The 71,534-nt window shown below is 42.1% G+C and overlaps 2 protein-coding genes and 1 pseudogene across 4 annotated transcripts; 2 read left to right on the forward strand and 1 right to left on the reverse strand.

Moving 5' to 3' along the window:
* Window positions 1-4,494: 4,494 nt before the first annotated feature.
* LOC139043686 (mitochondrial ornithine transporter 1-like) lies at window positions 4,495-15,662 on the reverse strand. 2 transcript variants are annotated; one of them, XM_070503601.1, is made up of 5 exons: window positions 15,099-15,662; window positions 11,851-11,988; window positions 9,564-9,733; window positions 8,431-8,589; window positions 4,496-6,942 (listed from the first exon to the last, which is right to left on the reverse strand). In XM_070503601.1, exons 2-5 carry the CDS (start codon window positions 11,892-11,894, stop codon window positions 6,818-6,820), a joined length of 498 nt encoding a protein of 165 aa, XP_070359702.1. In that variant the 5' UTR covers window positions 11,895-11,988; window positions 15,099-15,662; the 3' UTR covers window positions 4,496-6,817. The 2 variants fall into 2 exon arrangements, with proteins under 2 accessions (XP_070359701.1, XP_070359702.1); XM_070503600.1 differs by lacking the exon at window positions 15,099-15,662 and having other exon boundaries at window positions 4,495-6,942; window positions 11,851-12,839.
* Window positions 12,928-18,227, forward strand: LOC123288841 (vacuolar protein-sorting-associated protein 36-like). Of its 2 annotated transcripts, XM_070503602.1 has the most exons (6): window positions 12,928-13,046; window positions 13,588-13,653; window positions 15,041-15,105; window positions 15,733-15,817; window positions 16,769-16,845; window positions 16,933-18,227. In XM_070503602.1, the coding sequence occupies exons 2-6, from the start codon at window positions 13,603-13,605 to the stop codon at window positions 17,024-17,026; spliced, it is 372 nt and encodes a 123-aa protein (XP_070359703.1). In that variant the 5' UTR covers window positions 12,928-13,046; window positions 13,588-13,602; the 3' UTR covers window positions 17,027-18,227. The 2 variants fall into 2 exon arrangements, with proteins under 2 accessions (XP_070359703.1, XP_070359704.1); XM_070503603.1 differs by lacking the exon at window positions 12,928-13,046 and having other exon boundaries at window positions 13,349-13,653.
* Window positions 18,228-23,301: 5,074 nt separating this feature from the next.
* LOC139043682 (thrombospondin type-1 domain-containing protein 1-like) lies at window positions 23,302-46,736 on the forward strand (annotated as a pseudogene).
* The last annotated feature ends 24,798 nt before the right edge of the window (window positions 46,737-71,534 follow it).

Genomic DNA, 71,534 nt, shown 5'->3' on the forward strand with positions numbered 1-71,534 from the left:
CTCAAAAAAAAAAAAAAAAAGAGCCGTCTCTTAAAGCCTTCTCCTTTGTGTGTTAAGTGTAATGTTAAAGACTGTAAGTGCTGCATATTTAATGGCTACAATTGTTTGATAAACAAGAATAAAGGAAGGAATTTTAATCACTTTGGAATGATTAGTTCTTGGTATCAATTTTACTATGAAAAATAACCTTTTATTTTTAAACCATGTCTTTTTAGAATATTCCTAAGTACTATGACAAATGCCCGTTTTTCTTCTGGTTTCATACATCATTCATGAAAAACAGGTATGGCTATGATATAATCCAGTAGAAATGGCTTCATCTTCAATGTATGTGTAAGGTGAAATGGCAAGTCTTTTGCTGATTACCATAAGCTCAATTTATAGAAACCAAAAAGTCCTCTAGTCACCACTCTTCATTGCCTTACTCATCTTAATCTGAGTATTTAAAAAATATGGTTATTCTTGAGACCCCCTGTTGCATCATCCTCAAGGTCTATACCATAGGACTGCATTATAAGTTAAAATGTATTATAATCAGATCTCGGGTGTGGTGGTAAATCCCTCCCATGGAAGTTTAATATGAGTCTGCTCAGTACCTCGAATATGGCAGGTCCTCAGTATGTGTTGATTTACTGATGACCGGCCACCACCAAATTCTCTTCCAAAAGAAGGCATCACCTAGCAAGGCTTCAGCTAGTTTAAAAGCTGATTGACTCATTTATATCAATGGCAGAAGTTATAAGACACAATAAGTACCATAAAGACAGCTAAAAAAAAATCATTAATAGTCTCCCATTTAAAATGATTTTCTAATAACTAAATTGGGAAAGCTTTTCTAAAAATTAATTGATTTGAAGATTATTATTCCAAAGAATCTTCTACCATATCTGGAAACTCATTCCTGAGTCTATAAGTTCTTCACTTTAAGGAGTATGTTTTGTGGTGCTGAAAATTTCAGATCATTGGTATCACCATACCATGAAATACAAAAGGAAAGTAATATTCAAAACATGGTGCAGGTGAGTTTTGAAGAAGTGGTTGTGACTGTACGTGGCATGAATTGATAGTTCTCACTACATGCAAGCCTAGCCTTTCCTTCAACCCTGAACTACATCTAATCACACAAGTCCAGTGAGGCAACACTGAACTGAACATCCAGCCTACACACTTACAACGACACACATTTAATGGGTTCTGATAGACTGAACTTTGGATTTAATGGAAAATTTCTAGCAATTTTTTCCCTAGATGTTTGCAAACAATAAACTTTGATTCCTAACAGGAACAAAGTCCCTCATATAGACATCTGGGCAGAACGTCACTTGATGCTACTCCTGAAAAGTGGTTCTTGCTAAGAACAGTTTTTTCCTTTAAAACACCATAATCATATAGGAGAGGCAAAAAAAAGATGACTTTTCTCCTCACTTATGTGTTTCTAAAGATTTGACATTTAAATTTCCATACTACCTAGTAAAGCTGTTTTTATTAGTTACAAGATTCTTAATCAGCTGAAAATGCCAGCTTCATCATTTAAAAGACACTCAGTATTTTATTACTGGGTTTTAATACACATCGAGTCTCTCTGGCTGATTTGTCACATATAGAAACTTATTTTATTAAACCCAGATGTCATTAACTCCATTACAGGCAATGTTAAAAGAATTGACGACATGTTGTTACTGCTGTGTTACTGAGGATTAAGATACTTTGCGTCTCCCTAGAGAAGGTGGGAGGACGGGCTCTGAGAAGGGGCTGAGCCTAACGGTGGCCAGGTCTCTTCTAAAGCTCTAACAAGCGGGCCCGGCTGCATGGCTTTCCTCTTAGCCCAAAATTAAACGTAATGATTTTTTTTCTATTCTAGGCTTTATCTTTCAAGAAGCGAACTGGATAATCCCCATAAACAGAAGACATGGAAAATTTACGGTCCAAAGTTTGCAGTCGAGATATATTTTCAAGCCAGAACTAACGTCTGACTGAGCACAGTGTCCTTTCCAGGATAGAATCACATCTTTTCAATCCCTACTGCACGTTGACATCTTAAAAACCTGTCTCTTTGACAGTGTACTTTTATTTACATATATGTACGTGTGTTAAGAAATCTATTACAAATATAAAAGGTAAAATGTCAGTGGCAGTTTTTTTTTCTTCTTTGAAGGAATATACTTCACACATAGTTTTCATCTGTATTGAGATAAATTTGGAACACAGTACACAGGAACACTCGCCAGCCCTGGGGGTTAGTGGTTAAGATTCAGCGTGCTCACCACTGCAGCCTGAGTTCGTTTCCTGGTCAGGGAACCACACCACCCCATCTGTCGGTTGTCATACTGTGGCAGCTGCATGTTGCTGTGATGCTGAAAGCTGTGCCACCAGTTTTTCAAATACCAGAAGGGTCACCCATGGAGGACAGGTTTCAGCAGAGACTCCAGACTAAGACAGACTAGAAAGAAGGGCCTGGCCACCCACTTCCAAAAAAATTGGCCATGAAAACCCTGTGAAGAGCAGCGGAGAATTGTCTGATAGAGCGCTGGAAGGCGAGAGGATGGTACAAAAAGACCGGGCAGGGTTCTGCTCTGCTGTCCACAGGGTTGCTGGGAGTCAGAATTGACTCAACAGCACTAACAGGAACATTAAAAGTTACCACTTTTAAGAACTTTGAAATAAAACTTTCATATCAAAATAATCGAGATTTTTAAAAATGCGATTCTCCCCAATACTGTGGGTTTATTTCATTTACTTATATATTTTTGAACAAGTATGTATTCCCTGCTTTCACATTTGTAATTTCAGGTTTATTAGAAAGGCAATCCCTATTTTCTTCCTCCACTTGATTTACAAACTGTCTGTTAGCAAACATCACATTGGCAGCAAAGACTGTTTCAAACCCCAAGAACCATTCCACAGGCAGTCCCCCTCCCCCAACACACACTTCTCTCTTGCCCCAAGCACCGCACGGTGTGACGAGCTTCCTTTATTCTACAGGCGCAGACATCAGGGAGGCTAACAGAATCTTGGTAAACATGAAGGATAAAGAATCTCAGTAACTTTTGCTTTTGTGTAACATCATAAGTGAAGCCGAAGGAAATATTTGCCTGGGCAAATCTAGATTATTTTACAACCCACCCCTACTCACAGCCGACTTCACTCGGGTGATGTGGAACTGCGAGGAAAGGTCACCTTTCTGTCATAAACACACGCTAGCCCTGTGTCCACCGGAAATCATATTCTCATTGGTACTGGGTGCTATTTTATTCTAAGTACCTTCACTGCAACTTTATCTCAGGGCCATAATTGTCCTTGAAAACAGTTCTATTTTGGCTTTATTTAAATTATCCTTGAGTGATTTTCCTTTTATTGGCAAGGCTCTCAACAGTCTAGACCAAGTTGAATTTATCAAGAAGTGAGAGGTAGCAACTGATAAGAACCGGTGCCTCTGCTAAAACAGTGTACTCATTCCTGAAAACCTTGTGCTCGGCAAAAAGCACACTAAAAAAAAAAGAAAAACAAGTTCGTGGGGAAAAAATAGGGTTTGGGACAGACCACTCCAACTAAGCAACTTCGTAACCGGCATGCTAACCACTCACCACCCAGGTTGGCAGCTCAGACTATCTGGCAGTTGCCATCGTAGGTATCTTTTTTAAAGGGGACCTAGAGCCGTACTTTAGAGAAGGGCTGGTGGGTGGCAGAGCGGCACAGATGGGAGTAGAACTCTGAGCCGCTGGGCATCATGGTGGCACAGAAAGCCGTGCAATCCTGGCAGGCTGCCTGGTTATGGTGCTCTTTTTTCCCCTCAAAATAGCCCACAAAGGGTCCCAGCTACCGGTGCAGCAGCCTAGCTGAAGGCTGTCTGCTTTTCTGACAGAAGTTGTCATTTTACTCCCCTAATCAGGCTCCCCTTGGAGGAAGAGGTCTTGGAGGAACATGCTTTCAAGTTCCTTCCACGTTATGACTACTTTATTCCCTGTATTTGTGTGACAGAAACGTGTTGTGGCAGAATACGTTGTACGGTTTCCTTTAAAATTCCTGGAGCAACAACCCACGGAGGGCAGAGGCGGCGGCGGGCTTAGGGGAATGGGGAAAAACTGCGATCTCACTCTTCAACCGAGCCAGTCACCTTTCTCAATACTGCCAACAACAAGGGAAGGAAAGCGCAGTTTTTAAGAACCTGGCTTTTAGAAATAAAGGGGACTACAGTTGGGGTTTCTCTCCCCTAATCCTCCAAAATGCATCAAGATTTCTGGCAATTCTGAGTCACCACACTCCCCTGCTTTTGCTCACCTAACAAGAACTGGTTTAGGGCCTCTTGGGTATTGCTTTCCTCAAACCCACTGTGAAGCGTTCTTTGACCAATGCAAGAAACTTCCATCATAATACATCAGAATAATACTGGTTTTCTTAAACAGAATTTACTAATCTGAAATAGAATTATCCAAAACTTAATAGCAAGAAGTTTAACTATTTTAAAAGATAGAATGGCATCCTGCCAAATCAGTCCCGTCCCATCCACAGCCTGGTGCAGGGGGAGTGATTCCAGAGAGCCAAGTTTCATACCGCCAGTGTATATAAAAAGTGTGTATTTTGGTCCATTTACCTACAGTGAAATAATTTTACATCAGGAATCTTGCTGACAAAAACCAATGCTTGTTGCAAGAAAACCACCACCTCGGAATATTACTAAATACACCTCAAACATCACCGTCACTTAGCTCTTTGCATGGATATAAAGTACTTAAACAAAACAACTCATCATATGCTCAAATATTAGGTAAATAATTTAATGATGATAGAACAATAGAATTTCTTTAAACACAATATTTCAAGTTACTATATTTTTGTCTGGAGTACAAATCTGAAATGGTACAAATTGTACCCAAATACTGAACCATGAATTAAGCAAACAGAATGAAAAAAAAAATTCTCCTGACTTTGGTTTCCATTCCTTACTCCCACTCACTCTTCCTTGCCTCAGACGGCTTCTACTGAAGACACTTAGTTCAATCCTTAAAGGACAACATGAGAGGGTCTGCTGCCGACAGGGCTAACCCCCAGATGACCCACAGGCGCCGGGCTGGGGGACCACAGACTCTGAAGCACTTCACTTCCTGCTGGAAGCCAGTCCCATTTTCTACTTCGCTTCAAGCCAAGACTGCTGAGATGAGGCACCCCTCAGTAGCTACTGACCATTTAAGTACGGAGAGAAAAGCAAGGTAGAAAAATTATTTACATTCTGCCAACAGGGACAGACACACCTGGTATGGACTACTATTAACATTGTCAGGCTGCCTGCTTTCAGTCTCACAGGCTGCTTAAGAACACTTTTTACTGCGAGAGCCCTTGCTGGTCTTGGAGTGGCACGGAGTGAGGCAGCTTGCTTTAGTGGTGCCGAGGAGGACTCTCTTACACCAGGTGGCCAAGGAGCAGCTGCCCATCCCCAAGTCTGGGGATCGGATGAACTGGGGTTTTTGTTGTGGTTAGTACACATACATGGCAGAGTTTAACAAAACGACTTTTCCTGTTTCCTTGCTTTATAAAGTCACACCCCCACATGGTCATCATTAAAATTCACTGACTGCCAGTACCAAATGTGAAAGGCTCCGAAACTGTAAAAGCAAGGCAAGCAGTATGGATCCTGAGACATGTTAGAATGGGTCAGCCCAGACATTACTCACAGTGGAGTGCAAACACTACACTGTGTCTAGTTCTGTCCGAGATGGGAGGACTCCACCCATGAGCCCCATCACTCAGTCACCAGACAGGGAACGAGGGCTTCTCTTGGCTTTGGCGCTCTGCTCCCTGGATGGGTTTCCAATTGGTGCAGGTAATGAGTGAGAGGCTCAAAGTAGATCAACAGCCCATAGATGGTCCAACACAATACTCTGGAATCCCACCCAGACCAGGAGCAAGACAGAAGCTAAGGGCTGTTGTCAGCCACAAGCTGACTTCACAAAGCACAGCAGCACAGCTCCCTCCCTTCAGCCCCTTCCTCAACCTAAAGCCCAGCAGACAGGAAGCTCTTTGGGAGAGGAGAAGGGAAGTTGGCACAGGGGAGGGCGTGCTGTTGCCCGAAGGCCTGATGCTCTAGGCCAAACCCAACAAGACATCAGAGTGTAGAATATGATTCCACCTAGAAAATGAATGGCACTATTTTAACAGTAGAGCATCCTGGGAAAATCCAGGATGCCTACTCTGAAACTTAAATCAAGAACATGGAAGCCACACCAGTATGCAGGTATGGTCTCCTCTTTAAAACACAGATGGATATTTTAGTTTTCAAGCACCACAGGAAAACTTTTTAAAAACTTTAACCACTTAGTATAGTATAGGTGCTAAGCAGATTTTAAAAGAGACCCTACATATAGGATGGCTTAAGCCATCACTTATAACCATCTTTATGAAACGTGGTTTACGCCTCTAGGTTTTCCTGCTGAGATTTGAGATCAAACATGGAACAAAGTGTGCTTCACTCACAACACATAGCCATCCAGACTGCATGTACACACACAGGGTTATGCAAAAGCCCTGATATAACTCTATTTAGCCTTTCAGATTCGGTACAGACGGCCAGCAGCTCGCCCTGAAAGTCCCACCAAGGACAAGAGCAGTAACTTTTCTATTTCAATACAATTATGAGCAGAAATTACATGATGCAAAATAGAGGTCCTTCCATAAAGCTGAAGATTTAAAGCACAAGAAGAGAAGACAAAAACAAATTTCCCACAAAATCAAAATAATTCCACATTGGTCTTGTACTCCATGAAACCCTGAGATGAACTGCAGTCCTCAAACGCCTATTTGGATCTAGGTTCGCCAGAACACGTCAGTAAGCTTCAAACTGGCTCATCATCAACTTTCTGCTGTATTCATAGGCCAAAAATAGTGCCCCGTTGGCAGGGAACGCTCGGATCATAGAAGGTTTCAGTCCAGAATACAAGGCCATTATTCCTAGAAGATAAAAGGTGATGGAAGACTGAGACTCCCCTCCTTGGAGCCACCCCACAAAGCTGCAAAGCATAGATATTTTTACACTTAGAAATCCAGCCAATAGCACTAAAAACCAACAAGTGATGGAAAGACTTATTTCCCGGTTTCCCTGGACTGACGGAAACAAATCAACTAACAGAAACAGGACAAGTGTCAGGTCTCCCAGCAAAGCTGGTTGATGCTTAGGTAACATATAGCAATTCCACACCTGGTTAACTTCTGGTAAATGGATTGGGTAGAGCTGAGGCCTCACGTGGGCAGACAGAAGGCAACCACAGAGCCACAGGAGGCAGCAGCCTTGCAGCTTCTCCTGGGGGGTGAGGGCCACGAGGCATTGGGCCAGCAGAAAGAGCACCGGCACTGAAGTCAGAGACCTGTTTCTAGCATCAACACCAGCGTTGAAGTCAGAGACCTGTTTCTAGCATTAGCACTGCCCAAGGTAGTTATGAAGAACTAGTTAGATAATTGAGGTGTGAGTACTTTGTAAAACCATAAAGTGTTACGCAAATTCAAAGAGGGGTTACTATCAGTAATGTACAAGATGTCTGCACTCTATTTGGGATACAAACGAAACAATTTCTGCATATTGTTATGGTGCTTTTTTTTTCTTTCTCTGCTTTATTTCCCCAAACCCCCCCTGTACATAGTTGTATATCTTAGTTGCAGGTCCTTCTAGTTGTGGGATGTGGGACGCCACCTCAACATGGCTTGACGAGCGGTGACATGTCCGCACCCAGGATCCGAACCCTGGGCCGCCACAGCGGAATGCGCGAACTTAATCACTCGGCCACGGAGCTGGCTCCTGCTCTCTCTCTTAAAATCAAGACAGGGACATTCACATCCCAAGGTTTAAGACGTACAGTGGATGCTGGAAGGACAGAACTTTACTCACTAGTTGCATAAAACTGGCTTTAAACAAACATTAACTGGGAAATCTTTATCCTCCTGCTTAACTCTAAAAATTGATAGCAAATTACCTTCAGAAGTTGCTTAGTGCATTTCTAATTCCAGAAGTCTTAGCATTAAGGATGTTGTACATTCTTTTAAATCCCTTCGTGGTTCTTAGAGATCATTTTCTGATAATACATTATGTAAAACAAGTGGTGCTAACTTCAAAACACCTATTCCCTTAGACAAAGCCCCTAGTTAACAATTCCCTCCAGGCTATTGAGAACAAAGAATCCTGACAGGTACCCGGGCCAGGGGTTAGGAATAAGAACTTTAAATTTTCTTGAGAATAATGAAACTAACTAAACTAACTAACTAACTAAACTAAAGACAGGGGGTTGGAAACAGAAATCCACAAATGTGGATTAATATACAGTACTAGAAAAGGGATATGCGGCGGGGGAAGAAAGCAATTACACACCTGACCACCTCAATGAGACTAGCACCGAAATGACCAGCCCCTCTAAACATACCTCCTATTTCTGCCATTACCAGACTCACCTTCATTTCTCACAACAGTTATAAAGGTTCCGAGAAATCCTGCCTGTTTCCCCGACATGGAAAGAACTTGAATTCTGGATTTTATACAATCCACTGGGTATACAGCAAGCCAGAGGCAGATTCCACCAACGCCACCACTTAACATCAAAGGGACAGGGCCTAGAGAAGAAAATCAGCAAACAGTATTTTGTCTCAAGGGCAGCTGATGTGATATTTCCAGAGGCCAATGGCAGTGGCCGGAGGTAGGTACAAACAAAAACGCTGCAAACACAATTCCCTGAGGAGACTGTCGAAGCTCTAAGAGCATAAGGTTCCGGTTGGTGGCCTGCGTCTACCCCTCATCATGCCAGGACGAGATGCCCGAGTGAGGGTCATGTTGAGGCTGATCACTGTGGCACTGTGGCCATCCTGTGCCATCCTTGGAGGGCTGGCCCCTAGAATCAGCAGGCCCCCAGCAGCATGGCAACGCCTTACAGGAGGAATGAGAATAGAGGCCACTGAAATGCAGGGTGAGGCATTTATCAGCCTTCTCTTAACTATCTTAATGCCCCACAGCCCTGATTCTTCCTTTACCATGAAAAACCAACGTTGTCTTATTAAACAAGACAGTTAAGCCTGGGAGCTTGACCAACCCCAGAATAAGTCCACCAACCATGAAGGGAGGTGTTCAAGAAAAAAGTTATCACCCATGTGATTCAAACATTGATATGGTTGTATCCAGCAGCTAAACAGAACAAACTAGAAAGAACTACACTTTTCACTGCTCTCAAAACACTATCAAGACTTATTACCAAGTTCTAAGTTTATTGCAAGCTGACTTATAGGTAATTTCCCACAGGAAAAGTAATTTCTATATTTCTTCTTCCTGAAAATAGATCCAGAAGAAATTCACAAATGTTATTCTAGGGAAGAAGTTTGGGATGTGCTGCTCCAGCCCCTGTCCTGAGGAAATTATGAAGCCCAGAAGAAGATGCTAGAAATCATTCGGCCCTGTTACTTTCTGTGATTTAGAATCTCCCCAGTGCCAGGTGGATCCCCTACAAGGCGGCGCAGAGTGCACGGAATCCGCAGCAACCATAGAGTCGGGAAGCGGACACCATCAACCCACCTGCCGTCCACGCAAATACATTTACCTAGTTCATCTTTTGATCTCCCAGATGCAAAAAACGATCGGCTCAGTTCATAGCCACCAAAGAAGAAGAAATAGCCCGGTACTTCTCGAAGTAAAGTGCTCGAGAGTCCATGGTAGAAGCCCAAGGGGCCATCCTTCCTAAGGATACTCTTCACGACAGACCAAACTGTACTGGGAGGAGACACAGAGAGACAGTTACAGCAGGCGAAGCAGCTGAATCTGTAAACAGAGAACCAGAATTCTAAAAGGCCGCTGTGGGAAGGAAATCTCAGGGAAGCTCAGATACAGCTATTTTATAACAACCTTTGTCACCTGAACTACTCCAGGGTAAAGAAATCTCATTAAAATGGAAGCACACATTTCTAGAAGGCATATTATCAAAGATGTAAAAAAGCTAACATCCAATTTTTCAATACAGAATAAGCGAAATTACAATAAGGAGTTGTCCAAACTCAGCAAGAATAAAACGGTATCCTATTTGCCCAGTCCCTTACCTCCCTCGATTTCTATCTCCCCAACCTTTCTTTTGATCTGCTGTGTTCTGAGAAAATTGGTTCAGGTGTTTAGGGTTTGTCTTATTCTGTGTCAGTGCAGGGAAACGAGCAAGTAACATTAAACATTACTTTAAGGCAAGACAAAAGAAATTCTAAGAATGGAGCTACAGCTCCTGTAAGGCAAGAAGCACCAGGACTTAGTTCTTAGAGAGGTAGGGGTGCAAGGCTTTCTAATTAAGCAGATCCGAGTCCTGCAGCAGCCAGAACACAGCACCCCGTCCATCTAGACTCCTCTTCCCGAGTACGTGCGCCGTGGCAGGAAGAGCGCAGAACCCACACACTCAGCAGCCTGGCGGACCCCTCACTCCTCACTTTGTTCTCAGAGAGCAGGTGACTCAGTTTGGACCAATGAAGGACCAAGCCCAGAGGTAATAAAGGCCACCTGCTTTTGATGATTATCTTCCTTCCTCGGACTTCAGAAGGCTTCATCGGGTATTATCCATCAGCCAGGTCCTTCCTGCAACGCTGCTCTCATCCTCGGATGTGAACGTAACAAAGTAACCCAACTCGACACGGCCAGCCTACCTTCCCATCCAAGTCTTAACCCCAAGCTACTCTACACCCCTGCGTGGCCACTGCTATGCCCAAAATACAGTCAGCCAGTACTTACTTTCACGCAAGCTGTCCATCTGCCTAAGTCCTTTGGACCTAACCATTTTCCTTAAAAATACCTTAAACCACTTCAAGGGGCATGAGGGCAACTTTCTGGGGGCTATTAACGTCCTACTTCTTGGGCACTGGTTACAAAGGCATGTTCATTTCACACTTACGATTTCTGTGTGTGTTCGCGTTACTGTGTACACATACTATCTCAATAAAAAGTCTTAAAGACTCACAGTTTTGGACTCTGGGCTATGAATAATAGATTCAAATTGGTTGCAAAGAATCCCAAGGGTGCAGGAAATTGGGCTCTATTACAAACCCCAGCCTCGCTGCTGCAAGGGGACTGGTAACTCTGAAAATGGTCAATTTATCTACCAATTTTCCCCAGTGGATTGACAGGGTCTGAGTTAACCACAGCAATATTCACCCCCAGAACTGCAGTCAGCCAGATGTGAAGATAAATAAGCAAGTTTTGAGATTAATCAGGATAATAAATTGCTTTACAATTCAAATAAATCATATTACGTGACATATACACCTTCACAGGGTAACTAGGATCTTTCAAGACTGAGCTGGAGAGGAATTTGATCTGAAGGGCAGCTATGCTCACAACGGTCCTGCTCAGTGTTCCCAGAACTGGCGCCCTTTGCAGGTCCGCTTGAAGGATTAGGGAGGGGCGTAAAGAAAGTTACCGCGGGGATCTGAGGTGATCAGCCTGAACATCTACGTGAAACCTGGGAAAGGGCATCAAATATTCATCTCAGAACCAAAGCGGCCCTTATGAAGGCTCAGTTCTCACACACAGTTCCAAAGCTGTCTGCCATGTGCCTCCGAAAACAGCTGGGGATCATGCCTTATGCCCTCAACCGGTCAAAAGGGGTAGAAGCTCCTGGCTTCATCACTTCTGGGGTATTAAACACCTGTCTATGATGTTCTGTGGCCTGGGGGGTGGGTCCGACCACCACAAATAGTCCGTTCAGAAAATTATTCTGATTGGTAGAAGTTCTAGAAACAGTATTTTGGATTAGACACATCTGTTTCTATATCTGTCACTTAATTTTAGTACAATATATTTTTTAAAATACTCAATACATGCTCGAGACCTAATGTTTGTGCCCAAGCGGTGCTTACTTCTGGCTTTTGGCTATCTTCCCCGACATCTGCGTTTCGTACATGGTCTGTAGCCGGCACTTCACAAGCTCAGTGGGGCAGAGCACCAGGGCAGCAAACGCGGAGGCGAAGGAACCGGCAGCCGCATTATGCAGGTCACTGAAAGGACACAGCACAGGAGACCAGTTACCTGTCCAGCCGTTCATTCATGCAGCACTCACTGCGCTGAAACTCAGTGGTAAAGGAGAGGGCAGATGAAGGGAGAGAAACACTTCCTGAGCGCCCACCAGGAACGTGCACGTGCTGTTTCATTGAAGGATCTGCAACTCGGTGAGGCGAACAGCAAGACCCCAACTGCCACACGGAGAAAACGACACTTAGACATGATACATGTTGTGCCCAAAGTCACACAGCTGCTAAGTGGCAATGATAGGATTCGAACCCAGGTCTGCCTGACTGCAGGATCCATGCTCCTTTATCAGTCACAACGCTACGGACTGAATGTTGGGCCCCCCACCCCAGATTCCTTTGTTGAACCCTTTAACCCCAATGTGATGGCATTTTGCGGGCGGGGAGGGTCCTGTAGGAGGTAATTAGGTTTAGATGAGGTCACGAGGGTGGAGTCCTCATGAAGGGATTAGCGCCCTTATAAGAGACCAGAGAGCTAGGTTGTGCTCGCTCTCTGCCATGTGAGGACACAGCAAAGTGGTCCCTCTGCAAAACAGGAAGAGGGCCCTCCCCAGACATGGAACCAGCTAGCACCTTGATCCTGGACTTCCCAGCGTCTAGAAGTATGAGTAACAAATGTGTGTTGTTTAAGCCACCCAGTCAATGGTATTTTGTTACAGCAGCCAGAACAAGAAACACAGTGACACACAAAACAAAACCAAAAACCATGGAGGAGGAAAACATTACCTATAGTCCCATCACCCAAAAACATACACTATTAATACTTTAGTGTATTTGCCGCTAAGCTTTAAATAAAACTAGGTTCTGAGGCTATGCCTACATGCTCAAAATCCAACCTGGAGCAGTGGAGCATATAACTGCCACAGATGAAAACCCAGGATAAATTTTTAACCAAAAAGCTGCCATTGCAAAAAGATTTCCCAGGTCAGCTGATGACCGCCTCAACCTCAGCAACAGACGGCATGAGGGTGTGATGGTGCCAGAGGAGAGCATAAGGCCGGTGCACGTCAGCAGTTCGAGGGTTGTAGGTAAAATGACTATACTGGAAATGTAAACGGAGGAATGAATGCACATTAGTCCAAAAGCGGAAGCACTCACCTCATCTCCTATGGGTTTAGTACCACCAGCCACAGTCACCAGCACCATGCATCAGGAGGTGCATAACGTCTGAGCGTCTTTTTTTGTGATGTTGGCAGCCATTGGTAGTCATTATGGAGATCTGTTACTTTATTAGGGGTTGTAAAATGGTGATATTCCTATTTAATTCTATGATTTTTTTTCATTTATTAGTTGGAATAACTTGAAACATTTAAATACTCTTTCTGAAACATGAAAGAAGAGAGCCCCATTTTTCGTTGAGTAAATGTTAAAACAGTAATAATGACAAGTCCAAGTATTGAATTTGAATTGCCTCAGGGTATCTGAACAGGTCTTCCTGTTTGTAAATACAGTTTTTAAAAGCTTCTTAAGAAATTTTATGATTTCTGATTTCACTCTGATTGTGATTTCTGTTAAATGCCAACTGGTGCTAAGTGTAACGTAATACTTCTTTTGTTTCATTTTTAACAGGGACGAGGAGGAATAATGTCACTCACAGAGGTATACTGTTTAGTAAACCGAGCTCGAGGAATGGAAGTAAGAATAGAATATTTAGATATTCTTTTAACTAATTATAGACTTTCTTAATATAGTACAAATTCCCCTATAGTGAATAGAATTTGAGGAAGGGTTGTGAATATCAAAACTATTTGGAGAAGCAGTGTGGTGCAGTGAATAGAATACTGCCCTGGGGTCTAGGAGGTAGATTCTGTTCCTGGTTTTGCCAGTGATTTGCTGAGTGACCTTGAGTAGCTTACTTAACCTCTCTGGACTCAGGTTTTCTACCTTTAAAATAAGGGTTTGGACGCACAGATACCTTTCAGCTCTAATGTTCTGTGTTCGTATTGCTGTGATTAATAAGGTTGAGTGTGATGCCCCTTCTCTGTGATAGTCACCTGTTTGAATTAACTGGGTTGGATACCAATTGCCTGTAAATGATACAGAAAAAGCTGCCCTGCTTCTTTGGCTCTGAATCTGCAGCCGCTGTTCAACTCTCATTGTCCCTTCACACCCAGATGTCCTTGGCCTCCAGGGTTCTCACCGTTGTGCCCTCTAAATCAGTTTTGTGGTGTCAGCTCCATGCAAATGACCCACACCTGTCTCTCCAGCATTCAGCCTGCCCCATGAGCTAAGCCTCTGCTCTGTTCTTATTTCAATAGTCATCATAACTGCCATCAGTGAGTGTTCCCCATCCGCCAGGCACTCTGCAAGGGTTCCCTCATCTAGCCTCCCAATAACTCAGTGAGGGGCCTACTTTTACTGTCCCTGTCTGGGGGATAATTTGGGGAAGAGGAAATTGAAGCTTAGAAAGATTAAATAATTTGACCATGGCAAATTATTTGGACCCAGGCTGGGCTGGCTCTGGAGCCATTCTTTGTGACTCAGAGCTGTGCTTGTCAGCCACCACATGGGCTGAGTCTTTAAGGCCATGTGGTCCAGAAGGGTAGCCGCTAGCTAGCCACGTGTGGCCACTGTGAACTTGAAGTGTAGTTAATGTAAACTGAGAGGTGCTCTAAGTGTAAATTATACATTGACTTTACAAGATTTAGTACAGAATAAAGAATTCTTAAATATCTCATTAGTAATTTTTGTATTGATAATGTGTTGAATTTTTGGACCTATTGGGTTAAATAAAATGTACGTATTAAAACTAATTTCACCTGTTTCCTTTTATTTTTTTAATGTGGCTACTAGAAAATTAAAAATTACATTTATGACTTGCATTTTGTTTCTGTTGGATAGCACTGCTTTAATGAGTAGAAGTCTGCTTCTTTGTTAATCCTTTTTGCCTTGTAGTGATTAAGCTACCTAAAATCCTTGATAAACGATGCTTTAAGTTTGCTCTTCTGTTTCAGTGGTCATTATAATTATATAGCATCACTCTATTAATTTTCAGTGTAAACTGGATTTGTTTCCCCATTAGTTGCTCTCGCCAGAAGATTTAGTGAATGCGTGCAAGATGCTGGAAGCGCTGAAATTACCTCTCAGGTAAAAGGTCCTCCGCGGGGCCTTGCTGGCTGTAGTCGCTGCTCCTCACAGAGTGGACAGGCAAGCGCTGCCAGGTGCCGTCCTGCAGGGCCAGCCACCATATCGCCCCTCTTGAAATTACATTCCGTGTGAACAGAATTCACTGGGCCCACAAGCATCTCTGTCATTCTGGCCTCCATCCTTAGGGCTGGGCGTGGCCTGCGGGTGCTAGTAGTCTGACGGCTGTGGATTGAGGGCAGTGAGAGTAGAATGTAGGCACCTCCCATGAGGCCAGAGTAACCAGCGCCTCCTCCCCTAGACATTTTGCGTTAGTTTCTGGAAGCTTAGAAGTGCAAATATTGAGCTGTGAATTACATTTTCCTTATCCTCAGGTTAAAAAAAAGTAGCCATACGTATTTCTGGATTATAGAAAAGCCTCTGGATTATAGTTCATAATTTTATTACCTGTTTATTCATGAGCTTTTTAGTTATGCCATGGTTGCTTGTGGTCGTTATGTTTTAAAGGTTATTTTGTGTTATTCTTCCCCTCATACCTGGGCATAAAAGATATCAAGAAATACTTGCGCCTCCTCAGGGGTTGAAAATCCCGGATATTCATGGCTTTGTTCTCCCATCTGCGATTTGTAGGCTCCGAGTTTTCGACAGCGGCGTCATGGTAATTGAGCTTCAGGCCCACAAGGAAGAGGAAATGGTGGCCTCAGCCTTGGAGACAGTATGTGAACCCGGCTTCCTCTGGTTATTAGGGCTTGCTACCAAGACGCGATGCTTAGCAACTTGAGAAACAGGATTTCCTTTTGGATTTAACTTTACTAAAAAGTAACATTTGAAGACCCAATTAAAAACAGTTTATCATTAATGAATAAATAGTAATCAAAATTATACTTTGAAAGCTTTTTGAAACTTACCGATACTCGTAACGTCTTGTAAGTAAGGAGATAGAATTAGTGAGGCGTTCTCTTTTCATTTGATGCCCAGTGTTGAGAACAGGTTCTTAACTCTGTTAATCAGAATGTTACCCATGACTGAACTTTTTCTTTCAGTAACACCCACATAAGCAGCATTATAAAACATCACAAGTTGTTTTGTGAAATAATTGCTTCAAAAAATATGAAAAGCAACTGTAGTTTAGATGGCTTTTGCTGGCCAAACTGCTAATATTACTCATTAGGATATTTGAAATATTACTGCCTTCATAGCCTCTGCGGCGAGCCTGTATAATTTGAATAACTCATATTTATTATGCTTCTAATTTTAAGCTAGATGAAAATCCCAAGACTATAGGTATTTCTACCACATATTTTAAACTACATCTGTAGATAAGGGTCCTCAGTGGAGCGTGTAATATGCACTCAATTAGAATTTGTCGTATGTTCCTTCTTAGAATAGCCAATAGTTCTTTTTAAGCTTTACTGTAGCGCCTTTGTACTCCCGCACTGTTTTACTATGCACTTCGTGATATTTTAACCTCTTCTCTGTTTGTTCTGGGTCCTTCAGCTTTTGCAGAATTAAACATTAGTGAAGAAGAGGTGGTTCTGTAGTGGATATTCTTACATTTAGTAGGAAATTCAGTCCGTTATTCCTGAGTATACTGGTGGACGCTCTCCTTAGGTTGGCGCCTAGACGGTCCACACCATCACATTTTTCTGCTCTGTGTTTCTGTTAGGTTTCAGAAAAGGGATCCCTAACGTCAGAAGAGTTTGCCAAGCTCGTAGGAATGTCTGTCCTCCTGGCCAAAGAACGGTACGTAAGGTCCTTGCTCTTCATTACACCTTGTAGTTTGTGTTTCTGAACAGACACATGATTGTGGCTTTTCCTCTTGATTTCTAGGTTGCTTCTTGCAGAGAAGATGGGCCATCTTTGCCGAGATGATTCCGCGGAAGGCTTGCGATTTTACCCACATTTATTTATGACACAGAGCTAAGGGTTTTGTATTTGAAATACTTCTTGTCTGTATCTTTGCGTCATGTAGAGGTTGTCTGACATTGAGCTCAGAGTAAACCCTGATAAACTGAGCATTTACAGGAACTTTGCAGTATAATATAAAACCCTTTTAATTTCTCCCTAAATATAATGGTCCAGGAAGGTTATTTAGGATAAATATAGGAAAATACAGAAAAATGAATGACAACGTGAATTTGAAATCATGCTACAGTTGTAAAGAACCCTCAGAGTTGAACTTGAAATATGGTAGTTTTTCACTCAATCCTCAAGTCTGACTATTTTTTAAGGAAAGGAATTTAGTTCATGGGGGAAGAAAAGGAGAAGTTGCATGTTTGGACAGGTTAGAGTGTTATTTTGGTGTGAGAAAAATTCACTGAATTATAAATAAGGTTTTTTCCTGTATCTAATGTGCCCATTTTGGGGGGTTTTCATGAAGCAAGTCATATGTACGGTGTCGTCTAAGAACCTGACAACATTGGAACAAATATCAAACTGCGGAATGCTGTCAGCAGCTCCTCCTAAGGGCTTTTCTTTGGAAGCAGCCATACGCATGTCTGCAGCAGACCAAATAAAGCACTTAAAAAGGGAGAGAATTTTATTTGTCTTACGTATATATAATCTGAGTAGTTTCTTTCTTTCTTTTTTTTAAGTGATGATTTCATAGCTGGCATTTAAAGAATGCAACTATGTCATTTTGTTTAAAAAGTACTGTGGATTTTGAAACTGAATTAAAGAGCTGTGTAGACATGCCCAGAGATAAGATTACAAATTTGGGAAGCAGACGGCTCAGGAATTCCCCAGGATTGTTGTGCAGGGGAGGGGCTGGGAGAAGCTTGAACTAGCTTAACAGGAACCTTGGTGCTCTTTGACCTCGAAGCCAAGGACAGGAACATAGACAGTGGAAAAGTAAAATGTCTCCTTTTCCTTCCCTTAAGGAGTTTCAACATTGAACTTTTAAAAATATTTCTATCACATTCTAGCAATATTTTTTTTCTTTACCCCACACATCATAAGTTGTGTGGAGAAACTATCTCACCAAACAGTATTACCGAGGTAACAAAAACTGGCTGATGTTGAATTTAGATTGCTTGAGTTTTCAAGTGGACTTGCCTGCCTTCATATGTTACTGTGGTACAGCATACAGTATGTCGGCATTACCTCAAACTCAGGGACCCCACGGGGACCAGAACACCCTCTTCCTGAGACTGAGTTGGAAGTGGAAGGTAGCAATAGTTTTTGACCAAGTCTCTGGAAGGGATAGTATCTGTATCCAGAGAACGGTTGAGACCAGGAGGAGGGGATACCCAGGGCCACACTCTGGGGTCCCTAAGACATTCTCACTGAGTGAGGTGGAGGGCCACTGCCTGAGGCTACTGCAGATGCCCTTTGGGGACCCTTTGCCTTTGCAGGAACCCTCGGCCGCAGACCCAGGGAATCCCTCCAAGTGCAGGCAGAGTCTGTCCCTGATCCCTGCCTGAAGAGTGGCTGTCACTGCTTTGTGTCCTCCAGTGTCATGGGAATGTTGTGGCTGAGGCATCCTGCCTTACTTAGTCTTTGTTCTCCAAATCTGTCACTGATTCTATATTGTGATGACAGATCCCCGAATTCCCCCATTGCTCAGCTTCAGGTTTGTTTTGGGGAAATTCAGTGTCGGCTGCCCAAATCTTTTGGGTCCTTGTGTGAGCCTGTTTATGTCACTCCCTTCTGAGTTGTGCTCTCACTGCTCTGGCATACTTGCACGTGCACACGCACGCACACACACATGATATCTGGCTACGGCTTGTAAAAATTACAAAGATAAATAATCTGTTTCACTGCTTAATGAGTTGCAACTAAGGTTGTTTGGGCTCCTGGATCTAGCTCTCATGGTTCGGATTCATTACAGCAAACTCCCATTGTTCACCATATTGATTTACAGTAGTGTGACAACATTAACAAACATGGCACAACCTGAATTGTATAAGGCGAACTAAAGAAGAAAAGTGACATATGAATATATTTTGCAAATGTCACATTAACTAAAAGACAAATATGAATAATTTCATTGTTTAATTTTTTAAGTGGGCATTCTCCACTGTTTCCAGACCTCTGTATGTATATTTTTATCTCTCTCTTTTTTTTTTTTTTTTGCCAAATAAGGTGTTATTTTGGTCCTCTGTTGGTAGAGGTTTTGTTTAAATAGAGCCAATCAGGCCCTAAGTGCAAAAAAGTTCTGTCTTGGTGCTTATCACTGGTGTGGTTATTATTTTTGCTTCCCTAACTTTGCTCTTAGGAGCATAAATCTGTTTGTAGCTTTATGGTAATGGGATATTTCTAGTCACATACTGTCAAAAGTTTCTTTACATTGTACAAGTGAAGATTGCTTTCAGGATTAAATGATTGGAATTAATGTATATAGAGTAAAGTTTTTGCAAAATTTAAAAACGATGTTTCTTGGCGTTCTTTTTAAATACTCTTTGAAAAATATATGAAAATGATAAACCTTTAGTTAGAATAAGCCAGTATGTTACAATTTTTTTGTTTAGATTTTATAATCAAGAGTTGATTATAAATATTTATGACCTCAAGCTCTTACTATTTTAGTTTTAAAAGAATGGGAAATGGCTCATGAACTGTTTTCTTCTAATTCCTGATGTGAATTCCACTGTTGATTGACCTTGTGTGTTCATGTGAATGTACTGTCTCTCATTCCCTGTTACCAGACAAATCTGACCAGACGTGATTGTCAGCATTCTCATGCTCAAATACTTAAACTGGTTCTTCTTTGCCCAACAATCTCAGAGTTTTCATTTTGTTTCAGTAGAGTCACAACTTATAAGGTAGTTAGGTTTCAAAGACTGTGCTAAAGACTGCCTAAGGATGAAATCGAGCATGCTCAAAATGATCCTTGAGAATCTCTTAAACTGCCAATAAAGTTCTCTATATTAGATTCCCTGTAGTGTGATACATGAGGATGAATAGTTTATGAATATAGTAAGTACAATATATAATACAAACTACACATCAACAGTAGACTTTTACAGCACCAATAAACTATTTAAATATGGATCCTTTTTTTTCCTGAATAGGATGGTTGAATTTATGTAAATTTATTGCTGATCCCATCCATTTTTCTAGAGTGTAAGCTCACAGGGCAGAGATGTTTCTCTGGTTTGTTCATGGATAGATCCCCAGAGGCCAGAACAGGGCCTGGCACACAGTATGACTCAATAAATAGTTATTGAATGAATTAACTCCGGTGTATCTATCTATTTATAATTTGGCTCCACTTTATCCTACTTTTTATCTCCCAGTCACTTCAATTAAAACACATTTTTTTTTAATACATACTGAATTTGTGTGAGGAGCTTTGTGGGCCATTGGTGGGGATACAAAAGTGAATAAGATACAGCCCCTGCCCTTAAGAGGGTGGCCCGGTTGGGCAAAGAGACATGTGAGCAACCTTAATTGAAGATGGAAGGAAGTCCATGCCATGAAAGGGGCACAGGTACCACGCTGTGGAAGACAAGGAAGGAGCTTTTCGTTTTGAGGGAGGGACCTGGGAAGGCCCCGTGGGAGGGGAAGAGCTTGGTAAACTAGACTCACGAGGACCAAGAGATGGTCAGTAGGTGGCAGGCATTGGGTCACGGGAACAGCGTGAGGTGTGCCTCTTCCTGTTGCTGGGACGCTTCCCCTTGTCTGTCCAGACTTCCCATCGTTCCTTCTTCCCACTCACACCCCTACCCCCACTAATCAAAATCATGCTTTGCTCAATCCCACCTGCTCTAGAAAAATCTGTTTCCAGTACACAGCTCTATTTCTAAACTCCCTAAGAGTTACTGTCCGTCTCATATACTTGACTGTGTTTTATCTTGCTCTCTATTTGTTGTCTTGATGCCGTAATAAAATAGAGAAATTGGATTTCTTTGAGTTCAAGGACTTTCATATGACACAACTTTTGAATTCCCACTCCTAAGTCAGTGATTGTACAAGGTAGATCCTGGTTAAGTACTAACTGAATGGAGCGATTTTGGATTATAATGTGCCATGAGTTGACTCACAAACCTAAATCAGTCCTTTACCCTTCTTCCCAAGGGGCTTCTCAACCAGACTTGTCAGGGCTCAGCCTGTCTGAGATACACTATCTTATTCAAATTCCATGACACAGGCCACATCCATGATGTGGGAAGCACTCCAGAAAAGTCAGGTTAACACACATGTAAGATCTTGTTATTACAGTGTGAAAACTGGGTAATTCGTGTCCTTCCTTGTGCCCTGATAATCAGGAGTCAGTTAAAGCTTTTCTCTCAGGGTATTATCTAGGGAAATACAAGATCTCTCCATTTGTATAAAGGATGTTATTGAGATAGTGAACAATTTTCACACAATTTGCACAAGATCATTAGACCAGTCACTGACCCATAAAGAGAATTCAGGATATCTAGACAGCCAGCTTTAGTTCAATACTGACAAGAACATACCGCTGTCCTTTTGAAAGCTTTTTTTTCCCTTCAAGTCTATGTGCCTTCTTTTAGAAAAGATTAAACTGTTTTAACTGTCCAATAAAGACAGTAATACAGTTTGGTGAGAATTCTAATGAAGGCAACAATGACCAAGCATCTCAATAAAGCTGTTATTTAAGAAATGACCAAGCACGTTAACCAGCCACTTGTACCTGGATTGAGGTCCTGGGGAGAGAGTGTCTTTGAAAGATTAACGCAGAGCAAGTTGCTTTCTGACTGTTTCACCCAGTCACCAGAAAACTTCAATATAACCATTATTATATGCCTTTTATAGTGAAGGAAAGGAGGGATTAAGTAATTTGCCCAAGGTTACAGAGGCAGGGCTGGAATTAATCTCAGCTGTATCTAACTCCAAAGCCCACTCTTTGCCTTGAGCTTTTGCTTTTAAAACTGAAAATGCCAGGGACTGTGGCATTTGAAAAGGAATCCCAATTTGAGCTGATGAATGGATATTGGACTAGATAATTCTGTTGGTAGTGAAAGTGGATAATGACTTTAAAGCCTCTTTTGAAACTTTGGGTAGATTAAATGAATACTGCTAGAATTAGTTATTTGACAAGATAAATACTTAGCAAGTTTAGTACCTCTGGTAAACTGATAATTGAATAATTGTGCCATCTTTTAAAAGATTAAGTTAGATTCAAAGACCTGCAAATGCTGTATTTTTTTGTTTTAAAAATTGAGGTAGGGGCTGGCCCCGTGGCAGAGTGGTTAAGTTCGTGCACTCTGCTTCGGTGGCCCAGGGTTTCGCCAGTTTGAATCCTGGGCACGGACATGGCACCGCTCATCAAGCCATGCTGAGGCAGCGTCCCACATGCCACAACTAGAAGGACCCACAACTAAAAATACACAACTATGTACTGGGGGGCTTTGGGGAGAAAAAGGAAAAATAAAAATCTTTAAAACATTAAAAGCAAATGGAGGTAAAATTTACACAGTGAAATGCACAGATCTTAAGTTGGATGAGTTTTGACAAATGCATAAAAAATCCATGTAAATCGCACACCAAACAATAGAAGATATCTGTCGTTCCCAAGAGGTCCTTGGTGCCTCTTTCCCATCACCTGCTCCCCAGAGGCCACCACCGTGCTCTGATTTCTACTACCACACGTTAGTTTTGTCTGTCAAGTGGTGTATTTTGTGTAACAGAAAAGCAAATGGTGAAGTGCGTTGCACTTCACAGTGGACTCGAAAATGACAGCTCTTAAGGTGAACTCCATCCTCTTGTGTTCTTTTAAGAAGACAACTTTAACACTTGCGGATTAGAGTTTTTTAAATGTTCTTTTTGATTTATTGAACAACCATTTCTGGCTGCTAAGAAAACGAAGATGCACTTTACCTGAATTGCTTCCTTTTGAAACTCTTCGATGACATTTGGGAAACCAAGTTTACAACCCACCAGTTATGCACTTCAACGACTGACTTTTGTGTTACCCCAGAAGAAAATGACGCTGGGGAAGTGACTGAATTTGAACTGGTGGGAGACTGCTGGCTTGTCCTTAAAATCCAGGTCCAGCCTGCGGGCTGCGGGTGTGTGCGCGCTCGGGGCTCCGCACCCGCTTCCCGCAGGCCCTGGCCGGCCAGGAGCGTTTCCTGCCGGGTTTCCCGTCCAGCAGCGCGCTCGCCCGGCGCGGGCAGGAAAGGATGCGCAGCCCAGAGAGGGCGGGGGCAGACGTGGCCGCTCGCCAAGGTCCCCCGCCCTCCGGGTGCGGCCCTCCGGGTGCCGCCCTCCTCGCGCCTTCGGGGCGGGCCCGGGCGGGGCTGCGGGAACCCGGCGCTGCTGTCCAGGGCGCGCAGTCCTGGGACGCGGGATGCTCGACGCCCTGCCTCGCGGCCCCTGAGGCCTCCTTCCTGCCACCCTTCTCGTCGCCTCGCTCGCCCCGGCCCGGGCTGCTGCGCCCACCAGTCCCGAGAGGTAAGAAGAGCCTTCCGCGATCCGGCGGGCGCTGCTGAGCCGCGAGGGCTCCCGGTGGCTCCGCCGGGGCCCGGCAGTGCGCCCGGACCCGGCCGCCCCTTCCCTCCCCGCAGCCTGAAAGCACGGGTGGACACTCCCGTTCCCTGGACGCTCCCGGTCCCCTGCCTTCGCTTCTTAGTGCTCAGCCTCTGCCGCCGAGGAACGCGCTTGGAAAAGTGTGCCTCTCCGCATCTCGGAGTCCCGGCTTTAACGCGAGCGCGGCTCTCCCCTGGCGCAGGTGTGGCCGAGGGGCTGAGGCTGACGGTAGCGGGGTGTTGAGTCCCAGTTGGGATGCGAAGCGTTTCAGAACAAGTTTGGGTCTTTCTAAAAAGAAATCCTCTCTGAGATATAAGCATTTCAGAACAGTCCTCATTTTAAGAGGGCTTTGTGCTGGCGACGCGGGCAGGGCTGGATTTCCAAGTATGAACTTGACTTGCGGGCCTTTGGAAAGCTGAGTGGAGGTGGGGAGCGCCCAGCTTCTAGGGAAGCTGCGTCCAGCCCGGGGGACCAGGGTAGAGCCGATCGAATATATAAATAAGGCCTGTTTACACGAGCTGCTTTGGAATTAGGGATTTCCTCCTAATAAATATTATTATTAGATATATACACACACGAGCGTGTGCGTGGTTGTCAGAAGGGTCAAAAATCACTTTGCTTATTTTTATTTTCCCTTTTATTTGGTAAGTCATTGGTCCCATGGACTTTAGCGTAATTTATTTTCTTTTTCGGCAGCTGTGAAGACCCTGTAGGGGTTTCTCTTAGCTGGTTTCAGCAAAAACATGGGATCTGAGCTTGGCATGATGCTGTTAGCCATTGAGAATATTCACAACAGATACATTTAAAATTTGTCTGTAAACGTTTTTGTATGTGAATGCTATATAGAAGTATCTTAAAATGTGTATGAAATACACCTAAGTTCTTCTTTTCTCAAAATGATTCTCAAGCCAAACATAAGTAGCCAGTAGTGTATTGGGAACACGTTGGAAGAAAAGCAAGCAAGGTGTAAAAAAAGGAAAATTAAAGAAGCATGCTATCTTCTTTAAAAAGTGTAGTGCTTTTTATCCAGCCTTCCATTCCATTCTGGGGTGTTCTGTTAATATCTTCAAATTAATGGTTGAGCTGGTAAAAATTGAGCATTTATTTTCAAAAGTGAGAACATTTTAAAAAAACATCCTTATTATGATTTTCAGGTAGGCTGGTGTATTTTATAATTCCATTTCCATTCAGCTCTAAATGTAGATTATCACACAATTCTGTGTTTTACTGGTCATTTTCAAAGAAGGAAAATGTGTTATAATTGCAAAATCAGTTGTGATTAGGAGCTTCTTTAAGAAATGATTGTCATGGGGAAGCAAGCAGTTTGGGAGAAGCAAGTTCAACTTTTGGGAGCTACAGATCACCTGCTCCTCCTCTCTTTTTTTTTTTATCTTTTTTTTTTTCCTGCTTTTTCTCCCCAAGTCTCCCCAGTACATGGTTGTATATTTTAGTTGTGGGTCCTTCTAGTTGTGGCATGTGGGACGCCGCCTCAGCATGGCCTGACGAGTGGTGCCATGTCCGCCCCCAGGATCCGAACCAGAGAAACCCTGGGCCGCTGAAGCAGAGCTCGAAAACTTAACCACTCAGCCACAGGGCCAGCCTTGCTCCTCCTTTCTTTGGTTACTGAGGATCAGTGACTTAAAGGAAGTCTTTAAAGTGCCCTCAGCACCCACACTTGCCCAGGAGATCCAATGATGCTCACCTGCTGTCTTTGGCCAAGTTTCCCATCCCCGCTCAAGGAAAAGATTAGGTCCAATCTATGCTTAATTCCAGCAAAACTGAATTTCCTTTTTTTTGTTAGGGAGGGGAGGGAGCTCTAATCATCTGCATAATTACACTTCAAATCTCTGCTTCCCTTTGAGGAAGTCCAGTATTTCCTTTGTTCAGCTAATTTCTACTGAAAGGAACCTCCTGGGCCAGCCCTGTGGCGCAACGGTTAAATTCCCACATTCTGCTTCAGCGGCCTGGGGTTCGAGGGCCCAGAGCCCAGGTGTGGACCTACGCACCACTTGCTAAGCCATGCTGTGGCAGGCGTCCCACATATAAAATAGAGGAAGATGGTGGCAGCTGATGTTAGCTCAGGGCTAATCTTCCTCAAAAGGAAAAAAAAAGCTCGTGGAGACACACCAGTTCTCTTTCCATTGAATTTTTTATTATTTCCATCAATTCTTTACATTCCATTAATTTCTGTCTTATCTAAAGGGATGTAACATACATATATTGGAATATAATATGCTTAGTAAAAATATATTAGCTGTGCATAATGGGAATGTAAACATTAAGAAAATATACATTTGGTTATGTTTAGTAGCCCATAGTTTCCTAGACTTTGGTATGAAAAAAGTGGCACTTAAATGCCCTACATCTTATTCTATCACCTAACAGTCTGTTTATATCAAAGTGCCTCCTTCCACAAGTCATTCTGAACCACAGGCCAGCAGGGTCTTTCCTGCCCTCCTAGGTGCTTTGGGAAGATTGCCGCATGAAATCGTCTGTCTCCTGACGGATACCAGCAGCGGCAAGTATTGGAAGACTGACAGAAGATGATAATTGTTGTTTGTGTTTTCTCTTTACAGTGCCCTAAACAAGGGACTCAGGGTCACAGGGAGTTCTCATTTAATTGTAATACCCTGGGTATCTTTTCTAAAGGTCTGATAGTTTTGATGGAGCTCCTAGGCATTAAGAAATGAAGCAATCCTACTAACACACCAATTGTGTAAGAGAGACAGTGTTGGTAAGCCCATTTGTGGAAGCAAGGCAGGTCTACACAGTGCAATGAAACTTTGGCAAAAATTTAGTATATTAATCATTGTGAAATGACTAGCAGATGTATCATTTAGATTGGCTATTGGCTTTGATGAAATTAAGCAAATAATAGCAAACTCTCCATGTAAGGATGTGCTATAAAGAGAAAGACTTGCTGTCTCGCAAAGACAATCTTGGTGTTGGGCATACCTGAATGTTCTTAACAGGTGCTCTATCACGGAACAAAAGGGACATGCAGAATTACAGATCATTTCCCCGGGAAAAATTAGTGTCCTCCTTATTTTGTTTTCAGTACCAACTAGGAAATTTGACTTCTTAGAATGGTTTTATCATTTCATGATTACTATTTTATGAATCACATTGAACAGAGCCATCCATTTTTTGAGGTTCTGGTTTCAGGTGTTTTTGAAAAAAAAATTCACAATTTGGATGCGAGAAAGGACATGAGGAGACCAAAGACCTGGGATTTTGCTGATCAGAATGAAACAAATGTTGAAAGACTTTTCAAATCGCTTGTTGGTGGTGCTCTGTGATTGTGGTGAGTATTGTGAGCATACTTAATGCTATAGGTGTCAACAAAGAAACATCAGCGTGAGGTTTAGAAATGCATTGATGTCGACCCTGTGTGGAGGAGGCAAGGCAGGGTCTCCAGTGCAGTACCTTTTAGACTGTGATCCTTGCAACCCTGGGTTCTCTTAAGGGACTGCATTTTTGCCTCAAAAAATAGAGTTCATTTCTCAGTTGTATGCAACTACTGAACCAATAGATTCAACAATGTAATACTCTTTTCTTTTGATGATTTCGAAATATTTCATAGCAGTTCATCTAAGCAGTTGATGGTATGAGAGTGGAAATTGTTTTCAAATTGATGAAGAAATTATGATTCAAGAGACAGAGCATCCTGGCTCGTCTCGTATCAGTGGCATATCCACTTAATTAGACCAGAGTGTATATTGTTCATTGTGTCCGGGGAATCTCCTTCCCTAGTCTTTTCTTTTTAAGAAGTTTAGTTAAACAAGAAGATGCTTGATTTACTGAAAACCAATCTGGGATTCATTTCTTTTAGAATCATTGATCCCTACTTAAAAACAGATTGTTCTATGTGTAACAGCCTCATACAAAAAATTATAAAAGTGTCCTTGGTTTCGAAATGGTAAATAAAGACATCAAAGTCTTCTATTTAAATAAAATCTGCTAGGATGTTTGTCATTGTTGAGAGCAAAATATCTCACTGGAATGTAAAAATAAAAGTTGAATGAGTGTAAAATAGAGCAGAACATAGAAGTTGAGTGCACAAGCTACTGAGGGAAAAGGAGATATTTTCATAGAGCTGGATTTTTTCCCTTCTTCTCTATCAATATCACTTGATGTTGATTAAATATCTTGCTACCAGTTAGTTTTTTAAAAGAAAACATGATTATATTGAGACATGAGTTACTTTAAATACAATAAAGGAATGGAGAGAGAAGAAATGAGAGAATAGAGAACACTCTACAATCATGCACTCCATAACGAGGTTTCAGTCAACAATGGACCACATATACGACAGCGTTCCTGTAAGGTTAGTACTATATAGCCTAGTGTGTGGGAAGCCATGCCATCTAGGTTTGTGTAAGTACACTCTATGATGTTCACACAATGATGAAATCGCCTAACACATTTCTCAGAACATATCCCCACTGTTAAGCGAGTCGTGACTGTACTGTAGTAGTCAGGATATGATACAACCAAACTGTAGTTTTCCAAATGAGAATGTATTCTTCTTTGTAAAAACAAAGGTTTTAGAGTAAAGTAGCAAGTTCTCTCTTTGCCACTGCTGGTACCCATCAACTGTATCTTTTTTCTCCATTTCCAAGTGAGCACGTGTGTCTCTTTCTTTAGCTGGCTGCCCATCAAATCAGAATCTGATCTGCCTCATTGCCAATCTCTGTCCTTGACAGTAGGCTTTCATTAGTTAGCTAAGGGGTGTATGCCTCTCGATCTTAAAATGCATCTCAGAACCATCCTGCCCCATCAGATTCAAATTAATCTGACATGTGTTCTCAGTCTTAGCTCCTTCCTTGGGCTATGGTGAGCACTGCAGTCTCTTTAGCCACCTATTCCCAAAAAGCTACCAGGTGGGCTCTGAACCAGTATCCAAGCTGCTCCAAAATCAGCTTCCTTCCTCAAACTTGAGTCATCTCCATCCAAAGGGGAGTATCCCTCAACTTCTGTACTGACTAAGTGAAAATAAAGAGCTTTATCATATTACGGTTTCCAAGCAAGTGGTGATCAAGCATTCAGGTCTGTCCAAGTTTTATGTATTTTATTTCACCTCATCTTAAATAAGAAATGGGTAAAATGCTGAACTAATTAAAAAAAACAAACCCAAACCTTTATGTGCCCATATATTCATGTGCTGATTCTAACAATCATTGATTGAATACATGTAAGGTATATTTAAAGACTACCGACCCAAACAACACATTGAGTCTTTTGGACATATAGGATGTGTATGTTATTATTATTAATATAATATATTGTATTATATTATGTATACATATTAAGACTAATAAATTCATACATATGTTGTTTTTCAACCAAAAGGATGCTGCAGCCCCTTAAGTCTAGAATTATTTCTTACCACAGCCATGGGCCAGCTGATTATTACTTTGCCAAATTCTGTCTCCTTTGATATGTATTTGGATAAGATTCAAAATAGAAACAAGGATTCTTGTGTGTCTGTTTTCTCCACTCTCTACTTCAGCTGCTCAGATAGGTCTTTTTTAAGAAGGTATGATTGATCCTAACTGAGTGATACTTGTGGGCTAGTAGTCATCTCTTCTCTCTAGGCCAATAGGACTTACTGTAATGTCATTAAAATTGTCAAGGGCAAGCCAGGCTACTTCATAAATGGTCACTCTACCCCTTGGATGATCCTTGGAGAATAGTGTCAACATTTCTTATTCCTTTAAATACTTCTGTCTCATACAAACCAAGGGCACTGGTTCCTTTACTGGTGAAAATGCCCAAGTACTTGTCTTGAATATCAGAAAATAATAACTTTGAAGTATATTTGGGATCTTACATTTTAAATAGTCTAGAGCAGTTTATATTATATCATTTAAACCAAGCTTTCTTTCACTTCACTGTAAATCCATTTTCCCCAAATACTTAAACACCAGAATTTGATTACAGTGAGAAAAGTGAGGTGTTGGATTTTTATGTTGAGAGTCGTTACTCTTGCACTGTAGATTTTCATTGCAAATATATTACATTATTCAGTGTTGTGAGTTCAGAGTATTTATCGCTGATTAGTTACTTTAAACATAACCATGAAAGATGAAATGTAGGAACAAGCCCCTTTAGAATGGGAGCAGCACAGTGCCCAGCTCCCAGGATAAGCACTCGGCATCATTTTACATCATCCTTGGCTCAGTTCAGACTTCTCTTGTGTCTAAAATGCTGTTTTCTTCAATGGCACCAATAGTCCTGCTCAAAACACCTTTTTAAAGCCCTTTCTGACCATTTCATTTCAGTTCTTGGAGAAGCTGAATACCTCCTCTTGGGAGAGCCAGGCCATGTAGCGCTAAGCAACCACACGGTGTCTGTGGATTTCCATTATTTCGATGGTGCTAATGGGATGCTGAGGAATGTATCTGTCCTGTTGTTGGAGGCCGACACCAACCAGACTGTTACCACCAAGTACCTTCTGACCAACCAGTCCCAGGGGACGCTCGAGTTTGAGTGCTTCTACTTCAAAGAGGCTGGCAACTACTGGTTCATGATGACTCCAGAAGCAGCAGACAACAGCACTCCCATCCCCTCGTGGGAGAAAAGTGCCTTTCCCAAGGTGGAATGGCCTGTCTTTCACGTTGACTTAAATAGGACATCCAAGGCAGCAGAAGGTACCTTCCAGGTGGGCCTTTTTACCAATCAGCCACTGTGCCCGTTCCCTGTGGACAAGCCCAACATCTTGGTGGATGTCATCTTCAGCAACAGTCTTCCCGAGGCAAGAAAGAGTCAGGGACAGCCACTGGAGATAAGAACTAGCAAGAGGACAGAACTCTCTCAAGGCCAATGGGTTGAGTTTGGCTGTGCACCTGTGGGGCCTGAAGCCTATGTCACTGTGGTGCTGAAGCTGCTTGGCCGAGACTCGGTCATTACCTCCACAGGACCCATTGACCTGGCCCAGAAATTTGGATACAAACTAGTGATGGTGCCGGAACTCACATGTGAGTCTGGGGTGGAGGTGATGGTGCTGCCCCCACCATGCATCTTTGTCCAAGGAGTGGTCGCCGTCTTCAAGGAAGCCCCCAGACACCCTGGGGAAGCGATCATTCGACTGGCTGAAAACAGCCTGAACTTGGGAGAGAGGAGAACAGTATTCAACTGCACTTTGTTTGACATGGGGAGGAATAAGTACTGTTTTGACTTTGGTGTTTCCAGCGGAAGCCATTTTTCCACAAAGGAGAAGGAGTGCATGCTAATTCAGAGAAATATAGGTTGGTATTGAGATTTAAAAAAAAATTTTTAAATCAAATTGATGCCTTCATGCAATCAAAATTATGATTTTGAATTTAAGTGAACTTAATTTTCTATGAACTGTATCATAATTTTTATGGTTTACTCCTCATAATGTCCCAAACGGCATTATCATCCTTATATAAAAAGTCAAGAGTCCTGATAAACAGACCTGGCTGGCCACTCATGTAACCTCTCTAGGTCTCGGTTTCCCGATCAGTAAAGTGGACATAGTAAGAGTATCTACCTCAGAGAGTTGTGAGAATTGAATGAAGGAAATGGATACAGTTCTTAGCATAGTGCCTGGCATATAGGAAGCACCAATAAACATTAGCTATTATTACATTATATTTTAAAAATTATATTATTATGTCACATGGCAAATCCATGGCAGGTACGATCAGAGTTCAAAGCTAAATCCCAAATCGTGTTTAGTAACTTCTGTCTTCCTTCAGCTGAGTACATCTCCTTCCTTAGAGGAAGGAAGTCTGTTTAGTGAGATTACAGGGCAAGATTTTTAAACTTCTTCAAATTCTGGATTCTTTGGGTAATGCCCTAGCTAATCACAGGAAAGGGGGTTATCACCATCCCCTCCACCCCGCATGTTCCTCTGCCTTTCTTTCCCTTTTGCTGGGTGCAGGCCTGGTCTTGGCAAGAGGCTAATCTGGCAGAGATTGCCTGGGTCACTTACATATGCTCTTACCTTCCTCCCTACTGAGCCTGTGCCCCCTCATGGCCCAAACCTGGGCCATCTTTGTAACTCCAAGTGTATTTTGCTCCAAATTCACCCACATTCTCTTTTTAGAAGACGTCCCCTTCCTTTAACTCTGTCCCTGCCCACTGGCCACTTCCCTGCTTGCACTTACCTCTCTATCTGGCCTAGATTCTGTGGCCCATCCCTTTAATCACTTTCCTACTAATACCATAAACTCCTCTGCCCTGTTGTTCTTCCGTTGCACCTGCCAGGCCACACCCCAGCTCTGCATGGATCCAGCAATCTGCCAGCCGCCCACTGTACCCAAGCTGGACGAGAAGGTCACACCCAAGTACACTGGGGCCAGTGTGGGTGGGTCATGCCTCTCCTCTCAGCTGGGTTCACCATGCCACCCAGTAAGGCACCCTGGTCGGCTCTGCTCCTGTTCCCCACAATAGCTCGTTTAGACCTCCTGCTTTCTCTTTGGACCTCACCTACTCCCTGGCTAACTCTCAGAGCTGACTTTGCCTCTGACCACACAGAGTCGCTGGAAGCCATCAGGTGTGAGCTCCCTCGCCCTCCCACTGAAATCTATGTAGACCTACAGGCATCGTCCCATCCTCTCCCCCTTCTTTGCTGTCACCGGAGGAGAGGTGTCATTCCTCTGGTACAAGGTCAACCCTCCTCTCCACTGTGGATCCCAGCCTCTCCGCTCATTTCAGGAAACTTGTGTTAATCATTATCCTCTCTCTCTCCTGTCTTTAACTGTCCCTCTTTACTGGCTCATTCCCATCAACTTTGAGATGTACTTAATTTTCTTATCTAAAAACAAAACAGACCCCGCCCCTCAACCCCTGGTTCTCCAACAATTAAGACCCTCTTTCTCTCTTCCTTTCATAGTCCAGGTTCTTGAAAAGGTTGCCTACACTTTGGGGTTCATTTCTTCACTTCACATTCACTTTTCAACCCACTCGAAACCCACACCCCTCCCTTGAAAATGGTGTCACTAAAGCAGCCAGCAGACGACTTCCAGGTCTCCAAATCCGGGGGTGCTTTTCAGACCTCCGTATCTTCATTGACCTTGATTCTGTGACCTCATACTCACCTTGTTTACCTCCTACCTCCGTGGCTGTCTCCTTTGCCTGCCAGTTCCACCACCTCCTCTCATCCCTTCAGTGTTGGACCTCTGCATTGTTTTACTCCTCACACACTTCCTAAGTGATTACTGTCCTGGCCAACGACTCCAGATTGGCGCCTCTCCCCTGCATCCAAGAGCTGCTGAATAGCTGTCACCCCTCAGATGGCTCCCAGGTACCCCAAAAGCAATGTACCTGGAATTGGATTCATCATCTTACCCCCTAATCTTGCTCCTCAGTGCTGGACTCCACCTCCCATCTCATTGTTCAAACCAGAAACCCAGGCGTCTTCCTCTTCTCCTTCAGCTCCTATGAATAATAAATCACTAAGTCCTATGGATTTTTGTCTCCTTGGGGCCTGAAGATAGTGTGTAAATAACGATTTACAGCAAATATATAATAGATGTTGCCAAAAATGATTATTTATGATTTTCATTTATCCTATTTAGTGTGAATGTTTATATTTTTCTCTGCAGAAATGTTAATGCGTTTGGTTATGGGATGCTGCCTGAGATCCCACTAGGGGAGTGTTAGTAATATACAGCACAGGCACTGTAATAACTTGAAAAAATCAAAATTGAGAAATTCTAAATTCTGAACACATCTGCCCCAAGAGTTTCAGATAGGGAGTATGGACCCTGTATCTCAAGGCCAAAAATATATATATTTGAGTTGAGAATTATTATTGATAGAGGGTATAAATTCATATTCACATATTTTTATTTTTTTACTTATTTTTTGACAAAAATTGTACATATTTAATGCATAGTTTTCTTGATATTTTAACATTTTTGGCCGTCTTTTTGTTTCTCCGAATAGATGATCTTGTTTTTCCTTCATAATGACTAAACAGGAGCTTTTTACCAAGAATAGGAGTGCTGTCACCCCTGTCATTTTGTTCTTATTTGTAGCTGTTTGCGATAATGGTTTTATCTTTAATCCTTTGCTGAAATCGGATTAAGCCACTTGTCTACTTTGTGAGTTAGTTTACCTAAAACTAGAAAATATAATTTAAAAATCCCTGTAAGCAGACCCTTGGATGCTGTAATACTCGTCACTTCTCTGAAAGTCAATGAACCAGTAAAACCCTTTCATTCAGTGCAGCTCCCCCTCTTCCTCTGGGATCCCTTTAGGACAGCTGACGTGCTGTATGTGACCATGTGACATGATAAAGCTAACATTTATATAGTGATTACTTTGCATGAGGCACTGGTCTCAGTGCTTTATGAATATTAACCCATTTAATCTTCATAACAGCCCTATGAGTTAGGTTTATTATACTGTCAATTTTATAGGTGCAGAAGTGGAGGCACCGAAAGGTTAAGTAACTTGAACAAGGTCAATGGTGGTTAAGTGGCTAAACCACCACTGGTGGTTAGACTGGCTCGACAGTTTGCTTTTACCACTATTCTATGGTGCCTCCCATATAATCAGCTGTCAATCCATGTATTAAACAATATAAAGCTTTTAGATTAAAAAAATGTTCTAATATTTTCCTCCTCCTCTCACGGGTTCGTCTTGTGCTGCCCACCCCCTTGAGCGACATACAACTCACTTTGGAGTCCACTGGCCCAGGCAGAAGCATGATTTGTCCAATATAAGTGAGCCTTGTTCTGTGCCCAGAAAATCTGAACTGCTTATCCAGGAGACTTTGCTCCTACTGCTGCTTGTAGCTACTCACTCATGTCAGTAGAATCTTCTTATAAGCATGTTTTGTTTAGTTACCTTAGTCTTTTGAGCAAAATGTCTTGCAGATGTGAATATTTCACAGGCTGCATTCCTTCAGATAGTCTTGGGGTGGAAACAATCTCCCTTCTACTATTCCAGAAAAATTTTGCTCATTCAGAATTACTATCCTCTCGAGTGGCCTGAAAGGTATTTATCCTGGCAAAACAGGTTTGTTATGGAGTGTGAACGCATGTGTGGACATCTAAACAGGACAAAACAGACAGCCTTCCATTCATAAAGTTAAGACTATTTGGAATATTGGTCATCTTGCTCTTCATTTCTAAAACATGAACTACAGTTATTTAATTACTTCCCATTTTGCCAAGTATTTCCCTCAAAGTTATTAGTAGAAATCTTCAGGGAACAGATAGAGTTACTTAAGGCATTTTTTTATTTGCCTGATTAAATTTTTCCATTGCTTTATTTTAATGTTTTCCTGTGTTTCTTATTTGATTAATTTGATCTGGAAATAAAAAGACAAAACGTAGCTTAAATGTTTGCTTATTTTCATTGTTGATTATCATATAAGCTGTGATTTCACTTTCAAGGGCAAAGGACACAACATTTCAAAATGAGATTTTTGACATTAAGATTCAAGCTTTTATTAAAACTTTCATTTTTTTCTGGCACCTACTAATGAAATTTTTGTTTTCCGTTTGACAAATGACTTTCAGTATTTAAATAAATTACATTTATGTAAAGTAAAGGCAGAGTTAAGAAAGAATAACAGAAAGATTCTCAGCTTTTGTAATTCTCCCTTTTGTGGTCTTAAATATGAGCACAAGGGAAGGATAAACTATACATTGACTTAATTTTCAATTTAGATTTCACAGTAGTGGAATTCCTAGTAGATATTTGAAAAATAAATCATAATACTTTAACTTAGAGAGACTTTATTATGAGAGTCCCAAAGCTTTGCGAGCACTGGGGGCTTAGTGTCTGGACAGCTCTGAAGCTTGAGGACAAAGCCGGCTCATTGTTCTACCCTTTGAGGAGCTGCAGTGTGATCTGGGAGGCACAGAACCGATATTGTGTTCAGTTGGACCTCTGGGTGGAACATAATTACCACACCTCAGTTGATGTGAGTCCAGGATACTGGTTTGTAATGCTCCCACTCTTGTGAAGATCCCAGAAACTTTTAATTGCTGTGAAGAACTCATATTCCATGAGTCACTCACTCCAAAGATTGCACCACTTGGCTCACCTGAGAATGTCTCTGCCCTCCACGTTCTCCTCATGTTTTCGTAGTGCTTTATATACCTTTGACTGCGGTATGAGTTTTTTTTCATAAAGGATGAAGAAGGGCTTTTATGCAGAGGTTGTTTTGGTGCCTAGTGTTGGCGTGACCTGATGGGTCTTGGGGTTGGATGGGTGCTGATAGAGTAGGCAATTAGGATTATTTTTTAAGAGGGGACTACTCAGTTATTCTATCTGGGAGTGGTTGCACCTATGCTTGGAAGAGAAGTTTGCCTTTCTCAAGCAATAATGACTGTTTGGGGAGTGTTTTTTATGTATTTTGAAGCTCTGGTCTTGTGAGGGTTGTTAAGTCTCCTCGCTGAATTGACCCTTTTATCTCTATGTATTGTCCCTCTTTATCCCTGGTAGTATTCCTTGTTCTGGCATCTACTTTGTCTGACGTTAATATAACCACTCCAGTTTTCTTTTGATTGATGTTCACAAGGTATAACTTCTTCCATCCTTTTACTTTTAACCTATTTATGTATTTGTATTTAAGGTATTTTCTTTAAACAGCATGTAGTTGGGTCATGCTTTTTTATCCAGTCTCACAATCTGTCTTTTAATTGGTGTCTTTAGATTATTTATATTTACTGTAATCATTGTATGGTTGGATTAAGATCTACCAGCTTTTTTTCTTTTTAAGATTTTATTTTTCCTTTTTCTCTCCAAAGCCCTCCGGTACATAGGTGCATATTTTAGTTGTGGGTCCTTCTAGTTGTGGCATATGTGGGACCCCGCTTTAGCATGGCTTGATGAGCAGTGCCATGTCTGTGCCCAGGATCCGAACCAGAGAAACCCTGGGCTGCCGCAGTGGAGCGTGCCAATTTAACCACTCGGCTACGGGGCCGGCCCCAAGATCTACCATATTGGTAGTTTTATATTTGTTCCATCTGTTCTTTGTTTCTTTTCCCCCTTTTTTCTGGCTTCTTTTGTATTAATTGAATATTTTTTATGGTTTACTTTAGACTGTTGGTTTATTGTTTCTACCTTAAAATGTTTTTTAGTGGTTGTCCTAGAATTTGCAATATTCATCTTTAATTGCTTTCAGTCTGCCTTCAAATAATGTTATATTGCTTCACATGTAGTGTAAGGGTCTTGTGACAGTACACTCCCAATTCATTCCTCCCATTCTCTGTGTGATTGTTGTCATACATTTTACTTTATATGCCCTATAAACACATAATACATTCCTGCTATTTTACAGTTACTTGTATAAGAGACTATCTGATATTGTCGCAGACCTCTTGTGTATTCTATTCTGTTTTGTTCACTCTTTTCTTCCTTTTTGTGTTTCAGTTTTCGTGATTTCTATTGATCTGTATTCAGAGTCACTGCTTCTTTCCTCAGCTGTGTCGTGTCTCCTGGTGAGCCTCTGGAAGGCATTCTTCATCTCTGTTAGCACGCTATTCATTTCATTCCATTTGATTCTTTTAAGCTTATGAATCTTTGATGAATTTTCCATCTGTTCATGCATCTTGCTCATGTTTTCGACTAAAGTCTTTAACATATTAATTATAGTTATTTTAACTTCTCTCTTTGATAGTTCCAATATCTGGGTCACATCTGAGTCTGGTTCTCTTGATTACTTTGTCTCTAGATGGTTTATGGTTTTTTTCTCGCTTCTTTGTGTATCTCACAATTTTTTCTTTGAAAGCTGGACATCTTTTTTAGAATTGTAGACACCGACAGGTAGTATTTATGCCTGGAAATGGGCATACCCTGTTTTTGCTAGGCCTTTAGTGTGGGGATTGGGTCAATGTGGTAAGGAATTGGGGCTGTTTGGGCTTTTGCTGTTGCTATGGCTACCTTCAGTGCATGACAGAGTTCAAAATTTTCTAATGTTACTTTGTGATTAGGGTAGGAGTTGGGTTGCCAGAGGGTTTTTCTCCATGCTTCTGTTGCACCCTCAGCTTTAGGCTTGAGCCTGTACATCAGAGAGGTTTTCCTGTCACTCTTGCCCCTGCCTCAGCAGTAGACTGTTGTTACTTGATACGTGGTAATTGCTGGCCTGGTGCAGCATGGGGGTCGGGCAATGGGTGTGGGAGAGCATCCTCTTGTTCCAGTTCAGCCTTAGTCTCAGGCAAGTGCTGTGCCCCAAAGTCTCAGTGATGGGGCCTTCCTGATGATCCTGCCCCTCCCCAGTGCTAGAAGCTCTCTCATAGTCTGGGCCCAGGATATTGTCTGCTCCTTTCCAGGGTGAAGGATTTTCTTCCTTCTCCATTCCGTAGTGGCACTGAGTTTCAACCGGTGCTCTTAGAGTTACAAGGTTTGCTGCCTTGTCCCCAGTGGTCGAGGCTTTTGTTGATAGAGCAGATGTGGAGGAGGGTCTGGGTGAGGTCTGTGTCTTTCCCACAGCGCTGCTCCTTCCCTGCTTGGGCTTCCATCACAAGGGAGGCTTTCTCTGCTCTCAGTCCTTGTGAGCATCTGCTGAGATCCGGGAAGAGCCTGCAAATGGGTACAAATTCCCCCTGCATATGTGGCTCCCAGGGGTCCTATATTCCCATGCTAGCCCATACTAGGCCTCTAGCAGTTCATTACATTTTTAGATGACTTCTCACCAGCTTATATGAGGCCTGGTGTCTGCCCCAGGTAAGCAGTGTTTGCATCCTGTCTTTCCTTATATTCCAGGCTAGTTGGTGGCCCTGTGATCTTACCTCTGTGGGGTTCTAGGAAGGTTAGTGTTTTGTAGATTATATAGCCTTTCTTTGTTTTAAGGGTAGGAGCAACACTCTTTTCCAGCTTTTTCACATCTTTAGGAATGTTTTTATTTACTGACTTTTCAAGACCTGAGATTTGAGTTGGCTGCTTCATTTGGGTACAGTTAAAGTCTGATTCTCAAATGAACTAGCATTAAAAGCATGGCTAATGTCCTTGCAGAAACTTGGGGACTGTGGCAGCCGTGGAGCCAGTGTAGTGTCACGTGTGGGGATGGTGTCAGAGAGCGTCGCCGCGTGTGCCTGACTTCCTTCCGCTCCAGACCTGGCTGCCCCGGAATGTCCTCGGAGACCTCCCTGTGTTCCCTGGAGGAGTGTGCTGGTAGGTATTCTGCCTTCAGGAGTCTCTCCTCAGAGCCTCCATCTGAGAGATTCTTGAACCCAAGCTGCCTGAAAGTCACCAGTCTGAGTTCGGGGGTGGACTCATTAACGTTCTCTTATTGCTGTTGGCTGTACTAACCCTGTATTCCTTAGTGTGTCTATGACTGGGAGTAACTGGCCAGTGGGATGACAGGGCATTTACCACTGTGGAAGATCAGGAAATGACACGGAAATCTATCTAACTTAAAACTTCAGATATATTAAATAATTTTTAAAAATACAAAAATGGGTGGGATGATCATTTCTTCCCAAGAGCTTTTTTGTTTTGTTACTTCTCCCCACCAAAACTGTGGGAAAACATTCAAAAAGTTTTCTTCTCCTTATCATCCCAGAGAAGCCCTAGGGGACCACACAGACGGTTATTTGTCAGAACGAGGCAAGACAGCTTGTCTTGTCCCTTGAATGGCTCTACATGTATTCCATACCACCCCTACCCAGGAGGAGAAGGTGGGGAGATTTCTTCTTTCCTTCACCTGGAGACTGACCTTTCCTTAATCGTCTAAGCATCTTGAAGGTACACACTGGTAGATGCTCAATAAGTGATGTGTATGGTCCATAGATGTGATGCTCACATGACTTAGTTAGCTGCATCCCATTCATTTGGCATAGGTTATAGTAATAAAGGCTCCTTGCTCGTCCCACACACCATCCCACCTTCTGATATACAATCAGCCCTCCACTTAGTTGGCTGGCCTTTGCTCTGGTCCCAACTCTTAGATAAAGTCATTCTGTCAAGTCCTGCCTTCTTCCACTGTCCAGTTCCAGGTTAAAAGACCATCCCTAGTTCCTTTTCCCTTTGGGATAGGGAGAAGTTAGGTGTTTTTCTGTGTTTGGCTCCCAACACAACTTTTGGCTAAAGAGCACCTTTTAGCCAAAACCACAGGCATCTGGCTACATCCTGGCCAGTGTCCCGGCCTGTGGCCTTAGAAAATCATTGTTGCTGTCTCGTCTTTCCAACCAATACGGTAGGCTTTGTTCTCTTTATTCTAGCATCCTGAGGATATCCTCACTTCTGGGTTTTCCTATTACAGCCTCAGGCCCAGGCTCTTCTCCTAGCCCTCACCCTGCCCCTCTTCTTTCATAAGCCCTGGGCCCCACCCTGAATTGTTCTTTCTCCAGTTGTGTCTCATGCTGTTGTCTAAGGCTCTCTTCTCTGTCTGCTCTTTTCAAGTCCTCTTCACTTTCCACAGCTCCTTCCTTGTGTATAACTTCCTCCACATATGCCTGCTCCTCTCAATTCTGGGAGAACAGAATCGGGTTAAGATATTCCATGTAGAGTTCCATAATACTAAGATGAACTTAAAATTAATTGCCACTGGCTTCTACTGCACCCTTGGAAGTGACAGCAGTGTCAACCATTTATTGACCATCTGCTATGTGCCAGCACTTTAAATACATTAGCTCACTTACAGCTCACAATAATTCTATGAGGTAAGGATTATTATGTTGGGCTCAAATCTTGAGAGCTTGCTGCCTGCCAGGCATTTTTCTAAGTGCCTTGCACATATGAAGTAGGTACATCATGATCTCCACATACAGATGAGGACTCGGAGGCCCAGAGAGGGTAAGTGACCTGCCCGAGACCATAAAGCTAGAAAGCAGGGACCTAGATATGACACCTATCTACTAAGCTACCTATCTTGAATAATTGCCTTAATATACAAGCCAGTCTAGCTTTCTAGAAGCACCGACAGCCTGGAATTTGCAATCATTTTTAGGATATGTGGTATTATTTCATGTTCTGGCATCTCAACTCTTTAATTCCAGGCGGGAACTAGAAATTTGTACATTATAAATTAGTGAAAAGGGTAACTGCTGCAGGTACCCTACTTCTACTCTAAGTGGTCCTCATTTAAATGCTTACATTGGTAAAAATGGTCATTTCTTCCAAGTGTTCTCTTTTTCCTATTCAACCTATTTTCCACTCTTTGGAAATGTAAAGATCTGTTTGCAGGCTGCTTAGCATCAGGAAATCTCCATCACTTTTGGTGAAGGGGGAAAGGCTAGATGAGGCAGAGATGGGCAAGGTCCGCAGCTTTTGGGCTTTCCTCCAGCCATAGTTTTGCAGGGAACCAGCCAGAGTCAGAGATGACAGCTAAGTAAGGGGTTCCATAATGTACCGGAGCAATGCTGCTACCCACTGACCTAAGCAGCCACTGCAGATGGAAGAAGTGATGAGTCAGCAATCACGTCTGTCATCATTCAACTATTTTCACTTGGTTGAGAGTTTAGAGTTTTGTTTGGCTTTGAAAGGCTATTTTTGTGCCAAAGTCTGAGGGTAGTTCTGTATTAATTTGGTCCATCTTGTTCAATACAAGAGTGGGAGGATCCAATAGCCCTTGTACCCACGTTCTGTCTGGTGGGATATTGATCATTTTGTGGTTACCTTTTTAATAATGAATCAATTAATTAATCTAACATTTATTGAGTATCAACTATGTGCAAGTTACTGTGACTGGGTTGGGAATATATGGATAAGACATGTCCCTGTCTGGAAGGGGCTTATGATATAGTAGCTCAGCAGACATATAAACAGGCACAATACACAGTACAATAGAGAGCCTACAATGATGAAGGTATCCACAGCTTGCTATGGATGCTTACAGGGGTGATAACGTATGCTGGGAACACCTCCATTCTTGGAGGAGGTGATGATTGAACTGAAGTTTGAAAGCTGAGTAGGTGTCACCAGGTGAAATACGTGAGAAGGGAAATTTTAGCAAAGGGAGCAATGGAAGAAAGTGGCACATTAAGAGACCCAGAGGATGGAAAATGGTTTCATGTGGCTAGAGGATAGTGTGTCAGGAGGGAGTGGTAAAAACGAGTCTGGACAGGTAGGCAGGAGACAGATTCTGAGGGGCTGTGAAGGTTTGGAGCTGTATTCTAGAGAGATCTCTCGGCTGTAGTGTGGAATATAAATCAGAAGGGGTAGGGGTGGCAGCAGCAAGGCCTGTTAAGAGTTCTTCACTAACCCAGGTAAGAAATGAAGCACTGGCAGTGGGGATGCAGAGGAGAGAGGGATTCCAAGACTCCGATGTGGTGAGTGATGGAGAGGGAAGCATCAGGGATGAAACCCAGGATTCTGGTACTGGCAACTGCATGGACAGCAGGGCCATGCCGTTGAGATTGGACATATCGTACTGGGGGGTTCTGGGGGGAGGAGGATGAGTCTTGGGCATGTGGAGGTGAAGGTGTCTGGGATGCTGATGGAGAGAGCAGAGCTATTGCAGCCAGGATGAGATCTAGATCTCCCTGGCTCCAAAGTTCATGTTCTTCTCTCCAGTTAGTTAAGTGAATGTTATCATTGAAACCAAGAAGAGAAAAACTCACAGGAAGTGTCAAGACAGTAACCAGTGCTGCAGCAGTCAAGGAATATCAGGACAGAGCGCCTTTGCATTTGTCGTTTGGCTATTAGATCATTAATGACCTCGACAGGACCCGTTTCATTGGAATCCTGGGGACAGGTTGCAGGAGCCAGAGGCGACGATGTGGAAGCAGTAAGTCAGCAAATGTGGACTCCTCTTTCTGTAAGCTTGGCTGGGAATACCAGGAGCAAGATACAGCTATGGCAGTAGTGAGAGGGTTCTAGAAAGGTCTTTACAAAGTGAGAAGAGCTTGAGCATGTTTCTGTGGAGCTGCACAAAGGAGAAGCTGGAGATAATTGGTACCAAGGGACGATCCCCCTGGAGAAGGGTGGCCTAGAGAGTACTGGGCGGACTTGCTTTATAAGAAGAGACTTCTCCCACTAATTCCATAGAGAAAGAGGTAAATAGAGATGTGCCTGCTGCTAAGTTTATGGGGGAGGAGAGGATGGCAGAAGAAGTTGGGAATGTACTTGCCTGATGGTGTCTATTTTTGTGACCTAGCAGACTGCCAAGGAAGGGGATTAGGTGGGGGCGTGAGGAAAGTGGTGAAACTTTGAGGCAGTTGTATTGGAATGGAAGATGGAAGAGAGAATTGCTTAGGGAGCCATGGACGGAGTTATGGGCAGCCGAGGTTGGGCGCTGTCAGTGCGTAGAGGCACTGGCCTGCATGGGTGCATTATTTTCTCCACCAGAGCTCAGGGCCTGGGTGCAGCAGCTGAGAATCTGCTGGGATTCCCACACCCACATTCCTGGATTTATCTAGGGATGGACTTTTGCTGCAGAGCAGGGAAAGGGCTATAGCTCAGTATTAGTGGCCAGAGAGTTGAGGTTTTGGCAGGAGAATGGTTTAAGTGATGGATCATGGGTGTAGGGAGAGAAGTGAGGCCAGGAGGTGGCTGGCAGATTGGGAGAAAATGCAAGGGTTGGGGAATCTGAAGTTGCAGTGAGGTTGAATACCCAGTGTAGTAATCATGAGTGAAGGAGAGGGGAGGATACAGCCAGAAAGTGGGCTGTGAAGTTCAAGATTTCAGAAGAGGAGCAGCTGCAGACAACGGAAAGGTATGACATGCTGGATGGACACTGAAGCACTGGGACTCCAGTAGGACTCAAGTACTAGTGACTGATGGCTGCCACGAGGTTGGCAGATAACAGAGTTGAAGGAGGAGTCGGGGGCGGTTTGGGTGGATGGCACGGGCATCAAAAGAGTAGAAGTTTTATACAGAGGTGAAAGAGTTGGTTGAAAATGGCAGTCAGGAATGAGGAGACAGGATACACCCTACTTCTGGCCCTGTTTGCTTATAAAGTATGTGTCACAGCTTCCACCCAAGAGGGTGGGCAGGGGGAAGCTGTGTCCTGCAGGATATTCAGTCTTCAGGTAAGGCAAGGAGGCAAAGGGAGTGTTTGGTGGAGAGATTCCGGATGTGGAGGAGGTTGGTTACCACAGGGTACAGTAGAAAGGAGAGGAGAGAGTGGGAGAGTGTGGGTCTAGCAGATGACGCAGAGAGCTGGTGGTGATAAGAGAGTAGGCAAGAAGAGAGAGGACAGGTGACTGGAAGGGCTTGAATGGAGGACAGTGACCACGGAGGAAAGGGAGATGAGGCCTGGTGGCATTAGGTGGTCTCAGGTTCCCAGGTGTTTTGGTGGCAGTACAGCCTGAGGCCCCGCTGGCCTCTGAGCCTTGCTGAAACATTTTGATGACTGTGGGACAAACCAGTTTGAGAGAGCAGAGAAGAAGAGGAAAACTCAAGGCCACTTGGAAGGGAGGAAGGGAAGTGGACAGCTGAAAATAGAGGAATGAGAAAGCAGAGGCTTCAACATTTAGGAAAGACAGTTCCTGGGTATTAGAAGGGAGGAATGAATTCTGTTGTATTACCGAAGATCTTCTTTCACCTATCAATTTCTCTCGAGATGTGCAAATTTAGGTACAACCTACCTAAATTATTTTGCATTTCAAGTTTTATACTTGGTAGGAATTTTCCAACGTGCATCTCAAAGGTACATTTAACTACAGATATCCCATGTTTACATCATTGTAAGCAAAAACCTAGATTTTACCTTGAAACTTTCCTCATGCTACTTCTTTGTGAAAAATGTGAGACAAGCGTCAGCAGGAGCCCCCGAGTCCAGGAATCACCTTAAGTGTGGCTTATCTGGTCACCTCACTTACATGGGTCTCTGTTTCTTAGTTTGGCTTAAGCTGCCAGCAGAGATGCAGATGTGGGACCAGAAATCTTTGTTCTTAGAAAAGCCTCTCAGAGACCTGAAAACCACCAGAGAAAACACTACTAGAGAATACATTTGTTCTTCCCTTTTTTGTAGCTTTCCGGCCATCCAGCCCGTCTCCTCTTCAGCCGCAGGGCCCGGTGAAGTCCAACAACATCGTGACGGTCACTGGGATTTCGCTGTGCTTGTTCATCATCGTGGCCACCGTCCTCATCACGCTGTGGAGGAAGTTCGGCCGCCCCCCCAAGTGCAGCACCCCCGCTCGGCACAACTCCCTCCACTCGCCCAGCTTCGGGAAGAACTCAGATGAGGAGAACATCTGCGAGCTGAGCGAGCAGCGCGGGAGCTTCTCGGATGGGGGTGACGGGCCTGTGGGGGGCCCGGGGGACATGGGCATCCCTCTGACCTACAGGCGCAGCGTGCCGGCCACTCCCGAGGACGACGCTTCCCGGCAGTGACAGCTTCCAGTCCAACGCGCAGAAGATAATCCCACCGCTGTTCAGCTACCGCCTTGCCCAGCAGCAGCTGAAGGAGATGAAAAAGAAAGGCCTGACAGAAACCACCAAGGTGTACCACGTGTCTCAGAGCCCCCTGACAGACACGGCCATCGACGCCGCCGCCGCCGCCGCCGCCGTCTCCCCCTTAGACTTGGAGAACCCGGAAGAAGCTGCCGCAAACAAGTTCAGGATCAAATCCCCGTTTCTGGACCAGCCCGCGGTCAGCGCCGGGGAGAGGCCTCCCTCCAGGCTGGATGTCGGGGTCTCGCAGGCCACTTGTGCCGTGAGCCCCAGCCAGACCGTGATCCGCAAATCCCAGATGAGGCACGTGGGCAGCAGAGGGGGGCTGTCGGAGCGGAGCCACCCCAGGAGTTCCCACTTCCGGAGGACAGCCAGTTTCCACGAGACCAAGCAGGCGCGGCCCTTCAGGGAGAGGAGCATGTCTACCCTGACCCCACGGCAGGCCCCCGCCTACAGTTCTAGGACGCGGACCTGGGACCAGGCAGAAGACAGGTTCAGGCCTCAGAGTCGGGGTGCTGCTGCGCTTCCTGAGAAACTGGACCATTTCCAAGGGGCAGGTGGAACCGCTGGTCCACTAAGCCCCCTCCCTAAATCCTACACCTTGGGGCAGCCCACCAGGAAGCCAGACCTAGGGGATCGTCAGGCGGGATTGGTGGCAGGAGGCGAGAGAACAGAGCCTCACAGAGCTCGGCGGGGACCGTCCCCCAGTCACAGGAGTGTCTCAAGGAAGCAGCCCTCCCCCACTGCCCCCAAAGATAGCTACCAGAGGGTCAGTCCTCTGAGCCCTTCTCAATGTCGGAAAGACAAGTGCCAGAGCTTCCCGGCGCACCCCGAGTTCGCCTTCTACGACAATACATCATTCGGCCTCACTGAAGCCGAGCAGAGGATGCTGGACCTCCCGGGATATTTTGGGTCAAATGAAGAGGATGAAACCACAAGTACTCTTAGCGTGGAGAAGCTGGTCATCTAGACCAAGAGTCAGCCTGAGACTTGACACAACTGGGGTCCTTTGCTCAGGTTGTGGTACCAGCTGCTCACATTGTTGTGCGGACTGTTTTGTATAACTGTTTGTGCAGGAGGACAGAATGTGGGGAGGAAGTAACTCACACAGACCAGCATGTGTGTGTGCACCTGTGTTTGAATTTATAAGGAAGAAGTTATTTATCCTGAACCTTTCCCTTTGTAATCCTATTTCTATTGGTTTATTCCTAATAACAATGATAATAGAATTTAAACAAGAGTGAAATAGGGCTTGGTGTCTCATGTGGATGTGAAAGATGACAAGATGTGACTTGTGAGGATGAAATGCTTTGAAAAGTTCATTTGCCAATTCCAACCTGAAACAGAAATCTGGGAGTCTCAACTATAAAAGGGCTGGAACAAAGCAAACTTGCTAATACAACCCTGAATGGTAATTTATTAAGTTGTAAATGCATAAGAATTTGACACCTACAGGGGCAGTATTGAACCAGTTTCATATTTGGCTGATGAAGTCACTTATGACTACCATGCACCTAGGAATGGTGATACCACAAGATATCCTAGAAGAACTTTCAGGCCAGAGTTTGGTGATATCTTACTGTTTTTTATGCAAGGAAGAGCCCTGGTATGTGACACAAAATTATGTGAGTTAATTCTGCTTTGGGGAAATCACATAAGAAGCTGATTTTTCAGGTAGTGAGTCAAATGAAGACCTATCCATCCATCCATCATTGTTTTGAGCAAAAAAGTAGACAGTTTTGAAAGCAAGGTGTTGTCTTCTGAGAAAGCACCAACTGGAGTGGGTAGTGGGTGTTGGCCAGGACACTGCCCGACATCAAGATGCTGACTTTGTGTTCCTGGACCAAATTGGCAGCAGGGACCCCAGGGGGTGCCATTCTGAAACTGGTGTGTGTATGTTTCTAAAGATAACTTTATCATGTTACTCAGAATGTGCTTAAATTAATCTCGGGTATATGGGAAGCAGCCAGCCCGGTGATCTAGTGGTTAAGATTCAGCACTCTCACCCTGCAGTCTGGGGTTCGTTTCCAGGTCAGGGAACCACGCCACTTGTCTGTCAGTTGTCATACTGTGGCAGCTGCATGTTGCTGGGATGCTGAAAGCTATGCCGCCGGTTTTCAAACACCAGCAGGGTCACCCATGGTGGACAGGTTTCAGCAGAGCTTCCAGACTAAGACAGACTAGGAAAAAGGACCTGGCCAGCCGCTTCTGAAAAAAGTTGATTGTGAAAGCCCTGTGAAGGGCAGTGGAGCATTGTCAAATACAGAGCTGGAAGGTGAAAGGATGGAGCCAATAAAGACTGGGTAGGCTCACTAGGAGTCAGAGTCGACTCCACAGCACACTCAGAAAAAAATGTGGAAAGTAGGTAGACTGGATTATGATTTTACAGCTTAAGCTTTTTTAATTGGAAGAAAGAGGTAAAGAGGGAAATAGAGAAAAGAAGTCTTTTAGAAATTTAGAACCACTTTTGTTTTCTGATTCAACATCCCGACCTCATTATACAGATGAAGAATTTGAGGCTCAGGGAGGGGAATTAGCCCTGTAGGGTTGGATGGACGTGCACTCATATTTTTATCCTAAATGCCTACCTCTTTGCACTCTGCTATCACAGCCTTCGCAAGTCTTCTCTAACAGCAGAAACTTCAGGAGAAAGCAGGCCGTTTTTGCAATAAGAGGGCTTAGAGAGATGCCTTTACTAGATTTTCCCAAAGGAAGGAAGCTTTCTGCTGCTTGATGTTAGGACTGGTCGTCCAGCTTGCTTTGTTTGGAAGTCAGGCCTAAACAAAAGAACCCGAAGGTGGGGCTCCTCCGTTGGAAGTCTGTCATCAGTACCAAGTGGGCACGCTGCAATCTGTGTGCTTCCTTTCAGCCCTTGAACCTCATGCCTTATCTGCATGCACTGGAGTAGCTGCACTTTTCTTCTTGTTCACCATGACCCCTCTAGCGACCACACCCTCCCTGCCTTTCAGACTGTTTTCCTTCTTCCTTTTGGAGTTTATCAGGGTGTCAGCCTGCTGGCGAGGTTTCAGGGATCAGTGGAGAAAGTGGAATTAGACGGGAAAAAGTCACAAATGCAAATACTATAGCTGTAAAAGTTTCTCTTCTGTTCTTTGCATTACCACTTCATTTGTGGCCATTTTTATTGAAAATTAAAATATACTTCCTTCTGGAAATGCTGTAATAATAATATCTACCTTTCAGGAACAGAAGAAATAGATTATTCAGAGGGATCTGACAGCTGGTATGTGCTGATGCAAAAAAGAGGAAACCAGACTTTTTAATCTCCATTTTCTTTGTTTATCATACTAGAAAGCTTTGTTCTCTTTCCAAGTTCACAGGCTTGTGTCCCAACCTTTGAGGACAGAGGGTACATGCTCACTTGTTCCAGATTTCACAGTGAATTTTCCTACAGTGTCAGAATGAGACCAAAACAGCCACAGGAAAGGTGAAAATTAGAGAAAAACACTGTGAGCAGAAAGATCTTCTGTTAAGATCTGTTCTTCGGCAGGATATCACGCATCTAAATTAATATCACAGTGAACTAATACCAGCTAATAGCACGTTCACCATCCACCTCCCCAGTTTTCTGTGGCCCTAACAAGAGTCAATCTCTACATTTCATACTTAGAAGATAACTTGGCCTCTGCCTCTGAGAAAGAGAAAACTAGGTGCCTCAGCATTGTCTTTGGTGGATAAGTGGTAAACATTAGAAATAATCTCGTATTCTTCACCATTGTGTCCCTAGGTCCTAGCCCCAGTGGCTGCCATTAACTAGAAGCTCAATAAAGATTTGTGGAATAAATGACTAGCTATTCAAAAGCCCTCAAAACTACCTTTGCAGTTGAACTAGAACAATTCTAATACTTTAAATCTTAAACCATTATGAATGTGATGTGTTCCTATGAGATATTGTAGGGTTTTGATTTCTAGAAGTCTCCAGAAACAAAGAGATCTTCATCTTTTGCAGATATCACCCTGGCTGAAGGTGAAAGTGTCTCTAGAGTCTATTGCAGTGTCTGTACATGGCAGTCACTTAACAATTATTAAATGCATATGAGAGAGTGGCTTCCAAGTGGATGGGGTGCCCTGTCTTCCTAACAAGTCTCTTCCATCCATGCCACTGCTCTGGAGTCTGCACCACCTCTTTGGGGCAATTGCTCCCCAATTGTGACTTCTAAAGTAGATTTGCTAGAGCTGAGAGCATTCAGTGTGCCAAGCCCTTGCCACCGTTACCCAAATGATAATCCAGCCTTTCCTACCAATTTTCTCTCCTCGAGTTCTGGTCCACTCCAACCTGACCCACCCAATATAAAATTGTTGTTTTATGACTTTGATGATTTCTCATTGTATTCTAGGTATGCAATTGTAAAATGATGTTGCACAGTTTTTAGTCTGGGCAGTTTCTGAGTCATTTTTATGCACAAGTGACAGCATATTTAAAACTCATAGTATTATGTAAATTCTTTTTTTTCCAGGTCATACCAGCTGAGTCATGGTTTGGACAAAAAGAAGTAGTTTAGCATAGTCAAAAGAATACAAGTTTAATCCTGGCCCTTCCCTTTCTAGCTACGTGATCTTAGGCAAGTCACTTAATCACATAAGCCTCTGTTTTCCATGTGTAAAATGGGAAGAATACCTACCCTTGCTACTGGTTCATGTTGGGGATTTGAGCATACATATTTATTTCCTATCCCTTCTCAGACTCACTTATACTTATAGTAATGGGATATAAAAGGTACACACCAAAAAGGGTTTAGAGAACAAGAGGATAAGTGATTTCAATGAATTTCTGGAAGACAGAGTATTTGGAAGTGCACTGAGTAGAAGAAGCTATAGCTCAGGATATGCTTGAAGAGTCTTGCAGGAGATGAGGGTGCCTCCCTATGTGGTAGAACCTTGCAGAGGTTGGGGACTCAGAGAAGTTCCTGGATGAAGGGGAGACAGAAGACAGTGAAGGTCTGTGTATGAAATGGTCGTCCTCCACACCACTCCTCAACTCTGGTGCCAAGAACCCCGGCAACTAGGTAGTTTGACCACAGAAAAGAGCAAAACCAACCAGCCAACCAAAAAATGACCAACAGGGACTTTTTAAAAGACACTGAAGGATCTTTCTGAGAACACTTGGGCATCTAGAGTCATCACTGGTACCCCAGCACGAAGCCATCTACATTCCGGCATTTGAGGGGCCACAGCACAACAAACAGATCTCTGGCTGTTTACCCTAAATTGAAGCCCGCCGGTCAGCAAGTTCCACTCCTGTGCTTAGAGTGTCTAGTCAGTCTTTCTCCTGTCTCATTCTTAAGAATAGCCAGACAACTGAGAATGCCCAAATATTTGAGAAAAGCCTACAGTATGATGAAGAAAGCTAAACAGAGAAAAACTGACCCCAGAGGAAACATATAATTCAGGGAATATAAGAAGGGTCAAATAAAAACCCTACAAAACTAATTCTTTATTACTAAAGAGATGTGAAATGACATTGCATCTATTAAGCATGAACATGATGCTATAAAAAGCAAGAATCATAAAATGGGGAGGAACTTTTGCAAATGAAATATTCCATAGAAGATTGTAAGATAAAGTAGAGAAAATCTCCCAAAACCTTGAGCAAAAATGTGTGAAATATGAGAGTATAAACATGCACACACACACAAGATCAATCCAGAGGGGTGCAATAAGAGACCAATAAGAATTCTAGAAAGAGCAGAGAAGACTAAGGAGAGAAAGATACCAAAGAAACAATACAATGAAAATTTACAGAACTAAAGATGGGAGCTTTCAATTAAAAAGGGCCTTCTGGATTTTGATTAGGGGGAAGGGAAAAAAACCACACATCATCTGAAGCTTTCGAACAAGTTATACAGAGAAGAACCTAAGAGCTTTCCTGGGGTGAGGGAACACCAACTCCTACAAGAAACAAGAATCATACCGGCATTAGATTTCTTATAGCTACACTAGAAGTAGTGGTATAACAGCTTCAAAATTCAGGGGAAAAATGATTTTTGACCTGGGAAACCTATACCCAGTCAAATGACTTGTGAGGGCAAAATAAAGACATTGTTAAAGACTCAGAAAGCTTACTTGCCATACACCTTTTCGTAAGAACTTATTTGAGCATGTATTCCATCAGTAAAACAACAAAGTAACATGAGGAAGATGTGGGATTCAGGAAATACCAGATGTGACCAAGAATGTCAGCTGTGTGGGTGACTTAGCCACCAGTTCATATTGCAGCAAGAATAGGGCTTCAGGAAAGAAAAGAATTTCATATAACATAGAGTTGGAGGAACCTGAAGATACACTATAAGCAAAGAATGCATGAAAAGAAGAAAAGCAACTAGAAATGTTTTTTAAAAAGACTCTATAAGAAAGTCCAAATCCAACTGTGAATCAAGTTAGAATAGGACGTCAGTGGGCTTCAAAAAGAAAGAGAAAAAAGAATGCAATAGATAGAACAGACAAGGTGGCACAGCTGTCCTCATTCAATAAGAAAAGAAAACGGTAAGCATCAAAAATCAAACTAACCAAGATTTTGAGCAACTGAGCAGCACAGGTTGTGACACTGATTACAGAAAAACACAATTCTTGCTCTCCGTGAAGGAAAGTTTTCATAAACATCCTGGTGTTAGTGCTCTTTATTGGTCACTGTCTGTTAGATCTAACAGACTCTAACCTGCGGACCAATTATAGAAGACTTAATTATGGTTGCAGAAGGGAATGGAAATGTTCTCAGTCATGGAAATCTAAGAGTTCAGCTTTATGAAAAGTTTGGAGGTAGAAGTAGAGGAGGGGAGTCTAGGAGCGGTAGGAGCTCAAATCTCCTCCTCACAAAATGGAGAGCCAAGAGATGCTGTCTGTGTTTGAGAGAACTAAAAACAAAAGTTTAAGGAAATGAGAGTTTCAAAAGTGAACAATAGAACTAAAAATAGTGATGTAACTATTGTGTGTGTGGGTGTGATACTAAGTAAGCTGAATCTTGACCTGGCATTGCAGGAGTCAATAAATGAATAGCATCTCAATGGTCTATCTATACACCATTGGAGAGCATCAGCAGGACAACGGAAAGCCAGGAAGGTAAAAGTGGTTTGCACTTGCAAAGTGGGTCTGAGGCTGGGAAGCAAAAAGCAAGGAACAATTGCTTTTTGCTGTAAGTCTTCCTGTACTATTTGCCTTTCTTTTCTTTTTTAACTTTGACAAAACAAAAACCAAACGTAACAATCCTGCCTTACAGCGTTAGGGTGAGGGTCAGGGGTAACCTATTACTAATGCCTAGGAATCTAACTGGTGAGCCATCGTGTGGCTCTTATTTCTACTAATAGTAGAATTTGCTCCTGGTGGTGTTACTGGACCTCCAACCTGCCCCACCCATGTTTCTTCCTTCCTTGGGGATCTTGCATGGCTCATAGCCCCAGCTGCCCTGTCATGTCTTCTGTCTCCCGGCATTCCAACCGTGAGCTCTCTCTCACTGCCCACCTCTTCTCCGTATGCCACCTCTGCTGCCAGTGTGGGTGCCCTGAGCATGCAGTTATTGCTGTTGTCAGTTTCTCCCTCAGCTGCTGCCGAAACACACCAAGCTGCATCTTATTATTATTCATTGACTGATGTAAATTTATTTCCTAAGTTCAAATGCATGAACTTGAAAGCTTACTATTTAGCTCATAATCATATAATTGCTCAATTAAAAATATGGCTCATAATATACAAAATCTTGTGTCAGCTTTTGCTGTTTCTGAGCTTTATACCAGAACTACTTTATAATTTTTCTTTAAAAGTAAAGCAGTATGTACTTGTTATAGGACATTTGGAAAATAGACATAATTGCTGTATTCCTCTTCATCAGCTTGGGGTACAGAAAGAAATCCCATTTCGTTAAAATTAGACAGTACCCAAATCACTTCTAAAGAGAAGGTCTCTTTCCTCTTTGAGTCCTTTGGCCTGAAATAGCTCCCAACCACCCAGGGATGCTTACGCCTCCTCTTCCTGAGGTGTCACTCTGGCCAGAAATCTGGAAGTCATCCTAAACTCCTCTTTCCTCTTCATCCTTCAGATCTACTGAATAATAAGTCCTTGGAGAAATTAAGTAACTCGCCTGGGTCACGTAGCATCTGGTGGGTGGGCCTTAGGAGCAAAAATCTAGTACTTAGGAAACTTGTGCTAAATTACCCTGTTCTTAAGTAGGGTTATGCTTATTGGGGCTGCGTGGGTGGGGTCCCCAAGGAGGATGTGGATGGAATCAAGCCTTCCCAGTTCCCTTCCCCTCCCCAAGAACCTTCTCTTGGCATCATGGCTGTCACATAGCTACTAAATGGCAAAGGCAGGATTGACTTCCTCAGTGAGTTTTTATGTCAAACTATCTCTTTTCTTATTTTGTTTTCTCAAAATTTTATTAGTAAAATTTTCAAATAATCAGAAAAGTCAAAACAATAGTACAATCACACTTGTATATCAACCACCATATTCAACAACTGTTAACATTTGCTATATTTGTTTTGTTTATTTATTAGGTTAAACCATATGAAATTGTAATAGAAAATGGTTGAATAGGAAAAATTTCCTGTAGTTCAATCTAATGTCTGAGTGAGTGGGTGTGTTGCTGAACAACTTGAATATATGTTGCAGATATACATAACTCTTCAAAATGTATTTTCTAAGAATAAGGACATTCAGCTGCAAAACCCATATTATCACCTAAGAAAACAATTCCTTAAAATAATCTAATATCCGGTCCACATTCGAATTTCCCCAGTTGTCCCCAAAGTGTCTTTTTTCTGCTTCAGAATCCAATCAAGATTCATGCATTGTATTTGGTTATGTCTTCTTTTATACTAGATTCTCCCTCCACATATCCTTTTTTAGAAAACGACATTGATTTTTTAAATTGACTGGACCAGTTGTCTTTGTCAAATGTAGATTTGTCTGATTGCTTCCTGGTGGTGGTAACTTGTCCCTCTCTTCCTGGTAAGTCTTGTAACCGGGACGTTATGTTTAAAGATTTGATTCAATTCCGTGTGAAGACTCATAGGGAGCCTGTGTGCTCTGTGTTGCAGCCCATCAGGAGGCACAGGTGTCCCATTATTAGTGATGCTAAGTTTGAACACTTGATTAAGGTGGCAATGGCCAGACCTCTCCACTTTGTGTATGTATGGAGAGACAGTTCTCCACAGGTCTCTCGTTTTTCTGGACAACTTGTGAGCAAGGCACTGAATGCCCTTTTTTCCCGCTGGACTATGTTTTCGAGGAAGTTTGGATAGCAAACAGCCTTGGAAGGTAGACATAGTGTCAGTCTCTGCAGCCAAGGGCAGGCATGCTTACTGTCCAGTATAAAAGATTAGGGTTCCCTAAGTTCAGGGTTCTTTCATTGTTATACAACCCATGGTGTGCAGGTGTCACCTGGCCCTCTTTGCTTTGCCCTGTGGGTCTTGAGGAACCAACACAAAAATGCTGATACACAGTGAGGAATAAGTTCTCATGAAGCCAGAAGTCCTGTGTCTTTTGAAGATATCCAAGAGACTGGCTGGCTACCTTGTCAGTTTGCAGATAGGGCTTTCTCAGACCCTTCACAGTTCTTGATAATGTTTCCCTTTGTAATTAGTAAGTAATCTATGGGTGATACATTGGCACTGTGTGAATATCTTGTTTCTCTACAACACTTTACCTAATGGTTTTAGATTCCATATATAATCTTTGCCTGAATCAACAAGTTTATTGGAGGTAGCAAAATGGTGATTTTCTGTTTCTATTATTCTTTCCACATTTATTAACTGCATTCTTCCGTAGAGCTTCCCCTCATCCACTGGCGATGAACTACAGTTCCTTACAAAAAGGTAGGATGAATGCTTAATTCTTCCCCTTTAATTATCAAATATTAGGGTAAGGTGTTGGTGTAATAATTTCTGTCTCCATGAACTCATCGAGTTTTAAAAATTTAATATTTTACAATCAGTTATTCCTTTTGATGTCCGGATTGTTTGGATCTGTCCAGTGGGAGCCTCTTCACCCTGGCTCTTGTGTCCTTTTGGCACATCCCCATTAGTCTTTCAGAGCTTTCCTGCTTTTTGGTGCATTAAGATGTCCTGGGCTCATCTTGTATTTCTCTGCCCAGGACTGAAATCAGGCATTTGTCTAAGGAGTTCTGGTCCTTTTGGTGGGAAATGGCATGAGAAACCAAGACTAAGGATGCCATTGCTTCTGGTCCTTTCAAAGGACAGCACTAAGAAATATATTTTTAAAAATCAGGAGCTCATACTGCTGTTTTGATTCAGATTTTTAAAAATTGTGGTAAAATATCTATAACAAAATTTACCATCTTAATCATTTTCGACTGTACAGTTCAGTGATGTAAAATGTATTCACATTGTTGTACAAACAATCTGCAGAACTTTTTCATCTTGCAAAATTGAAACCCTTAAACCCATTAAACAACCACTCCTCGTTGTACCCTTGCCCCAGCCCCTGGCAACTACCATTCTACTTTATGTCTCTAACGAATTTCCCTACTCTAGGTATCTCATATAAGTGTAATCATACATTATTTGTCTTTTTGTTACTGGCTTATTTCACTTAACATAATGTCTTCAAGGTTCATCCATGTTGTAGCAAGTGTCAGAATTTCCTTCTTTTTTAAGGCAGAATAATATTCCAATGTACGTATATACCACGTTTTGTTTATCCATTTATCAGCTGATGGATATCTGGATTGCTTCCACCTCTTGGCCATTGTGAATGATGCTGCTATGAACATGGGTGTACAACTATCTCTTTAAGGCCTTGATTTTAATCCTTTTGAGTATATACTCAGAAATGACAACACTGGATCATATGGTAATCCTATGTTCAATTTTTTGAGGAGCTGCCACACTGTTTTCCACAGCAGTTGCACCATTTTACATTCCCATCAACAGTGTGCACAAGGGTTCTGATTTCTTCGCATCCTCACCAACACTTGCTATTTTTGTGTTTTTTAAAAATAATAGTAGCCATCCTAATGGGTGTGAAGTCATATCTCAATGTGGTTTTGATTTGTATACTCCTAATGATTAGTGATGTTGAACATCTTTTCACATGCTTGTTGGCCATTTGTATATTTTCTTTGGAGAAATGTCTGTTCAAGTCCTTTGCCCATTTTTTGATCAGATTATCTGTTTTTTGAAAATTATTATTGAGTTGTAGGAGTTCTTTATATATCAGGATATTAATCCTATATCAGAGATGTGATTTGCAAATATTTTTTTCCATTCTCTAAGTTGCTTTTTCACCTGTTGATTGTGTCCTTTGATGCACAGGTCAGTTCAGATATTAACATTACATTTTTTCTTAACTTCTATAATTTCATATTTGTACACTGTTTTTCTTACACTAAACATCTTGGTTCTAATAATTTCAAAGTATTTATTTGCTTTATTCTACAATATACACAAAGTACTCTCAAAAATGCTATGATTACAACTCAAAATAGAAGTACAGGGTGCAGTTTAAGATGTCTTCAAAATTATTTTTGTCCTTAGAATATGTAGGAGTAAGATATATAATCAGAGCATTGTGTTAAAAAATTCATTCAAAATTCTTGTCTCTGTGTGGTTATCTTACCCATTTGATACATAGTTTGATTAATTTGTTTCAGTCTGTTTTTAATTTTAGGGTTTGCTTTTTTAAAAATATGTAAAACATTTGCAAGGATCACAAACAAAAACTCTGTAAAAGGATGTACTCAGAAAAGTCTCACTTATATGCCTATCCCTTCTAATCGTTCCCCACACCTCTACCCGAGAGGTTTTTGGTTTTTCCTTCTAGCGTTTCTTCGTGCAAAAACTAGATATAGTCTTTGCTATATCTATATATACACTTAGTCTATAACTATACATTTAAATTCCTATTTCCCTCATTCCTTATACAAAATGTAAAAGTTTTCGTATCTCGAAGCACTTCACTTTAACTATATGAGTCTTAAACTCTCTACTTTTAAAAATCTGCAAATCAGGCTCATAATAACCAACTACATATTAACTAAAGAAGTTGCTGGTTCAAAATGAGAAATGATGGATACATATTTTAAAATAAAGTAGCAGTGAAGGATACTCATTGTATTATCGTGAGATTTTATTAATATCTTGCCTTCGTCATTCCTGTTCTCCCTTCCTGCTGACCGTAAATATACAGCCGCCTGGGAGAATTTACAAGCCTATATTCCCACGGCACTTTGCTCATAAACGAGTTTCACGTTCATCTCACTGTTTTATAGTTATTTATATGCTTTTGTTCCCAATAGTGTGTGAGAGCTGAGAGCAGCGACTGTATATTCTATTCCTCTTTGTATCTCAAGTGGCATGTTGTAGGGGAAAGTTCATCATCTCTGGAATCTTGGCTCTACCACCTCCCAGCTTCATGAGCTTGTGCATGGTACTTCCCCACGGTGGACTTCGGATTTCTCATCCAGAAAGTCAGAATAAGCTCTTCTTGCTAGACTGTTGGCAAGATTGGGTGAGATGATGTGAGTGAAGGGTGCAGTGTATGGCCCAACCATCCTCCCAGCTCTCAGTGCCACTTGGCCACCATTTTGCTTGTCCCTAGATTCAACTTTCATTTCTATTTCTGACATCAACTCTTTCGAGAAATTTTACTTATTTCTTTACTATTAGTGTCCCAACCAGTTGAAGCCCCACATGACATCACTGTTCTCTTTCTATTGAAAATAGACATCCTTGCTTCCTAATTCATAGCAAAAATGGAGTTAATGGAGTGAGGGAGTTGGGAAGACCCCATTTCACAATTACAGGGAGCAACGGACGTCCCTGGAGTTGTGCAGCTTCGCAGCCCCGATTCCCAGCCTCCACCCTGTGAAATTATCAGTTTCCAAACCTTCATCTACTCTTTCCCCATCCATTCTACCTGCACTTAGGATCTCATGCCTTCTCTTTAGCATCAGGTTTCATGGAGAAGTTATTTACTCCATTCCTTTCTCTTTCATTAGCTCTTTTCTTCTTTTTCTTCTCATTCACTCTTCAAGTCGCTGCAGTCTTACTTTTACTTTCACTAGACTGAAACTGATACAAGTAAAAATCACTCTAATTTCAAGGCCTTTGCACTTGCTCACCAAAACCTTTGAATCACTCTATGTTACATTGCATCCACATCTCTCTCAACCCCAACTCCACACCTCCTTCCTGTTTATTTTTCTCCATAGTGCTTATCCAACATATTAAAATTTCACATATTTATTTGTTTGTTGTCTGTGTCTCCCACTAGAATGTAAGCCTAGAGGGCAGGGTTTTTATTTTCTGTTTTGTTCATTGATTTATCCCTGGTGCCTTGAGCAGCATATTCACTTAATAGGTGCTTAATGCGTATTCACTGACTTGAACAAATAAATGACTTTCTGGTTTCCAAATTCAATGTCTCCCTTTCAGATTGTGTCCTACTTGGCCTCTGGTGACAGTTGACACTCACTTCTCATGTGCTTCCATGACCACACTCTCTCCTGGATTTCCTCCTGTTTTCAGACCACTTATTATTTCCCTTTGTCAGCTTCACCTCTTCTTCTTACTCTCAAGTATTGGCCATCCTGGTATTGTCCTCATTACTTTTCTCTTTTCGCTCTCCACATCTTTCCAGGCAACCCTATCCACACTCAGAGCTTCAACTACCACCCACAAGATGAAAATTCTCCAATATATATTCCCAGCTCTTGACCTGCTCCTTCCATCTTCAAAATGGTCCTCCCAACCTGGAACCCAACACATCCTCTTTTCTCCCCAATCTACCCTATATTCTGAAAGCACCATCACACAACTGACCCCTCAAGTCAGAAGCTTAGGAGTCACTCTGAAATTCTCCTGTCTCTCACTAGCCCCCTGCATCTAGCAGGTCATCAAAGCTGTGTCAGTGTTATCCCTGCTTGCTCTAGCCCTATTGCTGCCTTATCGTTTCATGCTTGTATTGTTTCATTAATTTTCTAAAATTGCTCTGCCTCTATCTTGCCCTCCTCTAATTGATCCCACACATGGCAGCCAGAGCACCCTTTTTAAAATGCAAATCTGACCATGACATTCCTCTTGGGGAGTCCTCTTTAGTGACTTCCAAATGTCTGCAGAAATCATCCAAACTTCTCGGCATGAGATGGAAGGCCCTTCAAGATCTGGCACATTTCCTACATTGACACAAATATCCTGCAAACTGTGTACGGTTCCTTACAGAAGCCACACCCTTTCTCATTTCCCAAACTTTGCACATGCTGTTTCCAATGCACAGATACCCTTCCATTCTTTGTCCATCTGGGGACTCCTCAGGTCCTCCCTGATATCCTCAAGCAGAGATAAGGAGCTTCCTCTGTGTCCCCTGCCCCCATTAAGTACCTCCCTTCCAGCACTGATTATGTTGCAGTGTTTTTCACGTGTTTGTCTTCCTCAAGAAAATCGTCTTTGCTACCTGAGGGCTCAGGGCAGTGGCTGGCACAAACTTTTCACTCAATCAAATGTATTAAATTGAAAAAAAAAACCCTACTCTTCATCATCATCATTGTCATCTCACATCTAACATGAAATTCTTAAGTTAATATGTTCCTAAAACACTCTCTGGGTTTTGGGCAATTGGCGATTGTTGCTCAGTGCAGAAAGGAGGAGGCCATCCTTGCGCAGTGCAGAGTGTCCTGTCTGTCAGGAGCCCGAGGTCCGGTCTCTCAGCCTCTGTGAGGATTTGCAGGGTGTTTACCCCATCAGGCTTCAGTCTCCTCAACTATCAAATGAGGAGAGAACAACCTGATTTCTGAGAGCAAACAAAAAATGTAAGTGGGACTAAAGTAACAGCCGTGATTCTCCTCTGACAACCAATTTACGAGCTTTACCATTCTAAAATCAGCCCTGTATTTCGTCTGGTTTTGTAGTGCAATTACAATTCTGTTTATCCATTTTATGTCTACCAGAGTCACAGGTGGTCATTTTAGATCACAGATCCCAGAGGGACAAAAAGCCCTACCACCCTCAGCATGTGGTTGAGCAGAGTATCTGGTGCTTCATAGATCCTGGCTTGGGTGACTTGAACAGAGTTCAGAACAACTTTAGAGCAAGCTCAGAAATGGCAAGGTTAGAAGCAGATTTGCCGTGATTTTACTTATAAGTAACAAGGAAAAAAACGCTTTACTCCTGATAAATGGAAGGCACCAGCTTGTCTATAGGAATAAGAAAGGAAACTGATGACATGATTTGCTAAATCCAAATCCTTTTAGTAAAATGGGGGCTGGAAAATGGAAAAGCCTGCCTAGATGTCACCGTAATGTTTGGTTATGCTCAGACTAGGTGCTCTCTAAATACCCGTTGAATGAGTGTTGAATGATTCCAGTTACTCCCCTGGGTATGGCTTTAATGAGCTCCTAGGAGAAGCTAGCCATACCCCTTAACAGTGCCTGACAGCTGCAAGATATGCATGGTGTTAGCATCATCAGTAGATGACGGAGGAGGAGAAAGGACACCCTGAATAAATATCTAGGAATTTAGTAAGAGAAGTTTAGCAAAGAACTGCATAAAACTGCAAATAAGACTAAATACCAGTTAATGTAAACCTCGTTCAGTTAAATATACCAATTAAAAAGCAAAAACAAAAGCTGATGTCTGGTTGTTTGAGGATTGACTTTGGCCTACAGATGAGTTTTGGACAGAATGTTTTAATTAGAATCCTTTTTCTGATGGGGCCCATGCAATCCCGTTTTCCACGGCTGCTAACACTCCCTCTTCTACTGTTTCACTCATTTACGTAATATATGAGGCTCCTGAAGGCAGGAACCCCTGGCTTACAGGGAGCAGAAACCAAAGAGAAACCTTTGGGTACCAACTGGCCTAATATTAGAATCTAGTCTTCAAAATTGGCTTAACCAAGCTTTCAGAACTGATGGACATTGTTTCCTTATCTAATTTCTCTTAAGAGCTTTGTTGACTGCTACAACTTTTGACAAACTTAATAAAGAAGGGCTCACTATGAGTAACATCCCAGAGAATCTTACAGATATCCATTTTTTCCAGTAATCAAGAACTGCTTATTGTGTGAGTCCTAGGTAGCAGCTTAGGTGATGGGCATCTGACGTCTCAGTGAATTTGCATGACTGTGGGAGTCGCAGAAAGTAAGGACTCGCTCAAGGTTATACAGTTGTCACTGTGTCTGAGGAAGAATCTTCTGATCCCAACACCATGTCCTTTCCACTGGTCCCTGAGGCAACATGATTTCTTATCATATTGGGCACTGAAAAGAAGGATAGGAATTTCATAATTTATCAATGATCAGCCTGAAGAAAGGTCTGTTGAAAGATTATAATAAAATTAACATAACATTTATTGAGTGCCTACTATGTGCTGGCATTGTTTTAAGTGCTGACATGTATTAAGTTAATTCATTTAATCCTCACATCAACTCTATAAGGTATTATTCCCATTTTACAGATGAAGAAAGTAAAGTACAGAGAAGTTAAATAACTTGTTTGCCCCAGGGCACAGCTAGTGAACCACTGAGTCAGGATTTGAACCCAGACAGTCTAGCTTCAAAGTTTATATATATGCACTAAACAATGTTGTAATTTCCTTTTTATTTGGTGAAGGAGGAGGGATGATGGGAGACAGCAAAGTAAGCACTAGGCCGCATTCAAAATCCAATGAAATATTTCTGGTATAAAGATAATGATGTGATCTTTATTGATATTTTGTTTAACATGTAATGTTTTATTACTATAGCATCTTGTGATACAAATGTACAATTTCTTTGGAAAGTTCTAGAACTATGAAGTATTTTTTGAAGCTAATTAGATAGAGACACCTAAGCAATTTCCTTGTTATCCTAGTTGTTTATTATTATTAGGAAAACAGGGGGAAAAACATGAGCACCTCTCAGCAGTAGAAAAGCCACATCTCTCCCTCCGTGAAGTCGCCATCTGTTTCTACTCTACTATGGCTGGGTCCAGATGTTCTTATCCTCCAAGTGCAATCCCCATGGTGAATGCTTTGTGACTAGAACTTCTTGTTCAAGCAAATCAAGGCAGAGCAATGCTTTATGTAGGTTGGACTTTGGCTGTTTTGAGCCATCTCTTATTAAAAGATTCTTCTGTTGCTTTTGTGCTGTGTTCTCAATCAGTAACATGGCCCCCTCATTCATTACATTAAACTTTGGTTTTTGCATGTCAGAACAAAATATTTAAATTTCAAGTATGGGATATTACAGGAAAAATTCCTTCTAAAATATGAGATGCAGCAGGAATTTGCTGTGGGTTCCTTGCTCACAGTTGTAAAAATAACATTATGACAAGATTGTTCGCTTCACCTTTTTAAAAACCAATTGATTCTGGGGATTCACAAGATGATATTCATAAATAATGGTTGTTTGAAAGTTACATGAATCAAAAGAGGAAAGTCATTAATGAGTAATTTTAAATTAATTTCCACATATTTAAAACTTGATTTAAGACTAAAAGGAAGCTTGTGAAGAAGAAAAAAATTTTCCCAGATCTGTAACACCACTTTTCATTTTGAATGTTCCTTTCCAACCTATGACGTCAGTGAGTTATGACTGGATATAATGCAGGATACATTTGGGGATAACCTATCCAAAGTTCTATTACTTAAAGTTTTATGACCAATCCCATAAGACACAATTCAAGTAAAAGAGGGGGCTTTTTTTTTCCATTTAAAAAATATTTTTAAATATGAAATTTACTTTCAGGGAATTTGACGGTTTTCTAGCATTTGAGAGGGTGTGGTGACTATAAAAATCAACAGCTGTTTGTTGACTTTATGTAGAAGTTATACAGGCTTGGCAAAGCAGAATGTTTGAAAGTGTTAAAGAAGCCAATTTGGTAATAAATAGCAGCAGCAGAACTGGTGAACAATTGAGTTTGGGATGGGCCATAGGCCATGTTGAGGTTGTGTTTCCGGAGCTGGCAGTGATGGGCCAATGGCAGGAGATGAGAACAGAGAACAAGAAGGAGGGACTAGATCCAGTCAGAATAAATTAGGCCCTGAAATTAATATGTGGAATTGCATATCTATGAAGAAGTAGTTATGAACGCATCTACTACTTATACTCACAGTGTTTAGGATGTTAAAGAAATAACTCGCCAATGTTTATACCAGAAATCAGGACCACTCTTTGTATTTCTATATACTAAGCTAAATGGGTGTTATTTGGACATTAAAAGCTTAAGCCCAAAGAGCCTCGTCTGCTTCACATTTGCTGTCAGGGAACCACTGTACGTAATCCCAGGTAAGATTTGCTGAGAGCTTGCTTTGTGTAGGCACTGGTGAAGGCGCTTGACGTGTATTTAATAATATAATCTCTACACGAACTTTGTGAGCTATGTGTCTCCAGACAGGGACATTGAGACCCAGGGAGGTTAAAGAGTTTGTCCAAGATCACAATGAGAAAATGATGGGGTCAAGATCATACCGCAAATAATTTTCTCCAGAGGTCACAGTCTTAACCACTGTGTTGTAGCTGCCTCTCTGAGGCGTGGCTTCTAGAGTGGTATCTAAGCAATGCTTACCCTCAAAAGGGCTCACAGCAAATTTATTCACAACATTCTCTTCTAACAGATTCACAACTAACATTAGTGTGGTGGGTAATCTATCTGGTTCATTTACTGCAATGTCGTCATCTTTAGCCTGACTTTGTGTGGGGGTACAGTCTGACTTCCACCTGCTCAGTCTTCAGGCTTTGTCTCCTGACTCCCTGGGATGTCCCAGCCACCAGGATCAGTGCAAACATTAGCTTATCCTTTGGATTTGCTTTCTAGTCTTTTCTGGTCCTCTTACCATTTGCCTTATTTTTATCCCAAGCTAGCTTTTAAAAATGTACTTTTTGTAGTGCATATTTATGGGGGTTTTTCGTTGTAGCATTTTTAGATATTCTATACTGGGAAAAATGACTCTGAACACTTACTTCTCAATATTGCCCCTCACTTATCTGAGATACTCTTTTCTACTATTAATGTGTAACAGCTTGGACTCACTAAGACCTACCCAACTCACCCAAGAGCAAAAGGATTTCAGGTTAGTAAGGCATGGTTGGTGTTACTGCTTTGGAGAGGCATACATTGACTAGAGCAATGCTTCTCAAAATGTCTAGGAATCATCATCTTCTGAGGAACTAGTTTAAAATGCAAATCTCAATCTCTAACCTCCATGAGACTGAGATTCAGTGGGTCTAGGGTGGAACCCAGGAATCCACATTTAGAACAGTCACCTCCAAGTGCTTCCAATACAAGGGGACAGCTGACCTACTTCGAAAAACGTGTAACTAGCAGAAGGTTAGGAAAAGCATATTAATGTAGAGAGAGGGCTATAGGAATTACCCCCGTGGACTTTGAGAGATACTTGCTCTTTGGGAGGCAAGAGCATGACTTTGGAACCAGACCAACTGATTCGAACTTTGTTCCATACTAATGATTGCCTATCCAGTCTTGAGAAAGCATTGTAAACATATTTGTACCTCAGTTTCCTTCTGTTAGATGGAGCTAATACCTTTCACAATAAGGTTGGTTTAAGGAGTAAATGTGATAACAGAATAGAGCATCTTGTAGACTTTTTGCTAAACACAGCTTTTAAACACATACATTTGTTTCTACTTATGCTGAAGTCCCACCAAAATGATAGTAAAGGAATATAAAAATGCAAACACACCTAAGGACAAGGAGAATAGGAAAGGAGACAACAATAAACATGAAATGTTACCAGTTTTGGAAAAAAGAAATCGGATGGAGGCAGAGCAAATATTTAATTGGCACTCATCAGTTGACATTAATATGACCCTATTGATTGTTTTTAGGCAATGTCCCTTCAGTGCTTATGCCCTCCTAGTGGTTGAGTATTTTTGTGGTCACCCCTGGATGGAGGAATGTAATTGACTTAGCAAGCTCAAACCTCAACCCAAGAAAGCTGAACCTAAGGGCCTGAGGAAAGGGACACCAATGAGGAGAAGCTGATTTTCTCCAGAGAACACTGGGAGAGCTCAGGATTTGGCAGCACCAAACACCACTGAGGACATGGATGAGGAATAAGGGCGACTGGCTAAAACAGGGAGACTGGCTAAAAAAATGTGTGTTGGAGCAGATTTAGACTTAGACTTAAACGTCTTAACTGCAACTCAGAGGTTAATGAGACAATGAAATAACTCTTGTAAAATGTAGAGAAAAAAATGTTTTTTAAATGAAGCATTCTGTATCAAATTAAACTATCAATCAAGACATTTTCAGATTCAAAAGGTCTCAGAAATGGTACTTCCTATGTTTTCTTTCTCAAGAAGTTACTGGATAATGTGCTTTATGAAATTGGGGCAAGTGAACCAAGAAGACACAAAGGGCAGGAAACAGCGACTCCAATATAGAAGAGAAGCAGGAGGAATTCTCAATAGATGGAGAAGGGAAGAGTCAGGACAACTGTGCACAAGGCCTCAACTGGAGCAGGACAATGGTCACTTCTGGGAAAAAGTCCCCCACATCAAGAAAAATGGAATTCATGGATTACCTGACGCATTTGGCCATGAGAAAATATAGTAGTAAGAGCGATTTTACAATGATTTTGATAGTTTGGGAATAACAAATGTATATACACAAAAAACTAAGACAAGGCAATTGTTAACTCCAGGAAAAACAAAATTTGTACAAGTAAACATATCATGATGATAGTACTCTACTCAGCTCAGAAGTAAACAAAACTGTCATATTCTCCCCCTATTGGGAGAATGGGAAAAGAAATGAAGGAGTTGAGGCAAAATTCTCATAGTCCATAATAAGAAGTCAATAAATACTGTCTAAAATAGAAAAATCAAGAAATAGCAGCATAAGGATTTTATTTATAATCTTGGATGTAAAAATTAGCAGAAAGTCAAATGAACTGAATGCAGTTTCCTCTAGGGGATAGGAAGGGATTAGAAAAGGATGATGAGACAAGGGACTGCTGTTCTTCATCAGAAATCTTGTGGCACCGTTAGCTTTTTAAAAATTATTTATAAGTAAGATTTTAACAACAATGATTAATTTAAAATAGCAGCACTCTTTTCATATATAGATGTTCATATACAGTGCCTGTCACTGGTAAATACTCAGTAGTTGGTAGTTATTTTCGTGCTGTGTGGTGAACTGTAGATGAGAACCAGGAGGACACACTCAGAGGTTTTCCAGAATTTCTATAGGAGAGGCTTAGAGGCAGCAATCAGATTAGAAGGTGAGTGTAGTGGGTTGAATTGTGGTTCCAAAAAGTTATGCCCAAGTCTTAACCTCCGGTATCTGTGAATGGGAACTTATTTGGAAATAGGGTCTTTGCAGATGTGATTAAATTAAGGATCTCAACATGAGATTGTCTTGGCTTTAGGGTACATCCTAAATCCAATGGTAAAAGTCCTTGTAATGAACAGAAAAGGAGAAGACATGGAGAGACATAGTAGGGAAGGCCATGTGAAGATGAAGGCAGAGATTGGAGCTAAGCATCTACAAGCCAAGGAACTCCAAGAATTGCCGGCAGCCACCATCTAGGAACGATGCATGGAACAAATCCTTCCTCAGAGACTCCAGAAGGAGTCAACCCTGCCAACATCTTGACTTCAGACTTCTGGCCTCCAGAGCTGTGACAGAATAAATTTCTCTTGTTTTAAGTCACTCAGCTTGTGGTAATTTATTACAACAGCCCTAGAAAACTAATTCAGTGGGGTTAGCAGATAGGCCTCGAAGCTTCATTTGTAGAGCATGTATCTTATTCTTTATTGTGTATTTATTGGGAGCTTCAACAGGGGGACCGAAGGAGATGATGGGCATGAGTAAAGTCTCCTTACACTATCCCTTGGCATGGCCACTGGCTAGATCCCAAATTGAATGAGTCTAGTAAAATAAATGTGTATTATTTTTTCAAGCTTTATTGAAATGTAATTGACATATAACATTGTGTAAGTTTAGGATGTACAACACATTGATCTGATACACTTTTACATTGAGAAATGATTTTAGCTAACCCTTGCCTCATGTCACATAATTACCATTGCTTTTTTGTAGTGAGAACATTGAAGATCTTCTCTCTTAGCAACATTCGAGTATACAATACAGTATTATTAGCTGTAATCACTACACTGTAAATTTTTTTTTTTAAAGATTGGCACCTGAGCTAATAACTGTTGCCAATCTTCTTTTTTTTTTTCTCCCCAACGCCCCCAGTACATAGTTGTATATTTTAGTTGTGGGTCCTTCTAGTTGTGGCATGTGGGACGCCGCCTCAACATGGCCTAGTGAGCGGTGCCATGTCCATGCCCAGGATCTGAACCCTGGGCTGCCGAAGCAGAGCACGCAAACTTAACCACTCGGCCACGGGGCCGGCCCACCACACTGTAAATCTGATCCTCAGAACTTACTCATCTTACAACTAGAAGTTTGTACCCTTTGACCAACATCTCCTCTTTTCCCCACCCCTCAGCCCCTGGTAATCACCATTCTAGTGTGTTTCTTTGAGTTCAGCTTTTTTAGATTCCATATATAAGTGATATCATACAGTATTTGTCTTCCTGTGTCTGACTTATTTCACTGAAATAAAATGCGTTTTAAAGTGATTTCAGAAGCATATGTTCGTGTTACAAAACGTATTTTGGGGACAGCAACGTTTCTGCACCACTGTGTAGTAAAGGGCTTGAGTGTTTCCCTATTTCATCAAAGAGGCAGATATGAAACCAAGAGAAGAAACAGGTCTCTGTGCCCATCCTTCTCGAAAAGCTTAGTGAGATGGGCTGCAATAAGGCATCGTTTGTTGATACCCCACTTCTCTGTTTTTAGGACTGGCTCCTTAATACTTGAAATTAAGTAGGTAATCTCTTTTTCTATCCCATTCTTTGCTTTTTTGCTCGCCTTTTCTCCTTTGTCTCATTTCTTTTAGCTGTCCTGGCAATATCTTTTAATGATTTATAGAAAACCAGCCCACGCCAAAAAGATGATAAATTTAAGATTTCAAAAATAGTGCCTGGACACTTACTTAAAATTTGCTGCACAGCTAAAAGGACCTATAACTAGACTACACAACTATGTACTGGGGGTGATTTGGGGAGAAGAGGAAGGAGGAGGAGGAGGAGGAGGGGAAGGAGAAGGAAAAGAAGAAGGAGGAGGAGAAGAAGAAGAAGGAGAAGAAGAAAGAGAGATTGGCAACAGATGTTAGCTCAGGTGCCAATATTTAAAAAAATAAAAATAATTTTCCCATATTTTTTACTTAGAAATTCATTTGGTTGATGCCATGAGCTCAAATTTTACTTCCAAAATATATCTCAAATATGCACGTGTTTCTCCATCTCTAGCCTACAAAAGGCCACGCCCATCTCTCCAAAGCTTTACTAATGAAGCTTTGTCTGCTTCTTCCTTTATACTTCCATCTCCTCCATGGAGAACAATGGACCATATTACTCAGCTTCCTAAAACCATTCGTTGGATGGGTTTAGGATAAAATCTAGCATGCTTAATGCAGCCTACCAGGCCCTGCATAATCTGACCCCAGCTGTACATATCAGCTTCATCTCCTACCACTATTCCCTTCACACATTATGCTCCAGCCACATGGCCTTCACTCAGATCCTCAAACACGTCAAATGCTTTTTTCCTCAGGGGCTTTGCATGTACTGTTCTTTTTACCTGCCATGCTCTTTTCTCCAGTCTTTTCTCTCTTCTGAAATTACAGTTATATTTCACTTGCTTTGTCTTTGGTTAATTCTAAAAATTAAAAGCCAATAAATAATATTTAAGAAATGATTATGTAAATATAAGTCATTATAAAAACAAGTAGTAAGATTGGACCCATTAAAAAAATTCACTCTTAGGTGTTTACTCAAGAGAAACACAGGGGCTGGCCCCGTGGCCAAGTGGTTAAGCTCTTGCACTCTGCTGCAGCAGCCCAGGGTTTTGTGGGTTCAGATCCTGGGCGTGGGCATGGCACCACTCATCAAGCCATGCTGAGGCGGCGTCCCACATGCCACAGCTAGAAAGACCTGCAGCTAAGATATACAACTATGTCCCAGGGGGATTTGGAGAGATAAAGCAGGAAAAAAAAGAAAAAGTTTGGCAACAATTGTTAGCTCAGGTGCCAATCTTAAAAAAAAAGAGAAGCAAAAACATATGTCCATAAAAAGACAAATATTCATAGGGCTTTATTTATAAAAGCAACAAGCTGGAAACAATCCAAATTCCATCTACAGAAGACTGGATAAACAAATTGTGCCATATTTGTACATAGATTACTACTCAACAGCGAAAAGAAATGGACCACCAATAACACACAATAAGTTTAATCTCCAAAACATTATACTGAACAAGTGAAGCCAGACATGGAAGAGTACATATTGCATGATTCCATTTATGTAAAGTTCGAGGGTAGTAAAATGAATCTATAGCAATAGAAATTGGAACAACTGTTGTCTCTGGACGTGTATGTGGTGGTGGAAGGAAGGGAGCATTGGCTTGAAATGGCACAAGGAACTTCCAGGTGCTACCGAACCCAGGTTCATTTTTGCCCGTCACCCAGAAAGCCAAACACTGAGCCAACAAGATTGAAGCAGAGAGAGAGTTTTAATCACAAGGCAGTGAAGTGAGGAAACAAGAGAATGAGTTTCAAATCCACTTCCCTGAAAACAGGGACTCAGGGATATACATGGGATAGGGGGCAAAGTGGTCTGAAATGTGGAGATAGATGGTTGGAGGTGAGGAGAGGTGAGATAATTGATGATCTGCGCAAGCGTAGTCAGACTTCATGGCTCTTCATAGGATGCATGTTCACAAAAAGGTGGCATTAGCATGATCTGAGGGAGGAGTTTTAGCCTCTTGACGTCAAAAAGTCGCTTATCGGATATCTGCGCTGGCCCAGTTGATGGGTTGGTGGTCTCAACAGGCCTGAAGAGGACAAGGGGTTCTAATCCCTGAAAAACAGCTCAAATACCCATTACTATGGTGACCCAGGCTCCAGGGAGACGTTATCTATAGGAACCTAGTGGGAGTCAGATAGCATGTTGCCTAAACAGCACAGTTAACAATGAGCGGGAGAACAGCTAAAGGCTATAATCAGTAATTGCAAAAAGGAAAAGGACTTTTGCTCCTAACTTCTTAATCATCAATGTCTACCTGTTTGCTGGTTTCACAGAGGTGATCGAAATGCTCTGTATCTTGCTTTGGGTAATGGTTACCTAGGTAGGGTCAAAACTTAATCTGTACACTGAAGATCTGTGCATTTTATTGTGTATGAAATATGCCTCAATTAAAGAACTATATAATCTTATGTGTTTGTAATTTTGCTGCTGGAAGGAGATTTTTTCAAGAATGAAGTCCACTGAGTCATTTTCTTTTCTTTCTAGCTTCCTTCACTTCTTCTGGATCATATTAAAAGCATATGCATGTTAATAATGTGAGACATTAGCAGGCCTCCCTCTGGATCTATGGATCCCATTGTACACGCGGTGTTATGATCCCAGATATCTTATCCCCAAGCCTACATCAGATTAGAAGTAGCAGAAAAGTACACAGGAAGGCACATTGATAATAGTAAATAGCCTGACACCCTGACAGTGAAGGAGAAAGAGAAAAACTGAAAGTATGACCTAAGAATTCAAAAGTGTGTGGTCCTAGAATAATTGAAACAAAATCAGACAATGCTATACATTCCCCTAGCCACAGGGCATCACATTTTATAACAGGCTTTACCCAGAAATGTTAAATTATATGCAATATAGTCTATTTTAAATTCAAGTAAGAGTAAATACATGAACATTCCATCAAGAACAGTTTAAATAATTTTTTTTTTTGGTGCTCAACGGGATAAAACTTCAGATATTTGGATTAATCCCAGTTAGAGATTAAAGGCACTCCCTGGTAGAACCTAGGACTGGTGTCAAAGGAGCCACCTCTGAGTAGATGGCTACCATTAAACAATTGAGTGGAGCTCCAGGCAACTGGAAGGGGTCATGCAATCCCGACAAGTACTGACCTAACACCATTACTACCACCATGTAATTTCCTTACCGCTGTAACGATGCTAAATAATGCAGAAAGCATGTGCTTTCCTTGGGGCACATGGCTGTGAGCACTCCAGAGGGTGAGGCCCATGAAAAGGTCTTGCTAGTTTTTCTGAAAGTAAATCATTCTAAACGGGCTCCTAGAAAGTTTTCTGGGTGATTTCTACTCTACAGAGATTTGATTGCAGAAACTTTCTGGTATACTTAAAAAAAAAAAACCCAAAATTCAACTTCCTATAACACTTAGAAATTAAACACTTAGAAATTAAAAACACTTGGTTGTTGCATTGAAGGACAACCTTGATGAGTAGAACTTCAAAACTAGAGAAAAAATGGAACAGTCTATAAGACGAAATTTTCTGATTGTCAACAACTAAACCTAGTTAAACTTGGAAAACATAATGAAAAGGGGATCCATCCTAGTTGGGGCATTGTATCCTTGAGCCCAGATTCATGCTTGAATTAGATGCTGTGTATTTACAGGGATAAAGGGCCATGGAGAATGAGAACAGGGAGGTGGATGCTGTTGGAAGGGGAGAGCATGGAATGTCCGTAGTGGTCAAGAGACATGCACATGTGGGTGTGTGGGAGGGTATCAAGGGAAATGAACTCTGCCAAGCTGATTTATTTTCTAGCTGCCAAAGCATTCCTGGGACATTCTCTCTAGATGCTAGGATTACAGAGGTGGCCAGTTTCAGCAATATGTTTACGCATTAGAAGCACAAGGATTTTTTTTCTAGCAG

Source organism: Equus asinus, unplaced genomic scaffold, assembly GCF_041296235.1.
Source record: "Equus asinus isolate D_3611 breed Donkey unplaced genomic scaffold, EquAss-T2T_v2 contig_316, whole genome shotgun sequence".
Lineage (NCBI taxonomy): Eukaryota > Metazoa > Chordata > Mammalia > Perissodactyla > Equidae > Equus > Equus asinus.

Bases quoted from the DNA above. Each gene is read 5' to 3' on its own strand.
- LOC139043686 (XM_070503600.1), bottom strand. From the start codon at position 12,035: ATGAACGGCTGGACAGGTAACTGGTCTCCTGTGCTGTGTCCTTTCAGT. The intron at 8,590-9,563 runs GTAAATGTATTT...TTTCTTCTCTAG, and splicing joins GAGATCAAAAGATGAACTAG to GCCCTGTCCCTTTGATGTTA. The intron at 6,943-8,430 runs GTGAGTCTGGTA...TTTATCTTCTAG, and splicing joins AACTGTTGTGAGAAATGAAG to GAATAATGGCCTTGTATTCT.
- LOC123288841 (XM_070503602.1), top strand. From the start codon at position 13,603: ATGTCACTCACAGAGGTATACTGTTTAGTAAACCGAGCTCGAGGAATG. The intron at 15,818-16,768 runs GTATGTGAACCC...TGTTTCTGTTAG, and splicing joins TGGCCTCAGCCTTGGAGACA to GTTTCAGAAAAGGGATCCCT. The intron at 16,846-16,932 runs GTACGTAAGGTC...CTTGATTTCTAG, and splicing joins GTCCTCCTGGCCAAAGAACG to GTTGCTTCTTGCAGAGAAGA.